Source organism: Herpailurus yagouaroundi, unplaced genomic scaffold (genome assembly GCF_014898765.1).
Source record: "Herpailurus yagouaroundi ecotype Mexico unplaced genomic scaffold, PumYag 217, whole genome shotgun sequence".
In the NCBI taxonomy this organism is placed as follows: domain Eukaryota; kingdom Metazoa; phylum Chordata; class Mammalia; order Carnivora; family Felidae; genus Herpailurus; species Herpailurus yagouaroundi.
Genome location: NW_024412448.1, coordinates 1978131 through 2044266, shown reverse-complemented (window position 1 = coordinate 2044266; position 66136 = coordinate 1978131). Strand labels below are relative to the sequence as shown.

At 53.9% G+C, this 66136-nt stretch overlaps 3 long non-coding RNA genes and 1 other non-coding gene across 4 annotated transcripts; 2 read left to right on the top strand and 2 right to left on the bottom strand.

The window, feature by feature from the left end:
- The first annotated feature begins 11253 nt into the window (after window positions 1-11253).
- On the top strand, window positions 11254-11577 carry LOC121017971 (uncharacterized). Its single transcript, XR_005784965.1, has 2 exons — window positions 11254-11369; window positions 11462-11577. It is a non-coding gene; the product is annotated as an uncharacterized LOC121017971 (long non-coding RNA).
- A 4970-nt stretch (window positions 11578-16547) lies between these two features.
- LOC121017970 (uncharacterized) lies at window positions 16548-19433 on the bottom strand. The gene is made up of 2 exons (XR_005784964.1): window positions 19184-19433; window positions 16548-18353 (listed from the first exon to the last, which is right to left on the bottom strand). It is a non-coding gene; the product is annotated as an uncharacterized LOC121017970 (long non-coding RNA).
- A 4487-nt stretch (window positions 19434-23920) lies between these two features.
- Window positions 23921-24109, bottom strand: LOC121018153 (small Cajal body-specific RNA 16). Its single transcript, XR_005785049.1, has one exon.
- An 18202-nt stretch (window positions 24110-42311) lies between these two features.
- Window positions 42312-43745, top strand: LOC121018150 (uncharacterized). The gene is made up of 2 exons (XR_005785046.1): window positions 42312-42466; window positions 43642-43745. It is a non-coding gene; the product is annotated as an uncharacterized LOC121018150 (long non-coding RNA).
- The last annotated feature ends 22391 nt before the right edge of the window (window positions 43746-66136 follow it).

Genomic DNA, 66136 nt, shown 5'->3' with positions numbered 1-66136 from the left:
AAGGAAGGAAGGAAGGAAGGAAGGAAGGAAGGAAGGAAGGAAGGAAGAAAGAAATCGATCCTGGGGCACCTGAGTGGCTCAGTTGGTTAAGCGTCCAACTTCAGCTCAGGTCATGATCTCACAATTCATGAGTTTGAGCCCCGCATCGGGCTCTGTGCTGACAGCTTAGAGCCTGGAGCCTGCTTCGGATTCTGTGTCTCCCTCTCTCTCCACGCCTCCCCTGTTCGTGCTCTGTCTCTCTCTCTCTTTCTCAGAAATAAATAAACATTAAAAAAAAAAATCCTGATGTGAGAGGTGCCCTCCCTCCGCCCAGGGCAAAGGGGGCATCTCCGACGACAGGGGGACGCCAGGAAGAATCCCAACAAACGGCCCTTCCGAGCGTGCCCCCGCTCACCGCCCTTACTTCTAATTTTTGACCTGTCACATTCCTCCATGACCCTCCACTCGGCCTCAAACCCAGCACAAAAATACTCAGGTTTAACCGTGTCCTCACGTGTTCATTTCCTCGTGACAACTCCCCGTGTCACAAACAACTTCCACTCCGTAACCGCTGGGTGTTTTTCTCCGCTAACGTCGTTGTCGGTTTGATTTTCAGACCTTGCCGGGGACATTCTTCCTCCCTGTGCTTGTCCACTTTTATCTCCAGTGGACGATCTCTCGGCCAGACTGGCCCTCTCCTCAGGGATGAAGATACTACTCATTACGTGCCCTCGGACGTGCTATTTTGCACTCACTCAGCCTAAGTGATGTTCATCACATACACCCCCCCCCGTTCTGCAGGCGGCTAAAAGAAACCCTGTTTCCTGTCCTGCCACAGAGCTGGACGCCTTCACGACAACCTGGTCTCCTCTCCCACCGGGTACGGGCCGTTTGTGAGCCTTTCCTCCAGCGACTGCGGTGGTTTGAGCCTCGGTGTCTCAACTCGTGAGAGACGCAGGTGTTTCTTGCGTGGCTGGGGGCCTGGAAATGACCCGCAACCCCTAAGGAGGGTGGGTGGCCAAGTGATCTGCTGAAGACTCTTCTTCTCCTTCCCCCATCGCTGCGCGCGGAGGCTCATGTTCCTGGCTGTTAATCTAGCTCTTGGGACCCTGCTCGGGAAGCCAGCCAAGCCAGCCGCTGCCTCCCTCCCGTCGAAGAGGGTGGGGAGGCTACTGGAAGGTGCTAGTTACTTCTTTCCTGTTCCGGACCCCCTGGGATCACCTTGCCAGCCAAAGCCTGCGCTCCCTGCGTAAAAAGACAGGAACGCGCTTACAGAGGTGATGCTGATGTTACTAGAGACGCCAGTGGGTCTGTGTCCTACCCGCACGCGTGTGAGAACAGTTACGTGACAGAGGCTCCCGTGCTGCGGAAACGTAACCTTGACTCAGGAAAGATGACCTTCTCCGGCCACAGCTCTCCCTGGGTTAAATGCCATTCCTGGACCGGCAGCTGGAAACACTCTGTCCTTTGTTACCTTTGGACTCAGTGGCGCCCGAGGTTGCGTTACATAAGAGAAAAGCGTCCGTTGCCACTTGGAAAGTGTAGGGCTCAAAGGACAGTCTGACATGGGTGGAGACAAAGGGGCCTCATTCACATTCCTTCCCTTCTTTGTCCTTTCTAGTTAGGGTGACAGGTGTCCCGGTTGGCCCAAGGCAGTCTCCGGGTATGCCTGTGGACTCAGAGTAATTATTCACAATGCCCTCCTGCCGCTCTCAGAAGTGACCTGGTTGGACGACACATTTTAAGATCATCGGTTTGTAGCGGTCGAGAAGAGGGAGACAAGGCCTCTCTGTGGAGACGGACCCCCTTGAGAGCCTGCCCGGATAAGAGGCGTTAGGTTGCAGAAAGCAGCACTTTTTCCAAACCCTTCCAAAGAGCCCTCTGCGATGCCCACCCTTCGTGGCTCTGAGCGGCCACACACCCCCAGCTCGTGAGCCACTGGGGTGACCAAGCTAAGCCAGGTGGACCTGTTGGCCTTCTGGGTGTGATTAGAAAATCACGTTATTCCTGCCATCCAGCTGACCCGGCAGCCACCCAAGATGAAAGGCCAGTCTTGCTGCTGGGCCCCCAAGTCTCAGGCCTTCCGGTCGTAGGTTCAAGGGCACATGGGTGCCAGGCTGGCACAGGAGCTCTTGTTTTTAGGGTCTTCTGACCATGCCGGGTCCCATCACGGCCCATTCTGCCATCAACATAGATCCGCAGCCAGGGAGATGGGAATACGAGGGAGGGCCGGGCAGGGGTCTTCAGGGAACCTCAGAGATCTGACACCCCCCCCCCAAACTTAACCTTTTGCCTCCAGCTCCGCGGTAACGAAGGCACACCTAATCCCTCAGCCCTGAGAATGTTTCTTCCTGCAGGAGACGGCCAAGGCCAACAGGGGGATGGGTTTTCCTGAGCCATCGCTGGGGACAGACCAACTCTGTGGAGCAAATTCTCCTCTAGGGCTTGATCCGTGAAGTTACTCTATAATTCATCAGCTCCGTCTAGAAGCTGTGGAACACATCGATCACCATTAGGCTGTCAAAACATCCATTCAGCCGGCAAGAATAGCTTATTAGAGTTTTTAAAAATACCAGTCGTTTGCAAAGACGTTGGTTGGGTCTCTGCGTCTCTGCGTGCACCCAGAAAGTGCCTCTGCACACAGGTTAGTTCGCTAGCGTTTCCTGCGAAGGAGAGAGAGAGGCTGGAGACCGTGGGGGCTCAGCGGACCCAGAGAGCAACACCTATGGCATCAAAAGGATGCTGAACGTTTAATTTTGTAAACATGGGGTGTTGGCCTGTAAGTCACGGTCCAAAATCTCCCCCAGCCCGAGGCCTGGCCCCCACTCACATCCACAGTCCACGAAGAAGGGTCAATTCTACAGTCGGTGGGCGAGTATCTTGCCTGGTAGCTTTTTGGAGGAATGGGCAGAGGTTGCGGAAAAGTCTGTGGACCTCCATGGTTGTTCGAACACGCTGTTGCTGGCAAAAGTGCCTCTTTGAATTTCAAGTAAAAAATCCTGACCTTGTGTGTTTGTGTTAGTGCTCAGACTTGTAAACACAATACAAAAACAGCAATAAAAATACTGGGTTTCTTTTTTTTTTTTTTTTAATGTTCATTTATTTTGGAGGGGGAGGGGCAGAGAGAGAGGAAGAGAGAGAATCCCAAGCAGGCTCCACGCCGATGGTGTGGAGCCCGACGTGGGGCTGGATCCCACGAACCCTGAGATCATGACCTGAGCCGAAATCAAGAATCAGACACTCAACAGGCTGAGCCTAGCCTCCCAGGCGTCCCCAGAATAGTTGACTTGAATTCAACTTTGCCCCAAGAGCCAAGTCCATCGTGCTGGGGCTCAAGGGCTTGCTGTTCCGGGAAGCACACGCCTCTCTCCCTTTCTGGAACTTTGAGCCTCTCCCACCTAGAAGGGCTTTTGTCCCAGTATCTGCTCTAAGAAATCCCACTCCACCCCTCACGGTTCCGTTCCTCTGTGTAACACCCAGATGCTAAGGTCAGAATTAATTCCTCTTTCCTCTGGACTCAGGGTCGGGGGTTTTGCTCACACAGTCATTAATGCTCTCATAACGGGGCGCCTGGGTGGCTCCGTCGGTTGAGCGTCCGACTTCAGCTCAGGTCACGATCTCGCGGTCCGTGAGTTCGAGGCCCGCGTCGGGCTCTGTGCTGACAGCTCAGAGCCTGGAGCCTGCTTGGGATGCTGTGGCTCCCTCTCTCTCTGCCCCTCCCCCATTCGTGCTCTCCCATTCTAAAAAAGAAATGAAAACATTAAAAAAATAAAAGATTCTGCCTGATTTAGCCATTCCACAGACACACCAACTCCCTCCAGGAGCGAGAACACCCCAAAATGGCCTCTGTTCGCATCTTTACAGCCTTGTGAATTTTTGTAGGGTTTACAAAGACGTAGGAGTCAAAGCTCTTTTATTTCTTTCTTTTAATTTTCTTTACGGCACAATGAACGGACTTCAAAACGGGGCTTGACAGAGAGGCTTTTAAATGTAAGTGTTCCTGCTTTATTCTGCCAAGTACTCCCAGGTACTTGGAAAACATCTCCCACGACCAAACTTAGCTGCCAAAGGCCAAGGGCCTGGAGCATTAAGCAGATGATACGACCACAGAAACGCTCTGCCTGACAGTCCCCAGGAGAAAAACCCACATTTGCATCCAGCGGTCTATCTGTAACCGGAGGACGTCAGACCCAGGAAAGAGCTGGAAGGGGGAAGTTTTCTGGAGTGAATGATTCAAGGCAAAACAAGAAAACAGATCTGAAAGTAGGACCTGAGGGGACCTTTGTTCCAGCAGTTCATGGCGGTGGGCCTCCAGAAAATGCGAGCCCACGGGGACTTAATGGTTTGACGTTTGTGCCTGACTCCTGAATCAGGAGGTGGGGTGGAGGGAAAGGAGAAGCTCCTGGGACCTCTACGCTAATGGCATTTATCACAGATCTCCAGGGGATCCACACGGTATTGTTAGAAAGGTCTCACTTAGGGCACCTGGGTGGCTCAGTCGGTTAAGCATCTGACCTTGGCTCAGGTCACGATCTTATAGTTGGTGAGTCTGAGCCCCACTTTGCTTTGGGTGAGCCCCGCTTCTCTCTCTCTCTCTCTCTCTCTCTCTCTCTCTCTGACCCTTGTGGGATTCTCTCTCTCTCTCTCTGCCCCTCCCTCACCTGTACCCTCTCTCTCAAAAATAAAATTAGGGGCGCCTGGGTGGCTCAGTCGGTTGAACATCTGACTTCGGCTCAGGTCATTATCTCACTGTTCATGAGTTCGAGCCCTGCATCAGGCACTGTGCTGACAGCTCAGAGCCTGGAGCCTGCTTCGGATTCTGTGTCTCCCTCTCTCTCTGCCCCTCCCCTGTTCATGCACTGTCTCTGTCTCTGTCTCTCTCTCTCTCTCTCAAATATCAATAAACATTAAAAGTTTTTAAAAATAATAATCATAAATAAAATAAAATAAAATAAAATAAAATAAAATAAAATAAAATAAAATAATAAATAAAAAGGTCTCACTTAAGCAGGGATAGCACAGACAGTGGCCTCTCCTTCCCACCCTGGGGAGTATTTTAGGTCTATGAGTTAGGATAAGAGGTTGTGTTTACAGCACATCAGGAGCAACTATGGCCTAATGTGGAAACAGTAAGAAGGGATAGCTCGTGTTTAACTGTGTCGCACTCACAGGAAGCACGGAGGCCTCGGAGATCTTCACTTCTGAACTGCTGTTTGTCCCAAAGACAGTGGTCCGCTCGGCCCGGCAGTGTTTCCGGGAAGGACGTGCCGACAGACAGATTCCCCCAGGCTGGTATCCGTTCTTAACTGGTTCTTCGCCTGCTGTGTGGCCGCAGCTACGTTTTCGGGTGCATTTTGGCCCCGTGATGCAGAAGGTGCCCAAGAGTGGGGGGGTGGGGCTGGCCGGGAAGCAACCGTGCGGACGCTCCCGTGGTCAGAGGTAGCACTGCCCCGTCTGGGACACGGGGGGAGGTGAGCGGGCGAACTTGCGGGGACAAGGAACCTCGGAGTATCGTCATGTGTCTGTTTCACCTGTTTGCAAAAAACTCCCGTGTGGAGCATCCTTTTGTTTCAAAAGTTAAACCTGAAAGCCTGATGGGAGTTTTAAGCAGAAGAGCGGTTCTTCTGTCTGAGAAGATGGCTCTCGCCTGTCCAGGAACACGAGAGGCTTCAAGGGCGGTGACGACGCGTGGCGGTCTGCTCGAGGCTTCGGTGCTCTGGGCTCATCTCTTTGAACGTCAGAGGCTCAGGCACGCGATCAGGCGCTCAGCACCACACTGGGATGCTCTCGCCTCGGCGAGCGGCGTGAGATTCAAATTGCCTCACTGCAAAAGCGGTACATGCGTTCCCAGGAAAACTTCTGAAAATACAGACGAGGGAAAAAAGGGGGGGGGGGTGGGGGGGAAGACCAGCCTTCTCAACTTTTTCGGGTATGCCCGCGGTCGGCAGAAGGATGTCGCCCAGTGTCCACATCCGAAGCCTGGAACCTGTGATATGTTAGGTCACACAGGGGATAAGGGGCCACACGATGAAGCCGATGGAATTAAGGGTGCTAATCAGCTGACCTTAAAATATGGAGATCAGGGGCGCCTGGCCGGCTCACTGGGTAGTGCATGTGACTCTTGAACTCGGGGTTGTGAGTTCGGGCCCCATGTCGGGGGCAGAGATCACTTGAAAGTAAAATCTTCAATGGGGCCCCTGGGTGGCTCAGTCGGTCAAGCGTCTGACTTTGGTCTAGGTCGTGATCTCGCCATTCCCGAATTGGAGCCCCAAGTCGGGCTCTGTGCTGACAGCTCAGAGCCCGGGGCCCGTTTTGGATTCTGTGTCTCCCTCTCTCTCTGCCCCTCCCCTGCTCATGCTCTCTCTCTCTCTCTCTCTCAAAAATAAATCAATGCTAGGGGCGCCTGGGTGGCTCAGTCGGTTAAGCGTCCGACTTCAGCTCAGGTCACGATCTTGCGGTCCGTGAGTTCAAGCCCCACGTCGGGCTCTGGGCTGATGGCTCAGAGCCTGGAGCCTGCTTCCCATTCTGTGTCTCCCTCTCTCTCTCTGCCCCTCCCCCGTTCATGCTCTGTCTCTCTCTGTCTCAAAAATAGATAAACGTTAAAAAAAAATTATAAAAAAAAAAATCAATGCTAAACAAATTTTTTTAAATAAAAAGTAATAAACTCTTCAAAAAATAAATAAATACAAACAAAACAGAGAGATCAGCCGGGATTCTCCAGGTAGCCCAACGGAATCACAACGGTCTTTCTGTAGGGTCCTTGATTTCAGCTCAGTGAGACCTGAGCCGCACTTCAGACTCCCAGAACTATAACGAAAACACATTTGTGTTGTTTCAGGCCACTGAGTTTGTGGGAATTTGTTACAGCAGCTGCAGGAAAGAAACACGATGCCCCCCCCTCCCAAGGTCTTCTTTGCATATATATTTTCCACCAAAAAAAGGGACCATACTGTACATGCTATTTTTTAATGATTTTTTTTTTAATGTTTATTTATTTTTAAGAAAGAGAGAGACAGAGCGCGAGCCGGGGAGGGGCAGAAAGAGAGGAAGACACAGAATCCGAAGCAGGCGCCAGGCTCTGAGCCATCAGCACAGAGCCCGACGCGGGGCTCGGACCCACAAACCGCGAGATCATGACCTGAACCGAAGTTGGGACGCTCAGCCAACTGAGCCCCCCAGGCGCCCCTTTAATGACCTTTTATTGAGGCACAGCGTTCAAACAAAATCCCAGATCCTCAGCAAACAGGTGGAGATGAGGGAGAGGCACACCTGTGTGACCACAGCCCCAGGTCAAGAGCTCTTCCTTGACCAGCTCCCTTCCCCCAGAAACCCCTCACCCTACTCCCGGTCACCCACTCCCCAGAGGGAGTGGTCTTCGACACCACGGCCTAGTGCTCCTGTCCGTGACCTTCCCAGACAAAGTCACACAGTCAGTACAGGGCGGGCTGGCCTTTTCATGGAGCCGTAATTCACACACAGCGAAGAGCACAAAATCTAGGCATGTCTTCACATTCGCAGACACGGATTAACTGCCCTGATAAGGTGAGTCTCAGGACCAGGTCCCCAAAGCTCCCTCCCCACTGCTGGCCGGTCCCCCGTCCTCCCCAAATAACTAGTTTTCTGACCTCTGTCACCACAGAATGACTTGTGTCCGATTTGGGACTCTGTGTAAACGGCACCCTACCAGATGCGGAGACCTTCGTCCTCGCCCATCGACATGCCATGAGCACTTCCCACCGCGCGGCCGTGCTCTGCCTCGTTCGCTCGACTGCCCCTTTCTGTCTCGGGCTGCTTCCGGTGTTCGGTTGATGTTGAGAATAAAACATCTGAGACACCCCAGGCTTCTCCGGCTCACAGAGGCCAGGGGTACAGATCCGCGGCCTGGTTCTCACGCTTGGTTCCAGCCACGTCCGGAACTGATGGAAAGGAGACTGTCCGCCCCCCACCCTCAGAAACAGTTGTTTCCTGACAGTCCCAGGGTCCAGGCCGCTGCCTCTCCTCGCGACCTGGCAACCAAGAGGGTATTTCCTCTCTGAGCTCCGTCAACCGGCGTCTGATTACTCCGGCTGGCAAGTCACGGCCGGGAGCTTCGTGTTCCAAGACAGGAACTTTTCTCATGTATTCTTTGGAAGACAAAGAAAGTTCCTCAACGCAAACCAAGTAAACGCGCCCACGCCTCCCTTCTGGGGAATGTGACCGGGGTTGACACCAGGGCCGTTGGCCTGTGGTTGGTCCCAACTATTGTGTTTGCCCCAAAAGTGCGGGATTCGGAAGCACAGGGGAGCCCGGCGTATTCCAAGGAAAATGTTTGCAAGCTGACAAATGATGATAAGATATGACCTCACTTTCAAAAAATGTGCATGGTAGGGTGTTAGCTTTTTTTTTTTTTTAAGTTTATTTATTTTTGAGAGAGAGAGAGAGAGACACAAAGTGCGAGCGGGGGAGGTGCAAAGGGAGCGGGAGAAACAGAATCTGAAACAGGCTCCAGGCTCCGAGCTGTCAGCACAGGGTCCGACGCGGGGCTCGAACTCACGGACTGCGAGGTCGTGACCTGAGCTGAAGTCGGACGCTCAACCGACCGAGCCACCCAGGCGCCCCCAGACGTATAATGTAAACACTGCTGAAAGCAGATAGAAAGCACAGCTTTGAACACCTAGTTTCAGCCATTCCTCCTTCAGAGAGAAGCACTTAAAACGCCTGATGAAACATGCTTTGCTACTGTGTCACGGGACTTTTGTTTTGGGACGGCCACAGTTCTCACGGACCTGAGATGAAGGCACATTTGGGGTGGGAGACGCCGCGCGTGCCCACGATAACTTGTAACATTGGGGTCCCCTCCCTCTGGCCCCGCCTCAGGTCCCGTGGGAAAGAGCGAGAGCCCCCCGGGGCCAGGCCACCCTCTGCGCCTGTCCCCGACACACACCAGGGCCGCAGGCTGCAGGCCTCGGGTTGGGATGACAGGTCAACTCGGCACCTGGGGACGCGGGATGAAGGTGCCGGAAGAGCCGGGCCGGGCCTGGCGGCACCACCATCAGATGCTACCAAACACGTGGTGTGTGCTTACCCGACAGGCTGGCGGGGCTGAAAACAAGGACACAAATCCCAGCCCCAAAGTGTCCCCTTCGCAGACTGTGGAATGGTACCCATCGGCAAAGGCCCTTCGTCACAGGGACTTTTGGGGGCTGCTGACGCTCTAGCACAAGAAAGCTCCAAAAGCACTCGACTGTCCGCTCGTGTGGGACCTTTAGAACTTCTAGAACCTGGGGTGCCTGGGTGGCTCAGTCGGTTGAGCATCTGACTTCGACTCAGGTCATGATCTCACAGTCCGTGAGTTCGAGCCCCGCGTCGGGCTCTGTGCTGCCAGCTCGGAGCCCGGAGCCTGCTTCGGATTCTGTGTCTCCCCCTCTCTCTGCCCCTCCCCTGCTCATGCTCTGTCTCTCTCTGTCTCAAAAATAAATAAAAAAATAAAAAACATTAAAAAAAAAAAAAGAACTTCTAGAACCTCTGTTAAATGAGCCCGTGTGCCGTTGCGGGCAAGAAAGTCAAGAGAAGCGCCTCTCACCGCGCCCCCTTTCGACGTCTTCGTGAACTGCCTCCAACAGAGAACGGAAACCCGTCCGAGACATTTTGTATTTGCGCTACTTTGACTCGTTTATGTTTTGTGAGCTTCAACGCAGACGAACGAGACTCTTGTCACTGCCTGTCGCTGGGTGGGTCAGGCACGGCCCGCGTCCAAACCCCGACACTCGCTGGCTGCGGGGCCCTGGCAGCGGCTGTCCCTCCGGCCCTCACGCCCTCATCTGCAGGGTGGGGGACAATGGTGCCTCAGAAATCTGTCTGGAGGAGCAGTGAACGAGATGAAGGCAGTGAGCCAGGCCCCGGCACCCAGGGCGGTGAGGGGTCCTTGGGTGGAAAAGCAGTTCTCCGCCCCCGCTCTCCCCCTGTGGGTGGACAGCGCGGGCGGCCGAAATGAATGAGACCCTTCATTGCTACCCTGGAATCTCAGGTCACGGGGGCTGCGCGGTGAGCCTCTGGCTTTCTGCAGGACAGAAGCGACTCCTTCCCAGCAAATCACAGCCCCGCGGGGGTAAACGAGGGCTTGTAGGTGGACACGCCAGGCCCTGCTCGTGGGGCCCGGTGGGCTGTGCGGGCAGGACTCAAAGGAAGTCAGCTGCGGGGTGAGGCCAGGTCACGGCGGGAGGTGGGGGGCGGGGGGGGATGCCGGGGCCTGGAGGCCCCAGCCTGCTTCTTGCCTGACTCTGGAAAGGGCCTGAGTGATTTCAACTTCCCCTTACTTGGGAGGAGGGAAGTACAGGATGTCCTGGACTCCCAGCAAAGTCAGATAAGAAGGAAGCCAGTGAACGGGTCCAGAGCGAGAGGGGTTTTTGGAGCTGTTTGATTTTCCGAGCTCCCTTTATCTGCCCGAACGCAGAGCCTCCGGAGAGGATCCAAGGGTCGCAAGTGCCCTTCCCAGGCTGAGGGGCAGAGCATAAGCTAGCACTTCCCCCCCACGAGTAGGATAAGGAATGGGGTTTAAGTCCTTGCCGTGGTGACGTGGGAAACTAAGGCAGAGGAGAAACTAAATTCCCTTACTGCCTACAGCCTGCTGACGAGTCCTGGAAATGAGCAGAATGACCTTCCTCTAGGAGCTCGGCTGCCTCGATGGTGACACTTTGCGGGGGGCAAAAGGGAATCTCGGCTTAACGTGATCCCAACCTCGGGGACCCTGTAAGTCAACTTCCTTTATCTCGACGGCCCCAAGCTATATGCTGGCAATCCCACTCCAAGCTCATGGCCCCCGATACACATCTGAAGGGTCTCAGGACGGAGGTTTTGCTAAAAGGTAATAAATTGAGTTTTCCTAGCAACAGCTAGCCCCTCAAGGTCCCGGAAACCTTGCTTCCAGGATTCCTCAGAGACGTACGCTGTCCCTGCCCCCCTCCCCACCTGAGGGGATACAACCCGTCACCCATCACAACCCCAGCGCAGCTCTTCCCCCTGTCCCCGTGCTTTAACAAAATTGCCTTTTGGCACCCAAGACGTCTCGAGAATTCTTTTTCGGCTGTCGGCTCCGGACCCCACGAACCCCACCATCACCCCAAAACATCATCAGCGGCACTGTCGCAAAACCATCACGCCTGTCACCTATTCAAAAGGCTCATTATCTTTTCTAGAAGTCTTGCTTTCCTGCAAGTGGCCTCCCCTCCTCTCCCCAGGAGCCCTCACTTCTAGCCTCCAGAGACCTTTTTCTGCAAACTCCCGCTACCAGCATGAATACAAATCGGCCTTTCTCTTGCTAAACTGTCTTTGTCCGTTTCACCTGCAGGCCTCCAGAGAACGTGAGAGGGTAGAAGGGTGCACATGTCGTTACTACTACCGGTAAGGAAAGCGTGTGCAGTGACACTTGTTGAGGACGGTGAGGTCGACTCTATTCAGGACCTTTGAGATGGAGATGGGACGGTGGGGACGTGCCGTGGGGGAGAGAGATGGGGTTCGACTCTTGCTAACGCTGCATTTGACGACGAAGTGCACGGATGGGCCGACGAGAAGGTCCAGGCGCCTGACTGAAGTTTGGTCCAAGAGCCCTGGATAACGGACCTCTCCACCAAGGTAGAAGAGAACAGTGCTATAAGCGTTAAACCACATAATAAGCGTTAAACCACAACGTGAGGACCACCCCCAGGCCACCCGCTGAAGGGACCGCAAACACAGAAAGAAAACGTGCTCTCTGCGTTCAGTCCTCACGTAGGTTTGCGATTAACGTGGGGCCGGTGGAGTCTGGCCGTCCCCTCCCAGGACACAGAGGGCATTAGCCTCTTCACATCTCAAAGATTAGGCTCTCTGGGCCCAGGGAAGACATTCCTGAGTTGGGAGCCGCCTGAGACTGATTCAGCCACAAACAGATTAGCAGGGCAGAGAAAGAGAGGCTGGGAATATAGGGAGTAGGGGTGGGGGAGGCTCTTCCCTTGTTCCTTTGCTTTCCTTTTTTTTTTTTTTTTGTAATTAATTTGTTTTTTTGTTCCTTTACTTTTCTAATTAATTTTTTTTTTCAACGTTTATTTATTTTTGGGACAGAGAGAGACAGAGCATGAACGGGGGAGGGGCAGAGAGAGAGGGAGACACAGAATCGGAAACAGGCTCCAGGCTCCGAGCCATCAGCCCAGAGCCCGACGCGGGGCTCGAACTCCTGGACCGTGAGATCGTGACCTGAGCTGGAGTCGGACGCTTAACCGACGGAGCCACCCAGGCGCCCTTCCCAACTGCTTTTAAATCCCCGTGTTCTCAGAGACCAGGGAACAAGGGCCACCAACACCGGCTGGGCGTGGGGCCGCCCCTCTTTTCCGGAGGTCCCCAGACCTCGACAGCGGTGTGCCTGACCTACCAGAAATGCCAGGACTACTTGTTAGGCTTCCACGCCGGGCCCGTGCTTTCCCGTGGGAAGTAGAGCTCCTCAATGTGACAGTTCTGGCGTCAGCGCTGGATTAGACACATCCAATCATTTCCCGGTAGGAAGGAGGACAAGTCACTGATGCTATGCACGTAGTTCCTTAGCTGGGAAAGGACTTTCCAAGGCATCGCGGCACGGCCCGATCGCTGCCAGGAATAGGTTGTGGACCAGGCCCGTCTACATACGCTAAATTTCTAGCAGACTGTGACAGACTCCGCAAACTTATACACAAAGGTCAAATCTTGGGGGTTTGCTCCCAGAACCAGGTGGGAGGCCTTGAACAAGCTGCTGACCTGGAGGGTCTGCTGGGCTCTGCATCTACCTCCTGCCCTTACCGAGAGCCGACCGAGGGGCGTGGGGCGCTCAGGAAAGCATCAGGCTGTGTTTGCTGCCTGAGCCGCAACTTTAAGCATTTCCACCGGAAGGAAACTCCAGTCCGCAGGCACGGGTCCCGTGGGCCCAGCCTCTGCTCCGAGAACGTGTTGACTGAAGGGGAGAACAGACCCCCTCGATATGCCTCTTTGGCATGTTATCTTAAATTGGTTATTTAAAAAAAAAATTTTTTTTCAACGTTTATTTATTTTTGGGACAGAGAGAGACAGAGCATGAACAGGGGAGGGGCAGAGAGAGAGGAAGACACAGAATCGGAAACAGGCTCCAGGCTCTGAGCCATCAGCCCAGAGCCTGACGCGGGGCTCGAACTCACGGACCGCAAGATCGTGACCCGGCTGAAGTCGGACGCTTAACCGACTGCGCCACCCAGGCGCCCCCGTTAAATTGGTTATTTTTAAAAAACTGCAGGCACAAAAGCTCTGAACGTAGGGGAGACGTACCCTTTGGTAAGAGAGAGACGTTTCATTCTAAGAGAAATCTCCACGGATGCGGGGCTCTCCGGAGATCTCTAGAAACTCATCAGTGGAGGCGGTGTGGACTTATATGCACACCACACCCTCGCCTTGTTGGTGGTGCTTTTCCTGGCCCCCTCCCACAACTGATCCCTCACCCCAACATCTCCTAGGTCTTTAGCCGGAGGTGGTATTTAAGGTGATGGCTTTGGCCATTTGGGGGAGCGACTCCGTTTTTTTCTGCCATGTTCACAGGAGGTATGCATTTGATTAAACTTTTGTTTTTCTTTTTTTTTTTTAATTTTTTTTTTAACGTTTATTTATTTTTGAGACAGAGAGAGATGGAGCATGAACAGGGGAGGGGCAGGGAGAGAGGGAGACACAGAATCCGAGGCAGGTTCCGGGCCCCAAGCCGTTAGCACAGAGCCCGACGCGGGGCTCGAACTCACGGACGGCGAGATCATGACCTGAGCCGAAGTTGGACGCTTAACCGACTGGGCCACCCAGGCGCCCCTAAACTTTTGTTTTTCTCCTGGTAATCTACCTCGTGTCAATTCAATTATCAGCCCAGCCAAAGAACAGTAAAGGGCAGAAGGAAACTTCTTCCGCCCCTGCAGCCTCTTCCTCCACACCTGCTCCCCCTCCCCCACCCCACTCCCCCCACGAAGGAAGTGTCCTTTTTGCTGAACTCTTCCGTGGCAGATCCCTGGTCAGAGCATTCTCCCTGGTGGGAGAGAATCACCCCCACAATCATCCTTAACAAGACAGTCTCTGTTTCCTAAGTCGGGATTTGTTTTTTGACACGGGGCAGCACAACAGCAGAGGCCTTGGTGGGGAGACCATGCACTTTGGGGTCGGGAAGCACAGGGTTCAGGTCCCAGGGCCACCCCGCTAGTGGTGACCTGTTGTGCGGCCTTTGCACATGCTGTTCCTGCCACCTGGAATGCCCTTCCCTCTTCATTCCTGGCCCATGGCTTCCTGTGATTCAGCTTTCCGTGCAGACACCAGCAGGGAGGACTTCCCTCTCCTCCAAGCCAAGCGGGAGCCCCAGCTGCACCCAAGAGCAGAGCGGGGACCTTTCCCCAGCCGTGGTGACGCTCGTCCCCCCTGTATCCCCGGGGCCTAGCACGGTCTCTGCGTGTGTCACCCACATTTGTGAATGAGGAAGTGGACACTGGCCTCTGACCCCAGCAGTCACCTGTCCTTGCTGAGCCTCCTCCCCCCACATGAGACAAGAAGTTTGAGGAGGGAACATTTGCAAATTACTTGGAACCTACCAGACCGGTAAGAAATCTTGCTTTCCATTCTCTCTCCATTATAGAATATTTCCTTTTCTCTCCAATTCTGGAAAGCGTTCAAATCAACCTCACAAGGATTAATGAGGGGAAGGTTGGGACAAAGATTCTTTGTCAGGCTCCTGAACCGTCTGGCAGCCCCATCCGCGAACTTCCTTGTCAAATCCAGTTTTAGCAAGAACCCTGCTGAGTCAGTTTCACAGAACCACCCTCCGCTTCCCAGATACCTGACTGGGTTCCCCATCCTCCCCCGGCCCCTGGGTGACCCCTGACCCCCCCGGCCCGCCTCCGGCCAGAATCCTGCTGACAATCCTGCTGGGTCGGATCAGACAGAAGCCCCCTGCCCCGTGATGTATTGTCCTCGTAGCGATTTTCCACCCGCTGCCCTCCTCCTGCTCCCTCACCGTAAATCCCCACCTGTCCCCGCTACATTTGGAATTGAACCCCGTTCCATACTGATGTCTCTTTTCCTTTATTGCAATCGTTCTGGATAAAACCTGTTTTTACCACTTTAATCCAGGCGCTGATTTCTGACAGCTGGGAGGTTTTTTGTTTTTTGTTTTTATATTATATTTCACGTGACCTTGGTTTTATGAGGCAAACGGTAAGGAGATGTTTATCATTGCTTCTTGCTGTAGCTAGCTGTAGAAGAGGCCTCACAGAACCCAGCGTATATAAGGAGGGAGTTCAGGGTCGGGTTCTAGGCCCAGGTGCACAGACTGTAGGAAATAACCACTCCATGCTGCACAGGTAAGGCCTTCCCTAATATAGGAAACTGGCTCGTGTGTGTGTGTGTGTGTGTGTGTGTGTGTGTGTGTGTGTGTAGATACTGCTGGTAACTACAACTGGGTATGTGCCACACAAATGAAACCCACACCCAAGCCTATCATCAATGGGAGATGTACCTAGCAACCAAAACTGCCCTCCGTCACTCCTCAAAGGGCGGCCCCCCAGACCAGCATCCCTCGGGAGCTCATGAGAAATGCAGAGTTCCAGGCCCCACCGCGGCCCTGCTGCGCCAGAATGTGCATTTGACAGATATCTGGTGGGGGACGGTGGTTGTGCACAGGTTGTTTGGTAAGTGCTGACCCGGGCAACACTTTTCGTTTATGTTCTTAGAACCGAAACGCAGCAAGATGCATTCCTGAGCAAGTCAGAGGCGAGGTCTAGGTCAAAAAGAGGGTATCAAGATGGGTCTAGGGGCGCCTGGCGGGCTCAGTCGGAGCACGCAACTCTTAATCTCGGGGTCGTGAGTTTGAGCCTCACTCGGGGGTAGAGATTACTTAAAAATAAAATCTTACCCCCCCCAAATTAGTCTAAACCTGGCTTGGGACGGAGACTTTTTTTGAAAAAAATCTGTTCTTGGGGCGCCTGGGTGGCGCAGTCGGTTAAGCGTCCGACTTCAGCCAGGTCACGATCTCGCGGTCCGTGAGTTCGAGCCCCGCGTCGGGCTCTGGGCTGATGGCTCGGAGCCTGGAGCCTGCTTCCGATTCTGTGTCTCCCTCTCTCTCTGCCCCTCCCCCATTCATGCTCTGTCTCTCTGTCCCAAAAATAAATAAAACGTTGAAAAAAAAATTAAAAAAAAAAGAAAAAGAAAAAAATCTGTTCTTACCACTTTATTATTTTTTTTTTTAATTTTTTTTTCAACGTTTCTTATTTATTTTTGGGACAGAGAGAGACAGAGCATGAACGGGGGAGGGGCAGAGAGAGAGGGAGACACAGAATCGGAAACAGGCTCCAGGCTCCGAGCCATCAGCCCAGAGCCCGACGCGGGGCTCGAACTCACGGACCGCGAGATCGTGACCTGGCTGAAGTCGGACGCTTAACCGACTGTGCCACCCAGGCGCCCCTGTTCTTACCACTTTAATCCAGCTGTGATTTTTGACAGATGATAAAATTCATAGCCTCCTTCTGGGAAAATTGGCCTCCCTGATATAATCTGCAAGGAATTTCCTAGGAAACCTACCCACCCAGATGACCTTTAGCTGGGCCTCTTTTTGTATTTACTCTAACAATAATCCAACCTCCCCTGTAAAATAATCCAAATTTCCCTGCAAAATACAAAATTCCTAACTGAGATCAGCTTGGGGACTGGCCTCCTGGGGCCTCTCCCCTTGCACCCGAGATTGTAACAAAACCGTAACAACGTTCCCACCACAGCTGAATCGTCTGCAAAGTCTTTCACACATCTAAGCAACAGACCGAATGGACAGATCAGGAGATGTGGTTGACCTTGTGCAAAGTTAGGCAGAGAGGCTCCGGGCCCTGCAGGAATGAGAGTTGGCCACCAAGGAAAGTTCGGCCACGGAAACCGCGAGACAACAACTAGGCGGGGAACAGGAAGGAGACGCAGGGGGTCTGGCCAGACGAGTCCAGGAGGCGGGCGACTGTTGTGTCCGCGTGACAACCGTGAACGCTAGCCGAACAGAAATCGCGCAGGAGGACTGTACTGGAGGACGGCGAAGGAGAAGCAGAGGGGGTCCGTGAGTGCTCAGCCTGAATCCGCCAGAAAAGCAGTCAGCGGGCTCAAGACGATGGGTCAAAAGGCGCAGCGCACGGGTGTTACTCAGAAACAGGAGACCCGCACGCTTGGAAGACAGAGCCGCACGAAGCAGGCGCCGAGGCCAGGCCCCTGGGAAGCCGGGCGCTGGGAGCTGCTGTTCAGCGCCAGCCTTTGAATCCTCTGCGCTTTGCAACTTGTGCGTCGTTACTGTGGGGGGAAGAAACTAAAGGCAAACACCCAGCAGGGCTCCCACGTATCTACAATGACGGGAGAAGGAACACCTTTCTTTTACTTTGACTCCTTCCTCCCTCCTATCTCCTCCGTTGACTTTCAAAGGGGTGCAGCGATCGGGAACAAAGAAGGCACGTGGGTGAAGGGGACTCCGCCCAGAGCTCACCCCGCTAGAGGACAACCGAGGAAAGTTCCCAAAGGGGCACGCAGGTCAGAAGTTGGGCTTTAGGAACCGTATCCCACGGGCGGGGGGGATGGGGGGGGCACCGCCACAAAGACGGAACACAACCGGCTCACAGAGCCTCTAGTGGAGGTCAGGGTAAAAACCCAAGTCTGGTTTTCACAAAGAATTTGTCGTCCGAAGAAAGGCCAAGTCTTATTTTAATTCCACCCGGTAATCGGGCGCTGTGCTGACGGCCGCTGCATTCTGGAGCGGTGCTGGGTGACCATCCCACAACCCCACGGCTGCCGGGCCCGGACACACGTGACCTTCCAATGACTCACTCGGCTCCGTATTTAACTAAGTCTGCAATAAAAGAACGAGTTTTCTGCTGTGGCTGCATTACTGATCTGCACAAATACCGGAACGAATAGCTGTTTTAGCCACATTCGTTATGGATGGCCACGTGAAACCGGGACAAGCCTCGGCCTCTTAAAGGTTCGAGGAGAATGCGCTTTCTGTAGCCTTCTTGGCAGTAATTTAAATGAAAACACGTCTACGGTTCGTCGAGAAAGCAAGGAGGGACACGGCTCCTGCGAGGGGGCAACAGGCGAGAAAAAAAAAAAAACAGCGGGTGAGTCCTAGGACGGAGTCCTGTGTGCCCATGGCCCTGCTGCTCTGAGACGAGACGTGTGGCCCGACTCCGGCTTCATCCGCGAGGTGAAAGACACCAGGTCGGCTGTCCCAGGAGCTTACACCCAAATGTCTCTTCCCGGGTCAGTCATCCTGGGGACACCACAGTCACGGCTCAGCAGGGCCGAGTGGGAGCCTCCCACAGCTGCCAAGGGGAGGGACACACTGTGCAGATCTTGGATCCTCTCAGGGGGCAAATCTGCTGACACAGGAACAGGAAATGTTTCGAATGCAAACTACTCTGTTGGGGGGGGGGGGATGGTCTCTAAAAGATGAGAGAAGACATGTAAGCTAGTGACACCCACTTGGGGAGTAAAGGCCAGACTTTCCTACAAGGCCCCGCAAGACCCCACGCCCCCGGCCGCTCCAACCCGGCTCAGAAAAGCCTTGTTCACTCACCATCGTGCCAGGCTGGACCGGCTGCCTTTGCACTGGCTTTTCCCTCTGCCCCACCCCCGCGCTTCCATATTGTCACGTGACTTCTTCTCGTCCCTTAGGATTTGGGCCCTTTCCTGAGGACCCCATCTGAAACTGACCCCCCCCCCCAATCCACCCACCCCTCCAGTCTGGCCCCGTTTTCCTTTCCTGCAGAGCACACACCCTGCGTCTCCACTTCTTTAAGGACTGGGTTCTGGTCCCCCCTGCTCCAGAATGGAAGGGCTCCGGGGGCGGGGAGTTTCCTGTGACTGGCTCCCGTCCCGGCCTCATGTGGCCAGCAGGAGGCGCCCAACCTACCGTTTGTTCAATTCATCAGAAAGCAGTCAACCAGGGTCACAAACCGGAGAACATTTAGTACTCTGCCTAAAACTAGGCTTCGGGATCGCAACTCTTTCCGATTCAGCAGCACTTTCCAAGTGGACGACAACCAGCAATCCAGACCTCACCAGCTCGGCCTAGATCTTGTTCAGCTTTGGTCTGTACCTTTCAACCGCAACTATGAGCAGCGTTCTCTCGAGAGATGCCTCTAAACCCTTCACACACGGTCTGGCACCTCAAATACTGGTTTGTGTATTGCACTGGGGTCCTTACCAAAGAAAATCTGCTCACACGGAGTAAAGCCACCTGTTGTCGGGTGGGGGAATCCGGAGTGAATCCGGATGGAACGTCACATCACCCTCTTCTCCCCAAGCGCCAGTGTCCCGTGCCCGGGTTTGGTTCAGCTCGTCCACGACATGATCAACACCTCCCAGACACCGTGTGCAACTGGGACACCCTGGCACATTCCTAACAAAGAGCCCAGCCCTGCAGATTAACCTTCCGCATAACTTTCTGGTGAAACAAGGGCTCGGCCGCATTAAAAACCTAGAACTGGACCAAGTTGCCAAAGAGAGCAGGGTGGTGTGGGATTGCATCCCCTAGTGGCCAGAGAGGGAGCTTCAAAACCATGACTCGCTGTAACTCTTCTGCGGTTGTTTTCATTCCGTTTCCTGCTACAGGCCTTTGGTGTTCCACGGCTGTTGTTGACATTAAAAATCACTTCTCGAGGAGCACGCGTTTCGGGATCTACTGCTACGCTGAAGAGTCTTTGGCAGCCTGGGCTCCTGCCGCTACTTCAACCCTCTCTCACACAATCCAGAGGAACAAAAGCCAGAGATGCTGAAGCCCAAGGATGTCCTACCGCAGCCTATTTCAAATTATGTGTTCTTTGGGGAAAACACCGTCGCCGCGCCCAGGCAGGCATGAAGGAGCTCCGACCGAAGGAGCGGGAGACCGCTGGCATCAGCCACACAAAACGTCCTCCCGAGTCCCCTCCCGTGGGTTCGGGGCTGCCCTCCCCTCGCCGACAGCGCCCAGCACACCGCGTTCGTGCACTGAGGTGCAGTCGCAAAGGCGGGGGGCAGGTTCAGAGTCAAGCAGCCCCATCAAGGGAGCGCTCCAGCAGACTGAGAAGGCAAGCAGGCATCCTGAGGGCTGCGGGACTGCCAAAGAGGACCGCATGGTCTCAGCCCACACCACCCCGCATCAGAGCATCCCCTCCCCTGTCCCGGGCAGGCTCTTCCGCCCCAGGTCTCAGACCAAGCCACGCGGACCCACCGGGGACGACACTCGAGCACCCGCCCCCGCCATCATCGATGTCAATCGGGAACGGAAGACGGCATGTGCACATCACAGACGACCGCCCAGCCGAAGCACATCCGGTTTAGCCTTTCCCGCCCCAGAAACACCACGTTCCTGCTCAGGGGGGCCCAGAACGATCTGAGGCCCCCGGTGAACCTACCGAAGCAGAGGCTGCGGTAACTCACTGCACCAGTCTGCAGACAAGAGCCCACGGCTGCTCCGCTGGACGCCACCGAGGCCAGACCAGGCCCTGCCCACGGCCACAGTGGCCGTTTGCCCTCAAGAAAAACACCGCAGGAGAGCAAAGCAGGAAGCGGGCGTCGAAGCTGCTTATTATTCCAGAAATGCCAACAACACACGCTGTGTTCCCCAGTACACACGTCTTAACGCCATGTCAGTCTGGGCAACTGATACTTCCGCCAAAGACGAGCGTGTACAGGGCGGGTGACCACACCGAGAGTCACGTGCTCGTGTGAGCACCCCAAACGTGGACACCAAGGGGCTCAGCAAGCCAGGAGCCTGTAGCAAACCCGCCTCAGCTCCCACGCTTGGCAGCAAGGAGGACCCTCCTGTCGCCCTCCCGGGGCCCGCCTACGTAGCAACAGCCTAGAGGCTCACAGCCGGAAGCACCGTGAAAGGCTCTGAAAGTCCGAGAACGTCCATCAGCCAAGGCTGATCTCAAGTGCTCCTGACTGGCTCACAGACTCCTCCCAGGCACCCGCCCGTGGGCGTCCCTGTCACCAGAGTCCCCATTTTACTAAGAAACAGGGAAGGGGCCTGAGGTCGCAGTGCAGGCCAGGGTGCAGCTGGGATGGGAGACCCCGCGCGAACTGTCCAGGCTGTGCGGAACGTGGGAACGCCTGCCCTTCGTAGCGGAGGCGCTTTCTGGGGCCTCTGAATGGACATTTCCCTTGGGGGCCACGCCCCCCACCCCCACATCTGTAGTCTCGGACTGTCGGTCCGTTATAAAGCCCGCTGACAGTTCGCCTTGCAGGTCTGAAGTTACATTCTCGGCCTTGCAGGCACCCGTGGGCCTGACCCTCCCGGCACTTGAGCTGGACAAGAGGAGGGGCGGGGGAGAGGATGCCAAGACACCCACCCAGTATGGGGGCGCCTGGGTAGCTCAGTTAAGCATCCAACTCTTCACTTCCGTTCAGGTCATGATCTCACGGGTTCGTGGGTTCAAGCCCCATGTCTGGCGTTGATGGTGACAGCACAGAGGGATTCTCTCTCTCCCTCTGCCTCTCCCCTTCTCACGGTCTCTCTCAAAATAAACAAACTTAAAAAAAAAAAAAAGGACGTTATACCCCAAGTGTAACGAGAAGAGAGCACGAAAACAGCCCGAGGTTCGCCCTACGTGTACAACCGTCACTAACGCGACAGCTACAGACACAGGCAGGCTGGGTTTTCCTTTTCTCACATCAGTAGGTGGTGAGCAGTCAGAAGACAGGAAGGCCTGGGAGAGACGGGGCTGGAGACATCGGGGAGGGAGCAGGGACGGGCAGTGCCTGGCGGCGATCAGTGCCAAGGTCACAGCCGTCTTTGGAAATTCTACCCAAGTGACGTCTGAACAAGGTGACCACCACCTTGAGCTACACCAGCCTTCCCCCTGCCCCCTCAGATCACGGAGACAACAGTCACTTCCCTCCACGCATCCCCAGCGCTCACACTTCCTAGAGACCCGTGGCTGGCTCCCTAAGTCACTCTCCAGCTGGGAACACTGCTCCCATCGACGTTTCTCAGAAGCAGAAGCGACCCGTCATGCACAAGGTCGCTGGGAACGAAAACCACGAAGTGCGTGAAATGCTCCTTGGGGACTGACCCCTTTTATTTAGGTCCATACAAAACAGGGTCTTAAGCACGAACAGGGCCCGCGTTCCAAAGTGACATGGTTGAGGGAATGAAACCAAAGGAATCTGGAAAGTTCCAGGCCCCAACAATTCTATTTCAGGCACACGGAACCAGGCAGAAAAGGAACTGGCACACGTTCAGCCTGCACACAGATCTTCCCGTCAACTCACCTGCAAAGACAGTGCACGTCAGTTTTTATTCTACCCGGGCAAGTCTGTTAGCACCACAAGACACCCTCCAGAATCGAGCAAGCGGCCCCGGGACACAAGGTGGGAGGCAGTGACCCTGCGTCCACCAGCCCCTCCTCCCTCCAAGCCTGCGGGCTCCCTCCGAGGGCTCATCACCTTCTACCTCAAGGCACCCACAGTGATTTCCCAACCCACCACCCCCTGGGCTGTAATCCGCATACCGCCTGGGGCCTTCCTCAGAAACCTGCCTGCGCAGGAGCCACGGCAAACCTGAACTCTGACCGAGCCTCTACACCCCACGCCCACCCACGCCTTCCTCCCGTCCTGCCCGATTCCGATTCCGGCCATTTAGTTCCCCAGTTTGGCCCCAACGTGTGAGCTGCTCACATCCCCCAAGCATTTTCAGGCTTCCTGCTTTTTGCCACACTTCAGCAACTGGAAACGGCCGTTATGTCCTCACAGGGGTCCCATTCCAAGAAGTCCTATTGGAAATGTCCCTTCCTGTGGCTCCACAGCATATGACATTCACCTCTCCGGATGCTAAGCCCCTCAACACCCAGGACCACTTTTCCTCACATCCCCTCCGAGGCACAGACGTGACGCGGTGACCCCTGCAGGCACTGCTCCCTCTGCATGGGGACAGCCCACCAGGCCGAGGAAGCAGGAGGGGCAGGAGGACCTGTGGCCAAGAGCCCAAAGTCCCAAGTTCCACCAGCAGGCACTGCGGTGTGCAAGCTCCTCAGGAGACAGTGGGAGGGTTCTCAAAAAGCAGGATCCCTCTCAGCCTTGACCCGGGACGGGATGCAGTGCAGGAGACACGAGAAGGTGCGTGTGGCATGATCCCAAAAAAGGTGCTCCCGTGCCCTTCAAAACGCGCTACATGCGTGCCCGACGTGGTGGCCACCAGCTACGTGTGACTGTTTATGCTGAAATTAACATGACAAATCTTGTTCCCCAGGAGCACCAGCCATGCTGTCAAGTGCTCACTGCCACCTGTGGCTTGTGACTGCTCAACTGGACAAAGCAGGTGTAGACCACTTCGTCACCGCGGCGTGTTCTATCGGACAGCACAGTTCTGTACACAGTGTTCTCTTGAAATTAGATGTTAGCACCTCATCCTCTTACTTAAAACCCACGATGCCCCACATTCTTAGGAAAAGATCAAAATGCTCACATGAGCCACAGGCCCTGTGTGGTCTGGCCCTTCCCCGCCTTTTCAGCTTCATTCCACCCCATTCTCTTGCTTTTTGGGTTATAATGGCCTTCTTTCGGCTCCTCCACTAGCCACAATTTGCTAGGCCACCGGGCCTTTGCACGTGCTGCCCCGTGGCCTTCCACGGAACCCCCACATATCCTCCAGAGTCCAGCTCAAGGATCCCATCCTTAGGAAAGCCTCCATCACGCTGTAATTCGCCTGCTAACAAGGCTGGGCTTTGAATTACACCCTCTTTAGTGCAATCATTTAATCTCTTCTCCCCCGACGGGGGCTGTAGCTCCCTGAGAACCAGGGCCTGGGCTGTTTTGTTCATCTCTGTACCCTTAACGTTTAGCACGGTGCCTGGCCAAAATTATCAATATTTATTAAGTCTCCACACTCTGTTTACAGATGTTTGGGAACCACCGTTCTCGGATACTAACTGTAAGGGTTTTTTCCTTCTTTCAGCGTAGGTCCTGTTTGCAGTATCATACATGATCATCAAACTGCTGCTAGAATGTTCACACCTGTTACTGCAAATTCAAACCCCAGGAAAAACTTGCTCCCGGGAATTTACTTTAGGTCAGAGTCGGGCTGTCTGGTTACAAGGCTGCACCCGCAAGCGGGCAGGTTCAGCAACACAGGAGCCTCTCCCCAGACCATCGGCCTCAAGACTCTCCGTCCCCGTGACTGGCATACCTGGATCCCCATAGGGAGGGTGCTCTGGGTGCTGTGACCGACGAGGACAAAGCGGCCAATCGGTGCCTGCTTGCATCAAATCGCCGGGGGACGGGAAAGTTCTCGTTTTCCGAGGAGACCCTGGGGAAAGAGTAACACAACGTGCTCTAGGAGGGTGTCTCATCCGCTATCCACACGCTCCCCAGAAGCCGCCTTGCCCCCCCACCCCGCCCGGGCGGGACCTCCAAAACTCATCGGCCAGCAGCCGCACCTACTACTGCCCGCCCCGCCCCGGCTTCGGAGCCCGCGTTCGGCCCGAGCCCCCTCTGCCTCCCCGTCCGGGGCCTGCGGGGAGCGCTCCCGAGGCCCGTGCCCCGCCGAGAGTCGTCATCACCGGCCCCGCGATCAGCCCGAAGCCAAGTGCGGGGGACAAAAGGGGGGGGGTTCCTCTCCTCCCATCACGAGGAAGCACGCTTCCGCGCTCGCTGCCCACCCGACCTCGCGCCAAAGCCGCGGGACGCACCGACTTCCGGCCGGAAGTGACGACTCACCATAGAGGCGGCAGCCAGAGGGTCTCCCTGGGCTTTGAAACTGGGTCCTCCATGGCCGTCTTAAAGGGGCCGAAGCCGGAGATGCGGGTTCCAGGGGGATGCGCGCCGCGGCAGGTGGTGGGAGAGCCCTAGCGCCAGGGAAGCGGAAGGGACCCGTGTAGTCGAGGCTCATCCAAGCTATAGCATGTATGAGTGCTTCATTCTTGTTTATGGCCAAATGACATTCCACTCTAATAGGCAAGAATTTTTTTTTTTTTTGTTTTTTTTATGTTTCTTTTTGAGCCGCAGGAGAGGGGCAGACAGGGGGACAGAGGATCTGAAGCAGGCTCGGCACCGACAGCAGTGTGCCCAATGCGGGGCTAGAACTTACAAACGGAGAGATCATGACCCGAACCCACTGAGCCACCCAGGCGCCCCAATAGGCAGGACTTTGAAGGTTATGCCCACATCAAGAGGAGCGTGGAGGTGCCAAATGCCCCACGTGGGGCCAATGGTGACTTGCTCGAGCAGACACAAAGGCTCACACTGCCTGTCCTCTGCTTTCTTTCTGGCCTCTCCAGCGGAGATGGGCCGAGCAGCCAGCACAGGGACTGTATGTCCCCTGAATCTCCTGGGCAGAGCTGTGGCCTCACCCCCAACCCCCCACCCCAGGCTGCTCTGTCCTCAGGTCCTCAGTGCTTAGTGGTGGCCTTCTTAACGCAGAGCCACCTCTGACTGCCCAAGGGCTGTGGGCGGCTCGCCCTGAACCGTGCCACACACAGGGGGAAGCTCCAGGCTCCAGGATTCCCCCCCCCCCCGTTCTCTCCCCTCTGGGTTCCCACTGATGAAGTTTTGGGGTGACGGGGGTGTGTGTGTCCATGGGGTTCAGAGCCGACGGCCAAAAAGGAATTCTTGAAGACGTCTTTGGTGCAGAAAGCGCGGGGACAGGACCCATGGGCAGGAAGAGCTGCACTGGGGTCCTGATGGGTCACTCACTGTATACCCTCAGGTTGGGACAGGGTCAGGGGTAGAGTAAGTCTGTAAGGAATTTTGGAAGCAAGGTTTCCAGGACCTTGAGGGGCTAGCTGTTGCTAGAAAAATAGCATTTATTGCCATTTAATAAAACGTCAGTCATGAGACTGAGTCATGTGACAGAAAGCCAACTCAACTTATATTAGAAAGCGGACTTACTCGTGGGTGGAACTGATGTGTCCGGGGGTGGGGGTGGGGGGAGGAGCTGCAGAAGTTCAAGAACCCCGTCACGGGATGCGGTCAGGCCTCTGGACCTCTGGCTGCCCTCCCTCCTCTCCTCTCCAGGTGGTGGAGGGAGGGTGAGGGTGAGGCGGGGCCCAGAGTGGACAGCTCCACAACATGTGAGGCCGGAGGGACAGCGGTATAGTGGGTCTGGGAGGTTGCTGTTCGTGCCCCAGTCCCTGGACCCTGTGCATGTCACCTCACAGTGCAGAAGGGACTTTGCAGGTGTGATGAGGTTAGGAGGCCTGGGGTGGGAGATGGTCCTGGGCGCTCCAGGTGGGCCCAATGTCATCAGAAGGGGCCTCCCCGAGTGGGAAGCTGGAGAGTCCGGAGATGTGACAACAGAAGCTGCTGCCCTTGAGGGTGGGGGGAGGGGGCCATGAACTTGGAATGCAGCACCCACTAGAAGCTGGAAAGAAGCAAGGAAAGGCTTCTCCCCTGGAGCCTCCAGAAAGAACCAGCCCTGCAGACGATGAGGTTTTGGGGGGCGATGGGGGGGGGCCGGGGGGGCTTCGTGGAGTCCGGAGCAGACGGCCAAGAAATAATTCTTGAGACGTCTTGGTGCATAAAGGTGATTTTATTAAAGCATAGGGACAGGACCCGTGGGCAGGAAGAGCTAGCTGCCCCAGGACCATGGGGAGAGACTGGTTATGTGCTTGGGAGTTTGGGGGAGGTCAAGTCCAGGGGAAGTTTCCAATGAGATTTTCATGTGCTAAATTAGACTCACAGGATCCTGGAGGCCTAGCTATTGTCAGGCTAAGGTTGTCTTTCCCTCTAGCAAAGCACCAGCGGTAACAAGTGGGGGGTTCCTGGAGAAACGTTCTTCTCTGCCGGCCTCAAGGATTTGTCAGTGGGCTGCCGGTTCTAAGGAAATTTAATTTCATCTGCCATTTCCTTCCGCCTCTGTTTCCCACATCACAGTCAGCTTGATTTATCACATTTGGCCACCAGGGAGTTTAGAAAGTATAGCCTTTTAACTGGGTACTCCTGCTGCCGGAGGGACAGGGGCTATTGGGGGGTGACTCTGGTCTCTTCCAGGGCCCTGCAGGGTGTTTGGAGGCCCAGCAGTGAAAGGGCCAGGCGACAGCTGGTGCTCGGAAGCGGCTGATGTGCGGCTCTGTGTCTTTGTTTTCAAAAATGTCTCCTCTGAACGCCCAGCGCATTTATACCTGTAACAGGAACTCTCCGGATGGGCAGTGATTAAGTGATTTGCGGACCCGTTACTTTGGCGTAACAACCTCTTCATCATACAAGAGTCACAGTGGAGAGGAGGAACTAATGCCCAGGTTTGGAGGGATGCCCAGTGGTGAGCGGAGTGATGCCGGCTCAGCTTAATGAGGACTCTTTATCCCCTTCAGTCTAGTGGCTCGGAGAGGCCCAGGAGGACCCGGCTAAGCCCTGTCACCTCTCCGAGTGACTCTGGGTGTCCTCGCCCAGAAGCCAGGGGGCTGGGGCAAGCCACGATTCAGCAGACAGGGGCTGTGTTCTGGACCCACCTTAGGAGACTTCCTGTTGGGGGCCAGCGAGTCCTGGGGTTCGAATGCCAGGATATTGTGCGCCTTTGAACCTGACATCCGGCACACCCCCTTTCTGGGGCGGTGAGCGTCCTGCCCTGGCTTTGCAGAACTGGCCCCCTGTCCCCCCGGCCTTCCTTCCCCTCTTTCTCATCAGTGTCGGGGAGCCCTTCCAACGTGCCAGGGGTTTTAAGTGCACTGCCTTATCCCCACGACAGTCACACGAAGCAGGTATTGTGAGGAGAAGAAAAACTGAGACCCGGGGGTTAGGGACACAGAGCTGCCAGGTGACGGAGGCAGAAATTGAACCCAGAGTGGGTGCTCTCAACCCTACACCACGCCCCAAATCTGAAGTCCCCCCCGCCCAAAGTATTCCAAGCAGGGCTGCTGGATTTAACAAAGCAAAACAAACAGGTTGCACAATTAAGTACGAATTTCAGATAAACAACACATAATTTTTTTTAATGGGGAAAAAAAATTTTTTATGTTTATGTTTGAGAGAGAAACAGAGACAGAGGATGAGCGGAGGAGGGGCAGAGACAGAGAGAGGGAGACACAGAATCCGAAGCGGGCTCCAGGCTCCCAGCTGTCAGCACAGAGCCCGACCCGGGGCTTGAACTCATGGAGTGTGAGATCATGACCTGAGCTGAAGTCGGATGCTCAACCAATTGAGCCACCCAGGGGCCTGTTTTTTGTTTGTTTGTTTGTTTTTTTAACGTTTATTCATCTTTGAGAGATAGAGCATGAGCGGGGAAGGGGTAGAGAAAGGGAGACACAGAATCCGAAGCAGGCTCCAGTCTCCGAGCTATCAGCATAGAGCCCAACGCGGGGCTTGAACCCACGAACCGTGAGATCGTGACCTGAGCCGAAGTCAGAGGCCTAACTCTGACTGAGCCACCCAGGCACCCCCAGAATTTATTAATGAGGGATTTTGCTTTTTATTTTTTTAACCTAGTCTTTGAAATCTGGTGTGTATTTAAAATTTTTTTTTCAACGTTTTTTATTTATTTTTGGGACAGAGAGAGACAGAGCATGAACGGGGGAGGGGCAGAGAGAGAGGGAGACACAGAATCGGAAACAGGCTCCAGGCTCCGAGCCATCAGCCCAGAGCCTGACGCGGGGCTCGAACTCACGGACCGCGAGATCGTGACCTGGCTGAAGTCGGACGCTTAACCGACTATGCCACCCAGGCGCCCCTGGTGTGTATTTTAAACTCACAGCTCGTTGGGGTTTGCACAAGCCCTGTTTCAAGTGCCCAGGAGTCACGTGGGGCTTGTGGTGGCCTGGAAAGTGCTAGCACCTGGAGGCTGGCCAAGCCCGGTGCCCGGATGCTTCGGGATAGACGAGGAGGGAGGGAAGGTAACCCCACCCCCATGGCTGCCTGGGTGCGTGGCTTTGTGATAATTGCTTTTCTGTACATAGTGTGATTTCACCTTCAGGGAAAGCTTAGGAACTAGGGATTCTTGTTATTATTTTGGAGGCTCCGACTTGCCTGAGGTCACGCAAAATTCCCGGGTCGCCAACTCCCAACAGCTGACCGCCCCATGATCTGCCAGAATCAATCTGTGATGACCAGCCAGGCTGGTCAGCTGGCTCAGGGTTTTGGCTGCCCCGTCCTCCCAGACCACCTCCCCAGGCCGCCCTCCAGGGTAGCGCGGGGGGGGGGGGGGGGGGGCGGGGGCCCCCAACCCGCCAGCTCCCCCTCGACCAAAAAAGAGTTCTGGAGGCTGAGAGCAGATGTGCTCCGTTCTGCCTTCTGTGGAAGGAGCCGGGGGGGGGGGGGGGGAGCTGGGGCCCCCACCATGCGTCTGGATTTATGCCCTTGCCCTGCTGCCCGCCCATCTTGTGGTCACGCGCTTTCCTGCAGCAGCTGGTGCGTTCGTTTTAAACCCATTTATTTAGCCGGGTGCTCAAAGGACTTCTGGTTACTGTCACTCTGCGGGACTACCAGAACCGATTTCCTAGATCTCTTCTCGTTTGCTGCTCTCAAGCTGTGGGCTCCTTCTGAGTCCTGGAAGGAAAATATTTTCGGAAGATGCCATCTTCGGGAACGACCCTCTCCCCGCCAGGCTGGGAGTTGGAGGGGGCTTGTCCTGGGCTGCCCCAGCTTGGTGCCTTCTGCGCAAAAGTAGGCACATTTCAGGACCTGAGAGGCACAATGGGAGGCAGGTGGGGCAGGGGAGAGGAAGAGGAGGGAGGGTGGGGGGAGGAGGGTGGGGAGGGGAGGGGAGGGGAGGAGAGCTCCTGCTTGGATGTCTTCAGAGCAGTGCTTCTCTGGGGCGCCTGGGTGGCTCAGTCCGTTGAGCGTCCGACTTTGGCTCAGGTCATGATCTCACGGTTCTTGGGTTCGAGCCCCGCATCTGTGCTGACAGCTTGGATTCAGATTCTGTGTCTCCCTCTCTCTCTCTCCACCCCTCCCCACCCCCCCCCCTCCCTGCCTGTCTGTCTTCCTCTCAAAAAAAAAAAAAAACATAAAAAAAAAAAAAGACAGAGCAGTGCTTCTCGACTTGGGTGGCACCTCAGAATCATCTAGGAGCTTTAAAGACCCTGAGGCCAGGCATCACCCCCACCCTCCCTGAAATACTGATTTTTATGGGTCTGGGGTGTGGCCTGGGAATCAGGATGTTTCAAGGCTCCCGGCCCATTCTACTGAGCTGGATTGAGGTGCTCTAAGACAGTCCTGCAGGTGTGAGAGGACTGAGTTAGTCCCCTGTCCAGAGAGATTGTCCACCTGAAAATGGAGAAAAGGATATGAGCGCTTTCGACGGGGCGCGGCCGCAGCGCCCGCCCCAGAGCTCGCCTGGTTTTGGAGGCGTCTATTGACTGGGCAATTTTACACCTCTTGGCGGGGCGGGGAAGGGGGAAAGAGAAGTTAAGTCATTAAAACTGAAATAACTTCTGTCCATAACATCACAAATGGCTTTTGTCTCGCGGGGACACGAGAGGGTGGCATCGATCAGCAAACCCCATTCCGGCATTCCTGATTGCCCGGATTCATGGCTGATTCGCACATTCTCTTTTCAACCGGTCATCTTGTCAGTTTCCTCATTAATTAGCAGGTTGGAAAAATTATTTATACATATTCACTTTTTTAAATTAAAAAAAAATTTTTTAACGTTCATTCATTTTTTGAGAGGCAGAGAGAGACAGCGTGAGTGGGGCAGGGGCAGAGAGAGGGAGACGCAGAATCCGAAGCAGGCTCCAGGCCCCGAGCTGTCAGCACAGAGCCCGACGTGGGGCTCGAACTCACAGACCGCGAGATCACGACCTGAGCTGAAATCAAGAGCCGGATGCTTAACTGACCGAGCCACCCAGGCCCCCTAGTCTTTCTTATTTTTAATACGCACACTCAGGGGGTTCACTGACCTCTAAACAGCAGGTTAGCTGTATCTCACGTGTTTTAGTATCGCACAGGACCAGGACAGGTGGGACGACTCTCCTGCCCTCCGGCGGAGTCTCGGGGCCGTGCTCCTCCTCCCGCTGCGGCCACTGCGGTCACGACTGCTCGTCCTGGGCCCAGACCCAGCGTCCAAGTCGGGAACGTGGAGGCCGTAGACGTCTTCCGTCATAGCCTTGGAAATCACAGCATCGCTTCCAACAGCCTGTGTCGACCCAAGCCAGATCCTGTCGTGTGGCCAACTCAGCCACCTCGCGTCCACCACGAAAATACTGCGCGTCTATTCGACTTCCATCAAGTGCAGAAACAGACCCGACGCATCTGCAGAATAAGTATCCGAATGGTGGTTGCGTCTGGGGGTGGGGATAGACTGAAAACAGCACAGGGGAATTGTCTGGGTTCCTGGCAAGATTCTAGGTGTTGTGTGAGGGTGTTGGTCACATAGGCGTATGTGCGTTTGTCAAAACCCATCAAAGTGTGCACTTAACAACTGTGCATCTTACTGTATAGAATTGTATCTCGGTAAGTAACCAACAACCACAAATACCACGCGCCTATCTGGGTCTTAGTACCCCTCCCCGCAATACACACACACACACACACACACACACAGACACACACACACACACACACACACACAGACACACACACCCAAAGACCAGAGCCAGCGACTAAGGCTTGTTTATTTAGGAAATAATCCTGTTCAAGGAGAGAGGAGCTGGGGGACGAGACAGGGGAGGAGGGAACACCAATATCAACCAGAATGTGTCATTAATTTACCGCCACCAGTGACCGGTGCTTGACTTCACCGGGACCTTCTCGGGAGCCTTATGAAACGCATCTCAGAACCGTCTGCCTGAGAGGGCAGAGGGGAAGGACTTTTCCATTGACTCCTGTCCCTCATGGGTCCCAGTTGACTTCCCAGGCATTAACTCACTGGTGCTTCTGGGCTATTCAGAGGTTCATAGGCAGCTCCAAGGTGGCCCCCAGGGACGCTTGCTCCTGGGATTCTCAGCCCTGTGTAGTCCCATTGTGTTCTAGCACTTGGGGACAGAGCATCACCTGTTGGCCATCCATCTAGCACATCCACTCTATCCTAGAGGATGGTTCGGCTACACGGCAGGACGTTACCCCGGTCAGGTGCCTTTGACGAGCCTTTAGTGAGCCATTCTACTGTTCTCTTAGTCCAGATGTTTCCAGATGATGGACTATTTATATGGTAAGGTCAATGGATCTCACGGTCAAGTGCACATTATCACATCTCCTCTGCCTCTGGGACTTAGGAGTGGAACTGATTGGGACGGGAGGGAACTTTCTGGGATGATAGCGATGCCGGGTATAGTGATAGAGGTTTGCCACACCCAGTATAGGAATCTGTCAAAACTCAGCAGGTTTACGCTGAAGATCTGGACATTTCTTTGTGCTTTACTTTGCCCCAAAAGAAAAAAAAATGCAAATAAATGTATAGCTCTAGTGAATGAAAGCCATGCTCAATTATTTCGGGGCGTACCGTGACAGCAATATCCTTTTATTTTTATTTTTTTATTTTTTTAAAGTAATCTCTGCACCCAATGTGGGGCTCGAACCCACAACCCTGAGATCGAGAGTCACATGCACCACCAAAAGAGGGAAAGGGGGTTCTTGACGCCTCGAGGGCGTGGGGGGACTTGAAATAATCTGGACGTAAGCATTCTTCCGGACAATAGTGATCCACGGAGCAGGACAGACTGGGGATTGATTTGGCCGCTTCTCATCTTGAGGGTGTGACGAGCAGGTGAGTCAGGGCTGCGGGGAGCTCGTGACCGAGAGGACAGACTTCGATTCTCGCCAAACGATGTCGCAGCGACACGAATCGTCTCAATCGCGTCCACTTGGAGGTGAAGTGTCAGGCAAGTCGCCGAAACTTTGCTTCAGTGCGTTTCCTCGCGTGCAGTGTGGGCATCGTTACGCCTCCCCCCACAGGAAAGGTTAACCGGAACCCTGTCTGCAAAACATGTTGTGCCTGGCACACGTAAGTGCTCAATAAGGGGCAGTTTTTATTCCGCTACCTACGTAGGTAAAGCACTTGCCCCAGAGTAGTTGATTTCATCCGGGCCACGATTCAGGAGGACACTAGCTGTCGGGATTGGAGCCCAGGAGACAGCCCGTCAAGTACAATATTTCTGACATGTGGTTATTCGTGGATCCTGCACGTCCACTGCTTCTCAGCCCCTTTGATTTTCCGCGGAGCTTGACAAGAAAATCTCCTACATCTCCCCGCGTCCCACAACGTGTCAGTGTCGCTCTATTATCTGCTACATTTCTTTTCTCCCCGCCGTCTTTCTTTCAAAGCGGCAGCTACCAGAGTGAGGAGCTTGTACGTGTTTTATAAATCCTCTCTCCCTCCTGTCGGTTGCTTGGCAAGCGTCCGATCCCATTATGACACGGAGAATCAACTGTGGGCCGCGGAGGGGGTGCTCGCCGAGCCGCTGGAAAGCCTGGGCGCCCAGTCGTCACCCTCTCCCGCGCGGCTGCCGGCCCCGATGTTCAGCACATCAGACCCTCGATGGCTCCCGACTTCCGCCACCGGGCTTCATATCTGACAACCAGCAGGCTCTACAGAGGGCCTGCTCCTTCCTGCTTCGGTGAAAAACTGGCAGGTGGGGGGGGGGAGGGGGGTGGATGGTAAAGTCCGCTTCTCTCGTCCGTGAGGGCTTCCAGACACACAAGACTTATTTATATTCTGACTCTGAAAGAGGCTTGTTCTGAGGATGCCTGCTGGGTAATTGAAGGATGGTCTTTGAATTTTCCTGTTTCTCCTGTCAGCGTGCTATTCAGTTACCCACAATGGCATTCCTGCAGAATAGAGTGCTCTTGCCAGCTCTGGCCTGATTCTGTCTACACTCGCTGCTTCCTCGGCCACTCGAGAGGCGGGGGGTGCCGGATGGTGCCCAGCGGCGCCCAGGGATGGGTGGAGAACGATGGGAAAAACCTTTGTTCGTTCTTTTCCCCCCAGGTTTTCCCATTCTGTTTGCTCTATGGCATCTGTGACGGTTTGCCCGGGATGCAAACCCGTGAGGCAGGGGAATGTGCACAGACTCTTGGGTCAGACGGCCCCCAGTTCAAATCCCGGGGCCCCGCCTGTGGTCAATGAGACCTTTGCTCCCAGCTCTCCACTCCCCACCTGTGTCAGAACGAGACACTGTTGCCCTTTGGGGTGTGAGTCTCGAGTCCCTCCTGCCAGATCGGGCAGGGCCTGTGGCTGTTGTGGGGGGAAGGGACCGTGTGGCCCAGGGCACTTCTGCCGTATGTCCTCTATCCACCATGAGAAGGACCGTGTCCCCGTGACTGCTGGCCCCCGACGAATACAGATGGAGCCCGCCTGATCCCACCCTGCAGCCCGGGAGCCGTCCTAGCCGGTCCAGACGCCTGGGGTGGGGGAGAAAAAGAAATATCGGCAGGATTTGGCTAACTTCTTCTTCACAAGACCGGCTACTAATTATTTTAGACTGTGAAGGCCAGATGGTCTCTGTCGCAACTCCTTAACTCCAGCCGTGTAGGGCTAGGCAGCCACAGACGGTTCATAAACAAATGAGTGCGGCCGGGTCCAATAACATTGTATTTATGGACATTGACATTTGAATCATACATAAATCTCTCCTGTCACAGAATAGTCCTCTTTCGGATTGATTTTCTTTCTGACCATTTAAAAATGGAAAAAGCAGGGGCACCTGGGTGGCTCAGTCGGCTAAGCGGGTCCAACTCCGGCTCAGGGCGTGATCTCGTGGTTCGTGGGTTCGAGTCCCGGACCGGGCTCTGTGCTGACAGCTCGGAGCTTGGAGCCTGCTTCAGATTCCGTGTCTCCTTCTCTCTCTCTTCCTCCCCCATGCATGCTCTGTGTCTCTCTGTCTCTCAAAAATAAATAAATGTTAAAAAAAAAAAAAAGGAATAACCACCCTTCGCCTGTGAGCCTTAGGTTAACAGATGTTGGGCTAGACTTGGCTCCCTGGTTATTGTTGGCCCCCTCCCCCCGCCCTGGTAAGTCACTGACATTGGTAACATTTCTTTGTTATACAGTAAGACAGATGAATCCACTGTTCTGATCATGCAATCTTGGACAAAACACCGTCTCTAAATCTCAACTTTTTGGAGGCAAAACTAGAATATTCCTCTCAGGGTAAATGAAATAGTGCATACAAATTGCTTGGATTATGAGTGTTTATTCTGTTGTGGTTTTATTTTATGTTCCGGTGAGGGCGGGGGGAGGGTGCCAAGCGAGGCAGTGTTTCCCTCCCCACAGTGGGGCTCCACGGGATAACTCTCAGCCGTTGACAGGGTCTGTGGGGAGAGGCCCTGGGGGGCCAGCCCCTAGCTGGGTGCCTCCGGGGCTCCAGTTTTCCCTGTCCTGCTCTCAGGAGTGGAGAAGGCGTCCCTGGGAGAGCCAGGCTTGGGCCTCTGGGTATGGTGCACATGCAGACATAGGAACTGACAAACCCTTGCCACCTGGAACATTCTGGGGTGCAGGTACCGGGAAGAGAGGACAGGGGGTCTCCTACCCATTTCTTCCTAGTTCTTAGGAGTCATTGGAGAGCGCCTCACTGATTCCTAGGGTTCTGTGCGCATGACCATGACACCGAGGATAGGCAGCAGTCGTGAAATGCCCGGAGACACTCCACAGAGGGCTAAGGGCCCAGACCATTGGCACGGCCTGGGCGGACATGGGCGTCTTTTCAGAGGGCGTCCTCAGCCATGGAGATGCCCAGAGTCTGAACATCATCCCAAGAAACTCGGAGGGGGAGGGACCTGCCATCTCCATGGAGACCACCTGGAGGGCAGCAACTCCCCTGGACCAATGGAAGGAGACCAAGTCAGAGACGGATGGGGCGGGAGCCCTGCCCACACCTGTCTCAGGCTGCGGCAGGGACAGAGACCCGAGGGCTCAGAGCTGGACTGAGAGGAAACCAGAGGGAATTGATTCTTTCTTTATTTTTTTTTTATTTTGGAAAGAGAGAGAGAGAGAGAGAGAGAGACAGCGTGAGCAGGGGAGGGGCAGAGAGAGAGAGGGAGACACAGAATCTGAAGCAGGCTCCAGGCTCTGAGCCATCAGCACAGAGCCCGACGCGGGGCTCGAACTCACGGACCGCGAGATCGTGACCTGAGCCGAAGTCAGACGGTTGACCATTTAACCGGCTGAGCTACCCAGGCGCCCCAGGGAATGAATTCTAATCACAGAGAGTGACCAGAAGGCGGTGGGACCTGCCTCAGATGTCAGCAGGAGATGACAGAGTGTGGCTGATGGCATTGATTAGACAACACATAAAAGCATCTTATGTTCTTATGTTTATACCCTCGAGCCTGAGGCCGCTCCGGAAGCCAGGTAAACATTCGATTACAATCCTCATGGTTTCCCTGCACCCCATCTCCCCGCTCCCCGCCAGTGGGGAAATGTTTCAGCCTCTTGCTGGAGGAGGGAAGGAAAGGGAGAGGGAGAGAGACAGACACTGTCTGTTAGGCTATGACCTACATGGGTTATAAAAACATGGAAACACAGCTAAAAGGACAGTTTATGCTACTGAGCTCAAATGAACCAAACGCATGCTTTCTTTCTGGGTCCCTTCCCTGCTCTTCCCCTTAAAAATTCCCATGCATGGGGCACCTGGGTGGCTCAGTGGGTTAAGCGTCCAACTTTGGCTCAGGTCATGATCTCCCAGTTTGTGAGTTCGAGCCCCGCATTGGGTTCTGTGCTGACAGCTCGGAGCCTGGAGCCTGCTTCCGATTCTGTGTCTCCTTCTCTTTCTCTGCCCCTCCCCTGCTTCCTCTCTCTCTCTCTTTCTCTCAATAAATACATAAACTTAAAAAAAAATTCCCATGCATATCCAAGACCCAGTTTTAGCTACCTCTTCTCCCCGAGTGGTTTCAGACCGAGGCGTGGAGGCACAACTCCTAGCTAAGAACATGAGGCTTCCCCAACCTGCTTGATGGGCAAATTCAGTCCCCAGATTAAAAAACATGTTCTCGTATTCCTAAATTCGTTGACTTGGTCTTATGCCCACCACACTTGGAAAGCTTTCCCAGTTTCCAGAACCTCAAAACATCCGTGCAGATTTTCTTCTAGCACTTTGGTGGTTTCCTTTTTTTCCACATCGATATCTAGAATCCAGCTGGAATTAAGTTGGGTATAAGGATAGAGGCAAGAGGCAAGATGTCGAGACAAATCTGTGCTCCCTGGAGTCACGTAACGCGGCAGCTCTCGCGTCACACCTGACAGGTACCGTTCGCACGGCTGGGACGCCCCTGGGAGCCCGTGCAAGGGCCAAGCAGGTGCGGGCCAAGCAGGTGCAGGCCAAGCACAGAGACGGCGGAATCGGGCAGGACGGCGGCGTTCTCCAAGGCGAGTAGCAGACAAGAGAAAAGCAGGAGTTAAGCCCTGAACCTGGAGACACTGCCAAACCTAGGAAGCAGAACCAGGAAGGAGAGCCCTCAAGGGGACAGCCCGGTTGGAGAGCAGTGGGGAGAATTGAGAAGGTTAGTGTAACGGCAGAGTCTGCCCAAGTGCCGGGCAGCCTGGCTGGAGCTGTTTCTGCTGCAGCTGGGATGGGCATTTCCGGGACAGCAAGGGGTGGGCTTTGGGGGTCTGACATCCTGCCTCGGGCTTAGTCTAGCTGAGAAACCTTGACCCGGCTAACTACCTTTCTGCAAAAGCCTTCATTTCCTGCTTTGTAAACGAGAAACAATGCTCGTCCCTGGGGTTGCTGAGGATTAGCTGAACATTCAGTAAGCTCCCTGGACGGTGCCCTGTGCGGGGAGAGCCTAATATGTTAGTTCATTTCTCTTCCCTCCCTTTTCCTTTGCATTTCACCAGAGGGAAGCTAGGGCTGGGAAGCCAAGGATACATTGTTTCTTCGGGTAAAAAGGTTGCAAGGCATTCTGGGTGGGTTGTTCTTGGGGCCAGTGACGGTTCGGCAGGATTGTTGGGTGTGGGTGTTAGAAAGCAGGGTTTCTCTATCGCACCCACCCTGGAGGGGAACCGAGCCCCAGCAGCACCTGCACGGCCCTTCCCCGGGGTACCTGTAGCCTGTGGGTGTCTGTCTGCCTCGAGGGAAGGATCATGGGGTCCGAAGCTCTGCCCCCAGGACCGTGGGGACTTAGGAAGCCAATCTGGCACCAGCTGCTTGGAGCAAAACAATTCCCACGTGGACCCATCTCCTGGGTGTAAAATAGACGCACGGGGCAAAGCCCATTTGTAAAGGTTTGTGAGTGAGCCCGGGGTTGCGGGAGCACCTCTCCAGCTCTCCAGAGGGGGGCGCTCGCAGGAAAGGATGAATCACCGAGCGGAGACCCAAATAGCCCGTTGGTGTCTGTCTGAGAGTCAGGTCTTGGAATCACCTTGGAATGCGACACGGACATAAGGTGCCCTCTCCTTCCATGTTTTCTGGTTGCGTTAGAGAGAAACAGAGAGGGAGGGAGGAAGAGAGAGATGACCGATGAAGGGGGAGGGGGGAGGGCGCGCACGTGCCCTAAGGAAGGACGCTCAAGATGATAAAATGAAGCCCAATCTTTGTCCCTCTAGGGGTGCTCGTCGCTGAAGCCACTACGGATGTCAGCGGATGTCAGCGCTCACGTGAAAGACAGTGCTCCGTAATCCTGCAGCCACAGCCTGAGGACGGTCACATGTCACCCATGTGTAGGGACCGGGTTCCTGCCGCTCGCGGTCCTTCAGTCATGGTAGGAGGGGAGCAGAGTGTTTAGACCCACGCCCTGGCGCCTGCCATATCTCTCTCCTACCTGCTGGAGATGCCCCTGCGGGACAGACGTGTGTTCATCAGACGGGATGTCCCTCTGCGCACAGGGGCTCTCTCCGCATAAGTGCCCAGCGCCCGGGGTGTTAAGGAGGTGCATGGGGGTCCTTTCCAGGGTAGGCTATGGCAAGCCCTCCGGGGGGCTGTCAGCCTTTGTTGCGCTGGTATTCTGGCTCTAACCGAGGGTCCCTAGAGCAGAGATGCTTGACAGTCGTGGGACACGGTTGGAGGGAGGTATGACCTAGCTGGAGTCAGAGGGAACCAGACGTCGTCCCCAGAGATGGCTCGTGCTGCCATGACTCGGCAGCGACCGGGCGCGCTTCTGATCCACCGGCGATGCCTTGCTAATGGGTCACCCAGCGTCATCAGCGTAAATCTTTTTTGTCTGCTGTCTGTCCTCACCATACAGCTTGGGTTCCGTGAATGCGGGGAAGGTTTTTGTTAAATTATTATGTCCTCAGTAATTAGAGCAGGGCACAGAGTGGTACCGAGGATATTTCGGGAATGGCCGAAGAAAGGAATGAGCAAGGAGGAGAGTGGACACTCCCGAAGGCAAGGTGCCGGGGTTTGAGAGCCACATCTCCTCGGACCGCGGCCCTGTTTGGGTCCTTTGCCTCCCTCTGCCCGAATGGCCTGGGTGGTCTCTGAGGTCCCCAGGGCTCAGACCGTCCTGCGGCTGCCTGCCTCCTCATCACTCGTCCAGTTGTTCTGGAACTCTCCTTTATTTTGTTTTTCGGTGGCAGAGATGACAAAGGACAGGGAAAATTTAGCCTCCAGGCCCTTGGTTTGCTTAACAGGTTTAAGGGAAAAGTCACTTCTCCGGCCCACTGGGAGGCTGGCTTGCAATTGCGTTATGGGTAAATGAACATGCAAAAGCCGCCCTTGGCCTTGAGAAAGCCCGTGGTGCCTGAGAGGGAGTGGGGTAAACGCAGGGGGGAGCATAGATAAAGGGCACTTGGGGCCTTCCAACATCCCCCCCTACCCCCCACCCCCGCTTTCAGAGGTGGGAGGCGTGGGGACAGGGTGGCCGTCCCTTTGCCCGACCACGTCGGTCCCCAGCACCAGGTCTGCGCGGTGGCCGAGACTTCGTGTCCAGGAGCCACCTGCTGGGCCGGGAGGGGGTTTATTTATCAGTGTGAAACACTCCACCCTCCCGAGTGTTTTATGGGATTCCCAAACCATGGCAAGCAGACGAATGTTCTTCCCCCAAGCTTCCCTCGGGAGAGAGAGAGGAAAAACACGAGGATGGGAGAGATGAAAAGGTTTTTTCTCCCCCCTCCCCCCCCCCCCCCCCCCCTGCAAAACCGGGACTGCACTTCAGATGAAAATAATGCGTCTTGAAGGTGGTGATAAGGTAGAGGCGAAAATTGCCCCCCGCGCTGTTTAAGACGGTGCTTCCGGCTTATCTCTGCGGTGCCCGTCAGGTGGAGACGGCATTTGCTGCCGACTGAGAGAGCCCAGAGTGTGGAACAAAAGCTGTCTTTTGAAACTCGGTCTCTGAGAACATCGGCCTATTTTTTTTTTAAGTGTTTAATTTCAAGGCTTCAACGCATTCTTTTTTTTTTTTTCTTCTTTACAATTTTTTTTTTTCTCTACAATAGGCGATTGTGGGGCGCAAACAAAATGTGGCCGCCGATTAGGGCTGTGTCTCGCTTGCTCGTCCAACTGTTCTGTCTTTTGTTGTGCCGTGAATGCGTTTTCCTAAGCCACTTGGCTTCTCGGATGCTGTGTATTTAATTTGCCTCGAACATTCCTGCAGATCAGGCCCTTTTAGACCAGCGTTTCGTTAGGGCCTTGTATGATTGCACAGGGAGTGGGGCCACGGGTCCAGGAGACTGGGTAGGGGTGAGGGCGGTCTGCTGGCCCGCTCGGCTGGCTCCACGCCTGCCCCTCCAGGCCGTCTGACGGGGGCCGGGCGTCTCAAACATCTTTCCCCGGTCAGTACATCCCTGGCCGCCAGGCTTTTATCTCCTCCTTTATCCCAGGCTCTTGGGCAAAATATTTCTTTAACATACTAAAAAGCGGACCACTTGACCCACAAAAGCCTGACTTTCTAGAACATTCCTTTACACTCAGAACAATTGTTTGGACCCCTGTCCTTCAGAGGCCTGCCGGGATGAATCGGGCAGTGAGGGCATCTTCTGAGTTCTGCCGACTTTGAGGGGTTTCTGCTCCGCTGAGGGGCGTCCGCTTGGTGGTGTTGACCCTAAAACATGCTTCATACAGCCGCCCCCTGCAGCAGGTGCCTGACACCCGTGAGGGCCTTGGGGGACGGTGAGACAAGGTGGGGCCTGGGGACTGATCTGGGGCCACTCCCGGGGGTAGGGACATCTCTGTAGCCTTTTAAAGACGGGGAGTAATGGAGCTGAGTGTGGGAGGTGAGCGAGCCAGATGTAACTGACATTTTGAGGTCAGAGCGGGCAAACCCGGCATGGGGGGCCCACGGGACATCAGACACAAGTGGACTTTGCTCTTGACCCCGAGGGAAGATGGGAGCCCGATGATGCACGATCCGCCTGAGGGTTGCCGTGGACAATAGTGTCCCCTCCTCAAAAGACATACTCAAGCCCTAACCTCCTGTGAACGTGACCTTATTTGGAAATAGGGTTATTGCAGATGTAATCGAGCCAAGTTGAAGGTATACTTGATTAGTGTGGGTTGGGGCTCTAATCCAGTATGACTGGTGTCCTTACAAGAAGAGAAGACACACACACACACACACACGCACACGCACACACACACGTGCCCACAGGGACGATGCCGTGCGGATTGCCCACAACTCCCAGAAGCCAGGAGCGAGGAGGCCTGGACCAGTCTGCGTTAGGGCCGGCAGAAGGAACCAAGCCCACGGACTCCTCGGTTTTGGACGCGTGGCCTCCAGAACTAGGAGAGAGTACTTCCTGATGCTTTAAGTGACCCCCTTGTGGCCATCTGTGAGGGGAGAGCGACAGGAAACTCACACGAGGGCCTGCTGTGGGCCGGGGCTTCATATCCGTCTCCGTCGGATTCTGACAACAGCCCAGAGGTGGACGGTGACTCCTTTTCCAAGATGTTCCGAGTGAGCGGCAGGGTCAGGATGGGAACCCTGGCCACCTGATTCCTCAGAGGGCCAGCCCGGGGCAGAGATAGCTCTGCGCCTCTCGTCTCCTGCCCGGACACAAACCCACTCCTGCGTCTCTGCCTCTGGAAGGCTTCTGCCCTCGCCCCCCACCCGCCCCTGCGCACGGGGCCAACTTCTGCTTTCTGCATCCCTCTTGGACTTTGGCCACCCTGCCCTCCACACCCCCTGGCCTCTGGTGGGCAGAGACGTGGAGCCTGGATGCCAGGGGGAAGCTGAGCTCTCCATCTGAAGTCGGAAACCCTCCCGCAGACAGGGGGCGAGCGCCCACGGGTGGGGTCCTCCGCAGGACGAACAGCTGCATCCGTTCCCCCTCAAGCAGGTCCCCCAGGGCCACACCAAGCCTGTTGCTGTCAGAGGGCTGGGCCTGGGTTTGCCCCGTGGAGACGTGGGGACGAAACAGGCTAAACTACAGCATTTCAAAGGCGCCTGGAATTCTGGTTTCCGATTTGGAACACTCCTCCTTGCGGTAAGTCCGGGGGCCACTAGATGGCAGTAAAGACCGAGGCTGGACCAGTGTCGCGGCCAGGGGCTGGACGAGGCAGGGGGTGGGAGGGGGGGAGACACAGAAAACCCATTGCGGGAGAAGAGAGGGCACTCGAGCCACCGCTGTCCGTGAGGGACCCAGGAAAGGGGACGGAAGGATCAACGTGCAGTGAGGCTGGGCTGGGAGCCTGACGACTGGACGCACAGGAGCCTCTTGGAAGGAAGTCGGTCGGAGAGTCCACCTGGTTCCTTCATTTTGAAACAGGTGACTTTCCAGAGCCCCAGGCATTTTTCTCAGGGATCACAGGGCCCAAGGCTGCTTGCCAGATGGTGCACATCTGTGTCTCAGGCCAAGGAGACCCAGGGAGATGGCGGCAGTGGCCGGGGGGGGGGGGGGGGGCGGGGGGCCACAGCAAGGCAGAGCTAGGGGTACTGAGGCACGCGGGCCTGGAGGACAAGCCTACCAGCTAGTGACCCCACACAGGTGACTTACCCCTTCCTCACCTGTAAATTGGGGTAATGACAGGTAATGGGGTAACCATGGCGGGGTTACATGAGACAGTGCAAGGAAAAGACGCACAGGACCTGGTACCCAATTCAGCCCCGAGCCTGTGCTGTTAGCAGAATCACCAACTCCATCATGCTTGTTCTTCTGTTGTTTTTTTTTTTTAAGTTGTTGTTTATTTATTTTTAGTAATCTCTTCACCCAGCGTGGGGCTCGAACTCACGACCCCAGAGATGAACCCCTGACTGAGCCACCCAGGTGCCCCCATGTTATTCGTAATAGCATAGGGTTATCTTAGAAGAGGAATCAGGTGTAGGGATACCTTGTTGGGCATCTGACTCTTGATTTCGGCTCAGGTCATGGTCCCAGGGTCATGGGATCAAGCCCCTGGGTCGGGCTCCACGCTGAGCATGGAAGCTGATTAAGATTCTCTCGCTTGGGGAGGGGTGTCTGGGCGGCTCAGGTGGTTAAACATCCAACTTCGGCTCAGGGCACGATCTCACGGTCTGTGAGTTCGAGCCCCGCGTCGGGCTCTGTGCTGACGGCTCGGAGCCTGGAGCCTGCTTCGGAGTCTGTGTCTCCCTCTCTCTCTGCTCCTCCCCCGCTCATGCCCTGTCTCTCTCTGTCTCAACTATAAATATGACATTTTTCAAAAATTAAGATTCTCTCTCTTGGGGAAAATGGGTGATGCATTGAAGAGGAGGGAGCTTGTTGGGATGAGCCCTGGGTGTTGTATGTAAGTGATGAATCATGGGAATCTACTCCCGAAGCCAACGGCACACTGTATACACTGTAGGTTAGCTAACTGGACAATGAATTATAGTAAACAAACAAATAATAATAAAAAGAGAAGAAAAATGGTTCTACAAATATCTCCAGCTTCATTTCCTTGAGCACGACCTACCTATTCTGACCCTCTAACATTCCCCGATCAGGGCTCAATATGCTGAATCCTGAAGACACAAGATGCCAGGACCCAGGGCTAATGGGACACAGAAGACAAAGGCTGCCCGAATAAATACCATCACCATTCAAAAAAGAAAAAAAAAAGATTTTCTCTCTCTCTCCCTTTGCCCCCCCCCACTCTCTCTTGAAATGAAAGTAATAAAATAATAAAAATAAAGAAGATGAGTCAGATGTAAGAAAAAAAGCAAAGCAAACCAAATCTGACTGTTTCGCTGCCCACTCTGAACGCAGGATGCCCAGCTTTGGATTGTAGTGCGGTCCACCCGGCCTCTTCCAAGATGCTTTCCAAGTTGTCCCTTCCCATGGAGGGCTCAGCTTTGCCCGTAGATGTACGCAGGGCCCAACGTGCGGGGGCATCAGGCGGGGGGGCTCCACCTGCCTTTATCTGTGATGATGGAAAGTGATACAGGAGTTGTGTCCTGAAGGGGCCCCAAGGTCAAAGCCAAGAGAACAATCCCCAAGCCGGACATCGGCCTCACGGCTGGGCTGAGAGTGAGAGCCACCGTGTGGGAAAAGATGAGGCCAGGCAGAAGGTCTAGGAGGACTTGGAACCCGGAGGGCCACCCAGCTTTGGGGACAGACCCCAAAGAGAAAACACGGGCCGTGTGGCGGCCTTGACGGTCATTCTGCAGTTCGTTTGGATGGCTGATTAACAAGGCCGAGCAGCGGCGTGCGGGCCTAAGGGAGAGTATTGCTTGGTTCTGGACATGGGGGAGGCTCGGGGGTTAGGTCAGAGGCCCGTGTGTCCCTTCCAGGAGCAGCTCCACGCAGAGCGATCGCTTTCAATAAATACTGACAAAGTGCCGGCAAGTAAGAGCGTGAGGCCTCCTGGTCACCTTGAACGGGGTGCCCTTCGTTCACCACACACTCGTTAGATAGGATCCTTCTGGGTTAGTTAGCTCGTCAGATCCTTGGGATCCTCGAGAGAAGTACCACTTACGTTTGCCAGAATGCTTGGCCACGTTCGGTTCCCCTGGGCCAAAATCAGGACCATCCTACAAGATGCTTCACGGGGTCTTTGGACCTGGCGTTGACAGTGATGACAAGGCAGCAGGGGAGGTTAGTTCTTTTCTTTTCTTTTCGTTTAATGTTTATTTCTTTTGAGAAAGAGAGAGAGAGCAGGGGAGGGGCAGAGAGAAAGAGAGAGGGAGACACAGAATCTGAAGCAGATTCCGGGCTCTGAGCTGTCAGCACAGAGCCCAACACGGGGCTTGAACTCAGGAGCTGTGAGATCATGACCTGAGCCGAAGTTGGACACTTAACCCACGGAGCCACCCAGACGCCCCAAGACGTTTTATTCTTAGAAGATAAATATTATAGGGGCCCCTGGGTGGCTCCGTCGGTTAAGTGTCTGACTCTTGATTTTGGGTCAGGTCATTGATCTGACAATTTGTAAGATCGAGCCCCGCGTCAGGCTTTGTGCTGACAGCGTGGAGCTTGCTTGGGATTCTCTCTCCCTCCCTCTCTGCCCCTCCCCAACTTGCGCTGCCTCCCTCAAAGCAAATAAGTAAACATTTAAAATAAATAAATACTGGGGTGCCTGGATGGCTCAGTTGGTTAAGCCCCCGACTCTTGGTTCCGACTCAGGTCATGATCTCACGGTTTGGGAGTTCGAGCCCCACATCGGGATTTGTGCTGACAGTGCGGGACCTGCTTGGGATTCTCTCTCTCCCTCTCTTTCCCCCCCCCCCCCCCCCCCCCACTCTCGGTCTCTGTCTCTCTCTCAAAAATAAATAAATAACATTTAAAAGTAAATAAATAAATACCATAAAAGCTAGCATCTGTCAGGAGTATACGATGAGCTAAGCACTTTGTGTATGTTACCTAATTTAATTCACAATGACTAAAACAATAACTCTGATGAAGAAACTGAGGTTCAGAGAGGCTCAGAGACCTACGAGGCAGTGTCACGAGTCAGAAAGCCCTGGAGCTGGAGTTCAAAGCAAGCCTGGGCTCTGTTGAACCCGCTCTATACAAGAAAGACGCTCACCATGTGTGCAAAAATGTGTCAGGATGAGAGGGGAGGCGTTCAAACTGTCTTGAGGAAGGGGTTGGTGGCAAGGCTCCAGGTTGCAAACATGGTTTCCGGCACAGTCCCACCTCCCCCAGGTATCTCTGGTAGAACCCTACAAGAGATCGCCTGAGGGAGCAAGATGGCTCCCCAGAGAAGACAGTTTGGGCAATGTGGATTAAGTGCACTGCAGTAGGGGTCTTTATGGCAGGATTTCCCTGGGCTTCCGTTGAAGCCCAAGTGGGTCTCTGAGAAAGGAAGGTACGGGGGGATGACGGTCGCAAAAGCTGTTTGACCACAGCCCCTTCCTGGGAACGGCTGGAGGGGTTTGGGTTCCAAAGGATACACTTTGGGAAACCCTGCTCCCTTGGACTCCGGGAGACTGAAGCTGTGATTAGCAGAACAATGACTCCCCAAGGACATGCTCTAGATCCTGGAGCCGCTCTCGCTCTCGATCCTGGAGCCGGTGGAAATGTTAGTGTCATGGTGTTCAGAGACTGACCTTGACCAAAGAGGGATTCGGTCTTTGTCCTCAGCTCCTGGGAAGTTACCTCTGAGCCCTTGGAAGGTCCTGTCTGGTAAGAGTGTCTTTGTGTCTCTGGGGATCTTGGGCCAGCCAGCCAGTCTATGATAACAATGAGTTCTAGGGTGGGAGCCTTGGGCCCCAGGGTCCCAGCTCGACCTCTGGGGGGGCTGCGGATATGAGGTCAGCATGGCCAACAATCAGCTGTAGTTACAGGACTTAGACCCGCCGAAAACTCTGGATACCAGGGCTCGGGTGAGTGGCCCTGGCTGGCAGTGCCCCATGTGTGCTGTCACCCATCTTTGCTGGGAGAATGAAGGGCCATCCGCACGGCCCTGCCTGGAAGCTTGCGCCTGGCTTCTCCCAGACCCTGTCCCGCGAGCCTCTTCCCACTGCTGATTTTCATCGGTGCCCTCTCATTGTGATCAACCCTAACCATGAGCATTTTTTGTTTCTGAGTTCTATGAGCCTTCCTAGTGACTTATCAAACCAGAAGGTGGTCTTGTTGACTCCCAAACGCTGTACGTGGCCGCCGGGACTCTGCGGGTATAGTTAAAGTTAGACATCTTAAAACAGGGAGGTTAGTTTGCGTTATTGGTGAGGGGTGGGGCATCTCATAGCACGAGCCCCTCAGAGCAGAGGAACTTTTTTCCAGCTGAGGTCAGAAGAGGAAGCAGAGAGATTTCACGGATGACAGGAAGCCAGCCTGCCATTGTTGGAGGGACACAAGAGAAAGAATGTCAGCATCCTCCAGGAGCAAAGATCGGCCCCCGCTGACAGCCAGCAAGGAAGGGGGAACCTCAGTCCTCCAACCTCACAGAACTGAACTTGGCAATTACCCGAGCGACCTTGGAAATGATTCTTCCCAGAACTTCCTGATCAGAGCCCAGGCTGGCTGATACCTTGATTTTGCCCTTGTAGAACCTGGAGCAGAGAAACCAGTTGGAGCCTGGACATCTCACCTGTGACCTGACAGATCTCTGTCGTTTTAAGCTACTGACTGGGTGGCAATTTCTCACGGCAGCGGTAGGAAATTAATACACTCGTCGGACATGGAACTTTCCCTTTCCTGTTTTCTGAACCAGACCGCGTGGTCTCTGGCCCTCCTGCAGCAATGTCCCATCCGGAGAGAGGCTGTCACGCTCTGCCCTGGCTCCAGGGGTGAAGTCTGAGAACCAGAGCTCAGAGGTCCTTTTGAAGTTCTCTGTATAAAATAGGGTCTTCAGAGGCTGGGGGAGAGGTGGGGAGGCAGGAAAGAAGTGCTTGGCCCAACAAAAGCTATTTTGGACCCCAACACAAAGATTCCAAATCTAGAAGCCTTCTCCAGCACACAGACTGCATAGAGAATTAGAGTTGCTTAAATATAATTATCTGGCTTTATGCAGAGTTAAAGAAGCCAGACACAAAAGAGCTCATTCTGTGTGATTCCATTTCTGTGAGGTTCTGGAATAGGCACAACTAATCTTTGGTGACAGAAATCAGAACAGTGGTTGCCTTGGGGTGGGGGTGTTGGGGGTGGGGGTGTTGGGGATGTTGGAGGTGGGGTATTCGGGGTGGGGGTGTCGGGAGTGGGGTGTTGAGGGTGGGGGTGTGGGGATATTGGGGGTGGGGGTGTTGGGAGGGGGGTATTGGGGATAGGGGTGGTAGGGTGGGGGTTTGGGGAGTGGGAGTACTGGGGTGGGGGTGTTGGGGATGTTGGGGGTGGAGGTGTTGGGGACAGAGGTGTTGGGGTGGGGGTGTTGGGCATGTTGGGGGTGGGGTGTTGGGAGGGGATATTGGGGGTGGGGTTGTTGGGGGTGGGGTATTGGGTGTGGGTTGTTGGGAACAGGGGTGTTGGGGTGGGGGTGTTGGGATGTTGGGGCTGGGGTGTTGGGAGGGGGTATGGGGGGTACGGTTATTGGGGTGGGGGTGTTGGGAGGAGGGGTGGAGATTGATTGGCAAAGAGCATGAGGGAACTTTCTAGATGAGAGAAATGTTCTGTATTTTGGTAATAGTGTGGGATACACTGGGATATGTATTTGTCAAAACTTATCCAGTTGTATACTTAAGATGTATACTTTTCAATGCATGTAAATTCTACTTGGATTAGAAATTAGAAAAAAATTAGAATAATGGCTTAGAAAAAAATAGCTGAGTCTTGTGAACAAGCCTCTGTCATTCAGAGAGAGGTGCCTCAGCTTTTACACATGAAGAAAACACATTTCTCTCCAACGTGCAAATAACACACACTTCAATGGGCAGGACTGGCTCTGGGGTCCAAGGGCGAGTGACAGATGGTCTGTTTCTGCTGCTCTGTCCCCCGTGGGTCGTGACTGGATGGGAAGTTCATCGGTGTGTCATGGGCTGAGAAAGGATGGGAAATTTTGGTACATGGTGTAGGGCTGCCCAAAGCAGGGCTGGAGCCCAGGACCCCCCTGAGGAGCCTGTCAGGTGGGTTAGGGGCACCCCTCCACCCCCCCCCCCCAGCTGCTATTTGTGTGCAGGAGAGGCTGTGAGGAGGGTGTTAAGTCCTCAGAAGGTTCCCCTGGTGTTGAGAAAACACTTCCTTTCAAGCACTGGTGTTATAGTCTTGGGTGACCCCTGCGGAGACCGAAAGTTGAGTTAGACCTGGTTATGCCCGCTGGCCTGGGGGAGCCGTGTCCTCGGGAGGGGGCATGTGGGGGCACAGAGTTCTGGTGGCCCCGCCTGCAGCTCCTTTGAGCACCGATCCTAACCGGGTGAAGGCGGCAGGGACCTGGGCTCCGGCCAGGGCCGAGGAGGGTCTTGACCAGCTTGGTGTGTGGATGCTGGGAAGGTCTCGGTCAAGGCTGCAGGGTGTATGACTAGGGGAGCGCTGGACCCCAGGGGCAGACCTGGGGAGGACTCTTCCCACCATCAGCCCTAAAGGATGGGTGAGCAGGGGAGGGTTAGAGAGAGAGGGAGACACAGAATCCGAAGCGGGCTCCAGGCTCCGAGCTGTCAGCACAGAGCCCGACGCGGGGCTCGAACTCCCGGACCGTGAGATCATGACCCGAGCCGAAGTCGGACGCTTAACCCACTGAGCCTCCCAGGCGTCCCATTCCACTTTCTTTTTTTTAACTTTTAGATCTAGGGGTGCATTGGTAAATTTTAATGACTGACTCTTTGGACCAAAAGTAAAAAAAAAAAAAGCCATGATTTACAGTATTTACCACTTTCTGTGGCGTCAACACTCCCGCTGTGGTTGATTTCGATCCATCAGCGTGAACACAGAGCTACTCGATACCGTTCATCTGGTATTTCCACCGTGTGAACACTTACGTGGACGTAAGCGGCCTCAGGAGCACAGAGAACAGGAAAACGTAGTAATCAGGAAGCGATGCGTTTGGGTTTTCATTATCTTTTTCTAGAATCCCTGTCGCTGTACGTTTGCATCATTTATTCTTTTTAGTAACGGCCGTGTTTGACAACTGCTGTGCCGAAGTCCCGAAAACCTCACGATCTCGCGAGCAAGTAGGAGTTGGCCCCAGGACCGCGCCGCTGCTTAGACCAAATCCGAGAGAAAGGAAAGCCAGAGCCGGGAGTGGGGACAGTAGCCAAGCCATTGAGCAGTCTTCTGAAGATTGGGGGGGTTTAGCCATGCTCTCCGCTGAGATAGCAGAGCCCCTGGGAGGGACAGGAACAGAATAAGCCCTCGACGGGCCTCTGGGCATCCGGCCAAGAAACGGACACTTACCTTTCCCTCCAGTCCCTCCCAGGCATTCTTGGTGCAGCATTTAATACCTTGTATCTTTGTGCCCTGACTTAACAGTGCCTGGGTTTCCGTGCCCTCTACGTGGATCTCAGTGTCTGAATGTTGCAGGTTTTAAGCTCCTGGATGTCCCGTTCTATTGGGCAGTGATTCTCAACCTCAGCTGAACAGTGGGACCACCTGGGAGGCTTTTAAAACTTCTGAGGTCTGGATTAGGCGCCCCCCGCCCCCAGATTCAGAATCATCGGCTCTTGGGTGCATCCAACAATGAATGGGTGGTCTAAAAACTCTTTGGGTGGTTCTCATGTGCAGCGGATGACCCAGGCGATGGGGAAATAGGTGAAGACACCTTGTCCCAGCCTTTGGGAGCTTAGAGTGAAAGTCCAGTGGGGCAAGTCCAGTGGGTCCAGGCCACCAAGGGAACGGTACTCGTCCTGGTGTCTATTCCCCAGCACGTACTGCACCTGCAGTAGGTTTGCAAAAAATTGTCCACGAGTTCCTTCCGTCCTTGCACGAGTGTCCCTTTGCAAGGTGACTTTGCCAACCCTTCCATTCTGAGGTGAGTCTACTGGCCAGCCCCTTGAGTTGGTCTAACCTTGCGAGTGGCTTTGACCCACAGAATGTTCCGGAAGCGGCGTGTGATGGCGTTGAAGCAAACCGCATGGTTTGTCGTCCACAAGACTGCCCTCAGTTCAGACACCAGCCACGAGTTCAGGGGTTGGCGATGAATTTGGGGGTCCCCACAAGCCCCCTTAGGTTGGACATCTCACTCAGAATGACTCACAGCTCAAGAAGGGGTTATATTTAGCATTACGGTTTTATTACAGCAAAAGAATACAAATCAGGACCAGCCAGAGGACAGGTGAATGGCAGGTAGGGGTCCAAACGTGAAGCTTCTGGTCATTCGTCCTGTGGGGTCCTGGACCACGTAACCTCCTCCTGGCTACGCTGTGTGTCGGCCCACAAGAGCACTGCCAACGAGGGAGGCTCACTGAGGCTCGCCGTCCAGAATCTCCCTGGAGCTTGACCTCACCCCGCCACACGCTGACCTTCAGTTACCAGCTCCTCGGGGGGTTGCGAGAGATGTGACATGTCCCGAAGTCCATCATGAGTCACGCTGGCAGACTTCCCAGTAGCCGAGGGCGGAGGCCAGACCTATCGCCGGACGACGTTATTCTGAGTCTAGACCTCAAGAGGCTTTGCGGTTCCACTTGTGCCCTCTTGGAAGGTTCCTGTCACCTTGTGAGAAAGCCCAGGCTGGCCTCCTTAAGGGCGAGAGAGCACTTGGAGGGAGAGGCCACCTCGCAGCCAGACTGGATGAGCGAGGCCATCAGACTGTCCAGGCTCTGCCGGGCTGTCAGATGACCACAGCCACGAAAGTGGCCCTGGGCTAGGTTGCCAAAGAAGATACGGAATTTTTGGTTAAATTTGAATTGTATGTAAACAATGAATAGTTTTTTAGCATAAATTATTGCCCGAGACAGACTAAAAAAATTATTTGTTGTTTCTTTGAAATGAAAATTTAATGGGGCATCATGCATTTAAAAAAGAATTTTTTTTTAACATTTATTTATTTTTGAGACACAGAGAGACAGAGCATGAACAGGGCAGGGGCAGAGAGAGAGAGAGAGAGAGAATCTGAAACAGGCTCCAGGCTCTGAGCTGTCATCACAGAGCCCGATGCGGGGCGCGAACCCACGGATAGTGAGATCACAACCTGAGCCGAAGTCGGACTCCTAACCGACTGAGCCACCCAGGAGCCCCGAATCATGCATTTTTAATGCTAAATCTGACAATCCCATCAGAGGAGAGACTGAAGACCCCGCCAGGGGAACCAAGCCCGAACTGTTGACCCGGAGTCACAAGCAAACAAAATAGTTGTCATTTAAGATACTAAGTTTTGGGGTGGTTCGTTCCACAATAGGTAACGACACTCCATCCCAAATGGTGAGTCTCAAGCAGGGATTCTCAAACTTCACCACGCGTTAGAATGTTCCAGAAAACCCATTAAAATGCCATCTGGAAACAAAAAATTAGCAGCATTTCAGTTTAACCTAGGTAAAATGTTTTGTTTTGTTTTTCGTTTTTTTTTTTTTTTTTTTTTTTTTAAGAAAATCATATGCCTCTCATTTTACACAACCTTAGGACCTGGTATTTAGGAAATCCCATAGGCAATTTAGAAGTTCATCTTGGGTCGAACAGCGGTTAAACCATGGTTTATAAAATCTATAATATTAACTATATTATAGCTAATAAAATATAGTCTAAAAAAAAGGCAGTCTGCTGAGGCCCACCCCCAGAGATTCTGATTCAGTGGTTCTGGGATGGGGCCCAATAATCTGCATTTCTAACAAGTTCTCCAGCGGTACTGATTGTGCGGGTCTGGGTACCACACTCGAACAACCACTGGTCAGTTTGAGCCAGAGCCTCCTATTTCCGTGGCCAGTGATTGGCTCATGAGCGAACATGTGACTCCATCCTGATCAAGGGGCGCTGAGGGAGTCTGCTGAGGCACTTCTGGGAAAGGTTTTCAGGAATCTTTTCTTCCTTCGGATGCTGTCCTCTGGACTTGATGTCTGGAGCTACCTTGGCCATCTAGTAGCCCTGGGGAGACCAGCCTGGTGCCACAGCCAGTGCCCTGGGGGAGGCAGAGCTGGGAGAGAAAGAGGCTGAATCCGACATCGTTGTTGTTGTTTTTTAATGTTTATTTATTTTTGAGACAGAGAGAGAGACAGAGTGCGAGTGGGGGAGGGGCAGAGAGAGAGGGAGACCCAGAATCCAAAGCAGGCTCCAGGCTCCGAGCTGTCGGCACAGAGCCCGACACGGGGCTCGAACCCACGAACCGTGAGATCAGACCTGAGCTTAGGTCGGATGTTTAACCAACTGAGCCACCCAGGCGCCTGCCTCTTGTGACATCGTTGATCAGCTGACCGTAGCCTGCTCCCTGCCCTTCCCCCACCACTCTTGCTGTGGAGATAGCAAGGCCCCTCATTAATAAAGCCAAATTGATTCTGGGCCTCTGTTACTGCAACCAAAAGCACCTAAGCTGACCTACGTATAAGCAATTGCCAAACGGCGTGACAGGTGCTAGAACGGAGATAGGCCCGGTACCCGGCGCAGCTCGCTTAGGTGCTTCCGGAAGATTTTCACGGACAGAGCTGCTGATGATGTGGGGAGGTGGATGCTGGCCTGTGAGGTGGGAAAGAACACTAACCATCCTCCTTGTGCCCCGGTTTCAAGGTTACAACGACAGGGACCACTTGACAGCCAGTGTTAGGAGTGCTGTGTGCACCTGCAGCGGGAAGCAATCAGATCAACCAAAGGTTTAAGTCTGTCTTATAATAGCTGCCCTGGGCTAGCAAGAGATTTGAGGGGACGGGGGATGGCCAAGGGGGCTCTCCAAGCCCTTCTAGGAGGTGGGGCTGCTTCCTAACTAATTTCACGTGGGGAGACTGCTTTGCAGTCTTCGAGGAGAATTAAAGGGGATTTGGGCTCCTGGGTTTGGCTTAAGGAGACAAATAAACCCTCGGTTATTCGATTAGCATCTCACTGGGGCAGCGGCCGATCCAACTTTCCTTTGGGTGTTCGTGAGCAGGACGGTAGAATCTCAAAAGCGTTTGGCCACTGCCCAAACCCTGCCTCGAGGCTGCTAGGCTTTTTGTTTCTTTTGGACATGGTCTAAAAATAAGAAGTAAGGTTCAAAGTCCTCAGCAAAGGGCATTCAGATGCCCCATCTCGACTGAAGCCCTTTCTCTGACAAATACAGGTCCTGGAACAAAGCAAGGGAAGGAAGGGGCGTAGGATGACGGGGCCGGGCGCCTGGATCGCACAAGGTCGGAGCCTCTGCTGCGGGGTTCTGGGAATTGGGTGGTGAAACAGGAAGTAATTTGACCCGAAAGGGGTAATTTGCGTGGGAGCCAGGCGTGAAGTCATTAGCCATCATTTTTGGAGTTAGTGTGACTTTGCTTTTTTTTGCTTAACCATTGAGATAAACCTCACATAACTTCAAATAGCCAATTTAAAAGCGAACAATTCCGTGGCACTTAGCACGTTCACAATGTTGCGCAACCACCACCTCTAACGAGTTCCGAAACATTGTAGGCCCCCGAAAGGACGCTCCAGACCCATGAAGCCATCGCTCTCTCGTCCTCCCTCACCCTAGAAGCCTCCGACCTTCTGTCCTTATGTGTTTACCTACCCTGGATATTTCGTACAAGGGGGATCATATGATATGTGACCTTCGGTGTCTGGCCTGCTTTCGCTTAGAATGAGGTTTTCAGGGGCGCCTGGGTGGCGCAGTCGGTTGAGCGTCCGACTTCAGCCGGGTCACGATCTCGCGGTCTGTGAGTTCGAGCCCCGCGTCGGGCTCCGGGCTGACGGCTCGGAGCCTGGAGCCTGTTTCCGATTCTGTGTCTCCCTCTCTCTCTGCCCCTCCCCCGTTCATGCTCTGTCTCTCTCTGTCCCAAAAAATAAATAAACGTTGAAAAAAAAAAAAAAGAATGAGGTTTTCAAGGTGCATCTGTATGTTATGTATCAGTACCTCCCTCCTTTTTACAGCTGGATAGTATTCCATTGTATGGATATAGCACATTTTGGAGGGTTTTTTTGTCTGTTGGGATACAGTACATTTTGATTATCCACTCACCTGTTGATGGACATTTGCATTGTTTCTACCTTTTGGATATGACGAATAATACTGCTTGAACATTCGTTTCTACGTATTTGTTTCGATACATGTTTTCAGCTCTTGGGACATGTTTTATATTATTTATTTTAGGACATATTTCCAGGAACTTCTTACAGGGTAGGTCTAAGCATACGGGCACACACACGTGCTCACACGTGCCTGAGTGTGCATGTCAACGCTCACACACACACACACACACACACACACACTCTGAGATATACGAATGCTCCAGCTCTTACACCCCCAAGTTGTTACACAAGCATTTTAGGGACTGGAATAAATGAACCCTGCGCACTGGCGTCCCACAGGCTCCCACACTGAGCAAAAAACAATTTCCTCCCTGAGAATGTCAGATAAATGATAGCACATTCAGAATACGGAATACAGTGTAGCCATTAAGACGATTTTCCAAGACCGATGTCTCTAGGTCACGAGATTATGCTCAGCAGAACAGGCAGAAAGCCGGCGTCTAATATGCGATGCGATCATTATGTGATGAAAAATCCCTGCGCACAGATGACGAACTACAGGCAAATGGATGGCAACACCACAGGCTTTACTTCCCTTCGTTGTTATTTTGTATTTTGCACATTTTCTATACTGAAAATATTCGGTGGACTAAATGAGTTAATGCATCTAAAAGACTTAGAACAAGGCTTGCTACACAGTGACTACAGTAGATGTCTTTGCTCCCGTTATAACAATTTCTGCTTAGAAACACCATTTTTAATTTTTTTTTTTTTTAGTGTTTTATTTATTCTTGAGAGAGAGAGAGAGAGACAGAGCACAAGCAGGGAGGGACAGAGAGAGGAGGAGACATAGAATCCAAAGCAGGCTCCAGGCTCCCAGCTGTCAGCACAGAGCCCGACGCGGGGCTTGAACTTATGAACCGTGAGACCGTGACCTGAGCCAAAGTCAGATGCCCAACCGACTGAGCCACCCACGTGCCCCAGAAACACCATTTTTAAAGGAAAAAAAAAATACTTTTTGTCTTCCTACCCTTCCTCGGGATGGGAGCTGCACCTCTGAGGGGGCAGGGAGGGTCTGGTGGGGCCTGGGGGTGGGGGTGGCCCCACATATGTGGGAAGAAAGGCAGAACTTCTTGTCCCTGGCAATTGTCCGAGGATGGGGTGAGACACTCCCCTCACCCCATGTCACCAAGATCCCCTATCCGTTCTAGAAACTATGCAAAGAGGGCTCCAGAGTGCTCTCTGAACAACAAGGAGATTGTTGCTATGAAAGGTATAAAATTGCATCAGGCTGGAGTCCAAGGTGACACGGGGGGGGGGGGGGCGTTAGTCCCAGAGGAGGTATCCTTTCCAGGTACCCATGGGGCTCTGCCCCCGAAAAGCACCCGGCTGCAGGTTTCTTTCTCTAATACCCAGGGTTCTGGGAGGAGGAGGGGGGCCAGCAGGGGACAGGAGGGGTGTGCTTGTATCTCTTGCCTCCCCCCACCCCTTCAGGTGTCGCGAGGGCACCTCGACACCCCCCCCCCCCTCCCGGGGGCGGGAGCCGCTGTGCCTGCACGGCTTGGCCACAAGGGGGAGCTCCGGAGCTTGGATGCGCCTCCTGTGAAAGAAAAGGAAAATCATCTTGTCAAGGCGAAGGGTGAGGCTTTAGCTGCAGCAGACCATTCCTAACAGGGGGAGGTGCAAGCAGGGCCGAGGAGGGGCTGAAGAGCAGGTTTCGAATAATTTCCCTGCCTGGCCTCAGGATAGGGCTGAAAGAGCAGCCGCCTGTGAAGGAGGCAGGAGGCAGGAGGCAGGAGGCAGGGGGCAGGGGTATCAGGGGCCCAGAGGGCCAAGGGGTTCAGAGCTGGCCCCTCCCAGCCCGTCTGCTGGGCAGCCGGGGAGGGGGGCAGGCAGGGGCAGCAGCTCCTGGGGGTGAACAGCGGGGCTGGGGCCCCGAACGCCTCCTCGAAGTCGAGGCCTGGCTGCCGGGCTCACAGCAGAGGAATACCAGAGCGTGCGTGCGAATGTGCGAGAGAGAGTGTGACCGTGTGCACGTGACTGTGCATGGTGCGTTGGCCACCTGCAGAATGCCCAGAGCTTGTCAACCCGCATGCACACGCGCGTGCATACACGGGCACACGGACACACAGAGACATGCGTTCACACGCACCCACAGTACGTTCACAGACATGTGCACGCAGGTACACACAGGTACCCGTGCCAGTCGGAGGTAATGTGACAAGACGCTCCAGAAGGAAGAAAACCACGTAGAGGCTGCGGGCTCCTGGCTGCTTGTCGTCAGCCCCGCGGAGTTGAGTCGTGACGGAAGCAGAAAGCCACTGATTTGCCCGCTGACCGATGTGCCACGGAAGGGCCCCTGAAGTCAACCGTCCCGGTGGCTGTGCTTTTCTGGCGGTGGAGAAGCTGGAGAGCCGGGTGCCTGGGGGGACAGGGGCAGATCTGGGCTCGGCCGGGCTGAATGTGCTAGAGATTCTGGTCCAGCTGCGTGAGACCCAGCCCCCTCCTTGCCTGCAGGTGACAGAGGGCAGGGGGTGACAGTCCCTCCTGCTGGCCTGCAGAGCTGAAACCTCAGCCTGGCTCTGCTCGGTGACCTTTGGAAACTTGAAAACCGAGCTGGGGGTCATCGCATTGGCCCTGGGTGCGGTGGGGCCACCCCCTGGGCCTGGGAGGCCGCGGCCCTCGCCAGCTTCTTGGCTCCTGGGTGGGAGAAGGCTTCCTCCAGCTTCTGGCCGGGGCGCTTCCCCACCTGGCTCCCCCTGCACTCTCCTCACATCCAGCCCTCCACCCCTGCATACGGCCTGCACCTGCACTGCCCCTTTCTCAGGCCCCCACCCAAAGGCCTGCCCCCCCTCTCTGGTTCAAAGGCCTGCCGCCTCCTTGCACGCTTTTAAAAACATTTAATTAAGATGTGTTTAATGTTTATTTTTGAGAGAGAGAGAGACAGAGACAGAGCGCAAGCAAGGGAGGGGGAGAGAGAGAGGGAGACACAGAATCTGAATCAGGCTCCAGGCTCTGAGCTGTTAGCACAGAGCCCGATGCGGGGCTCGAACCCACGGACCGTGAGATCATGACCTGAGCTGAAGTCAGATGCTTAACCGTCTGAGCCACCCAGGTGCCCCAATATGCCTTTTTTAAATGAGCCTTTTTCCCTCATGGAATTTGCCCCTCCGTCTCTCTTTCTACCCACCTTATCCTGGGAGGAAGCTTTTTGGTAAGGAGAGCTTCCTTTGCAGGATTCTGGCCAGGGTCCGGCTAGGAGAGGATGAGCCTCTAGCCCGCGGAGGTTTGCAGGAATGAGGTGTCCTGCAGGGTCTGACTTCAGGACGGAGTGAGGACCCTGGGGTGGAAAAGGGGAGGGGACCAGGGAGAGAAGAGCCCCCAGGAATATTTGCACTGTGCCTCTCTCTGGACGCCGTAAGGACCCAGTGCACCCACACTGAGACTTTCCTTAGAATGTCTTCAAACCACATGGTCCCCGATGCTACAGGGACAGCCTGCAGGTGACAGACAGGCAATGGAGATGCTGCTTGACCCGGCCTGGGGCTCTGAGGGCCCAATCCCAGGCCACAGTGGATTCCCTAGGTTCCCTCTGTCCTGGGGTGAGGGGAGACGGTGCCCGTGGCGGCAGCCTGCCAGTGACAGGGACCACAGGGAGCCAAATGGGAGAAATAGTGGACGGGGCCATGGGGGGGGGGGGTGGAGTCAGGATGGCCCAGGCTCCAGGTGGCCCACTAGAGGGCGAGAATTCAGCAGGAGGCCCCCTAGCCACTAGAGGGGCCGCCTGCACCTGCCCCAAAGACGGCATAAGGCCTGCTCACCGGGGTTCCCCTCCGCACTCAAGACGAAGCCTGAACTTCCCGGAGCCGTGCTTGGTCCCAAGACCATCCTCCCTTGTGAGGCAGTTGCCTGAGCAGGCCCGGTGTTCCGGTCCGCAGCCCAAGGTCACAAAACCAGAGCGGACCCAGGGTTTGAATGCAGGCCTCTCTGACTCCAGAGCATTGCGATCATGACCGCGTCGAGGTGGTGGGGGCTGGGGGCTGGGGGCTGGGGGCTGCTGGCTTACCCTCTCCAGACTGTTCCGGATGCTCCCTCCGCCTTGCGCCTCTGGTCCTCACACAGCCGGCAGGCCGCGTGTTATTTGGACCACTGTTTTATGGACAGGGAAACGGAGTTATCATTGAGGACTGGACAGGGAGTATTTCAGGGGACAGAAGAACAATGAGAAACGGTGAAGGTAGCCACTTGGGAGATGTTTACCAGGCAGCAGTGTGCCCAGAGCTGGGCCTTCCGACTACAAAGATGGAAAACCGTGGTCCCTGAGCCCGAGGCCTCCTGGCACAGAGGCGACACGCTGTAGCAGGTGCTCTAGGAGGGTGGCGAGGACAGGAGCCGCCAGCGGGGAGGACGCACACGTCACACCAAGGCATGTGGACAATTGCCACGAGCCCTGGGACCCATCAAAGGAGGGGAGGGACAATCAGACCAGCAGACGGACAGCTTCTCCCACGCCCCTCCCACCCCAGCGCTTTGGGGACAGCATGCTTCATCTGTGGCGGGAAGAACGACATTGATATTTGAGACAACACTCAATGGAACCCAAGCGTACCCATTTCTGTCCATCCCTGGGGGAGGTTCTGGAACAAGGGCCTCGCATCAAAGCCCAGTATTATCTGCTGCCTTGACGTCTAGTGATGTCTCCTGCGCAGAAGTCCCCTAGACAGACGACTGTTCTTACCAGGCTGATGGAGCATGATTCCTGCTTGTCCCTGAGCCGTGGGCTTTAGCTTTTCTAGCAGTCCATGGAATCGTTCAAACAAGCCAATTGCTTCCTACCAGAGAACCAGAGGTCACACCATCCTTTTGCTACTCCTTTAAAAAATTTTTTTAATTTAATTTGGGGGAGGGCAGAGAGAGAGAGAGAGAGAGAGAGTCCCAAGCAGGCTCCATGCTGTCAGTGCAGAGCCCAATGCAGGGTTCAGACCCATGAGCTGTGAGATCATGACCTGAGCCAAAGTCAGATGCTTAACCGACTGAGCCCCCCAGGCACCCTGATACTCCTCTTGAGACTGAGTCTGTCTCCCAAAGCCCACAGCCACGTTCACTCTGTTCCCGAGTGCAACTCCCTGCATGGTGTGTGGTGTCCTTCCCCCAGGCCGTGAGTACCTGTGACTAATAAACTCTGGAGAATCTCATCTGTCCAAGGCTGGGTGCTGTGTGTTTAGTCCTCCCTCACTGACAGGGTCAGGGGGAGGTAATTAAACGTGCGTGCTTGGTTCTGCAAGGAAGATGCATCGATGGGACTTTGTGGTGAAGACGGCAGGCGGGGCCTCTGAATGAGGCCGAGTTGCACTGGGAGAGGAGAGAGAATGTCCCTGAGCAAAGGGGCAGAGAGTCCTGGGGAAGCAGGGCTGTGGGCGAAGGGTCCCGATGGGAGAGCCCCTGAGAACCGCTGGGGGTGGGGCCTGAAGAAGGAAGGCAGCGGGGGAGAAATTTTCTTTGACTGGGTTCTCCGAGGAATTCAAGAACAGAGGGTATTCACTCACGATAATGATCAGAGCTTCTTTAGCATGTGGCTTGTGTCAGGTGTTGTTTTTGCTGCCTCTAATTTTCAACTTTGCCCTCAGAGCGAAGTGCTTTTCCCATTTCATGGATGAGGAAAACAGAGGCTGGAGAGGCCAGTCCCTCGCCCACAGAGACCCACAAGACCCGTGGGTGGTGGAGTCTGGCTCCAAATCCATGTCATTTCGGCCACAGAGGCTTCACACCTCACCATTGACCTTCATGCCTCCAGGTGATGGGTAGACTGCCGTGTGGCCGAGGCTGGCCAGGGTCCCAGCTGACCCACCTCCAGGATGTCCTTGTGGCTCTGTGTTCTTAGTTTTCATAGACTGAGGAGTGGCCCTGGGGGGAAGCCGCTGGGGTGCGGTTTGGGATGGGCATCGTGCTTGGGTCACAGGGCCCCTGGACTGCCTACCTGGCTCTTTTTTGGGGACAGCAGGTAGTATCCAAAGTGACATTTTAAACCAGGGGGACTGGCAGGGCAGAGAGGCAGCCTGCAACGTACAGGGCACGTGGGGAGGAGGAGGAGGCTGGAACTTAGCTTCTGTCACTGCCTTTTGGATAAGCTTGGCCTTGACACGGTTGATATCAGAGCGCGACTGAGGGAGTTTTCTATTTGCATCGTTTTCAATTTATCTTTTACTGTTTTTTTCTGATGCTTTGAAGAGGTTTTAAGTGCCCATCAATAATACTTTCCAAATGTTCACAGATGTTAGGTAATTGATTGGGTCTGGCATCAGAGCGTGAATGAGGAAGGAAGGAGAGTGCCTGAGAGGCATCCTTAACATAGTCAAACATGCTCTAGCCCTTCTCTGTCCCACTAATGGGTTAGTGGTGTTAATCAGGGCCAGGGTTGGGGTCCCCGGCAGGGAGGACCAAGCACCTACTTGTCTGCTCTTGGTTTCCTTTTAAAGAATGTTCTCCTTCCCATTTTATTCTATTTCTGAGAGGGAGCGATAACAGGGAAGGGGCAGAGAGAGAGGAGGACAGATGATCCAAAGCAGGCTCTGTGCTGACAGCAGCGAGCCCGATGTGGGACTCGAACTCACAAACTGTGAAATGATGACCTGCGGCGAAGTCAGACGCTCAACCGACTAAACCACCCAGGCGCCCCTCCCACTTTATTTTTAAGTGAAATCCAGTGTTAATGATGAGATGCCTATAGTTGAAAACATCAAACAACAACAAAAAAAATTACAGCCCCACCCATACACTGCCCAACCCTCGGTTCTGGGACAGCCAATTATAACTTTTCATCTTTTTCTTCTGTGTTTCGTCCCCATGATTCTAAATGCTATGCTCACGTTGTTATTTTCTTGATTTATTAAATGTAGATATTATCTATTTATTTCCTGTTCTGATAGGTGAGGGTTTAGCTCTCTTATATTCCAACTCCCACCCTATATTATTTCCCCAAATTCTCTCGATATGGTTATATAACTTTTGTTGTTGTTGTTAAATAGTCAGTGTTTACATTATTATACATACGTAAATATTGCCATTTTCTTTCTTCTACAGCTTTTTGTTTTTCCCGGTGTTAATCATTGCCTCGGTTTTTCATTTGTATAGTTTTCAATTTAGCTTTTGATGTTTTCCCACATGCTTTGAAAAGTTTTCAGATGCCTACAAATAGTATCTTCCAAATGTTCATAGGCATTAGATAATATATCTGTTCCATTCTTTTTTTGGAGACCTTTCTTTTTGCTCTGATCTGCAACCATCCTTTCCTTTAAAAAATGTTTATTTTTGAGAGAGAGAGAGAGAGAGAGAGAGAGAGTGCAGGGGAGGGGCAGAGAGAGGGGGAGACAGAGGATCCAAAGCAGGTTCTGTGCTACAGCAGAGAGCCTGATATGGGGCTCAAACTCACCAACCATGAGATCATGGCCTGAGCCTAAGTGAGATGCTTAACCGGTTGAGCCACCCAGGTGCCCTGGAGCCATCCTTTCCATCATTTTTTTCCTTCTCCACCATTCTGAGACTTCCTCTCACTATTTTCCTGTGGTTGAGTCTCCTGTTACTTGGATCCTATGTTTTTGTCTAACTTGATTTATTTCCTCATTTTGCTGTAGCACATCCTCCAGAGCTTTCATAGAAGGGGTAAGCGGGAGTAAGTGTCCTGGTGACTCTGAAATCCTCCTATACAGAGGGTCCTACTCTGCTTCATCCTCCCACTATGATCCATGATCCAAAGAGACAAAGTGGTCTAGAACGAAATCTCAGGCCAGAGCTAGATGAGTTCCAGATGTCAAGAAAAGGACAGGCTGTGGGTCCTCAGTCTACAGAGGAGACTGCCTCTTACATCTGCCCAGGGTTCGTTCACCCTAGCTGGACTGGCCTTGCAGATAAACCCCTGCCCTCCCAATCAGCCTGCTCAAGTGCTAACCTGATCTCATGATTTCTACCTTCTGCAAGATCATACGGAATGAGCTCCCGCCTTGGATACCAGCTTGGGAGTTCAGCCTTGGGTGAGCCTCACACACTCAGTGGCCACAGATTTCCCCCCATGCCCTGATGTTCTTTTTCTGCAGAAAATAATACCCCCTTCTACCCCTACACAGCCTACTTCCCTTCCCAGGCTTGTCTCTACTTTATGTCCTAAGGCAGTTCAGGTGGAAAGTCTCTGAGCCCAGAGTCAGAGGCCTGGATTTGAACCCTAAACCCAGCAATCATGAAGTGGTTACTCAGCTCCATTCTACAGCTGGGTAAACAGAAGTTCAGAGGTTCATACGTTCCCGTGGTCAAATGAGAACATATACAAACGGATTTCTATGGTATTTGAACACTACACAGAGTTTGGGATTATTGTTACTTTTGAAAGAAATCAAATCATTCCTGGGGGTCCAGTCTATCAGCTAATTTGCCAAGTTATTGAGATGTTCAAAGTCTATTTTACCTGTGGGCAGATGCTATGCAGAACGGAGTGACTTTCTTGAAGCTAGAGGGACCCAGAGTTTCCAGGAGCTCATTTAAAGCATGAAGAAAAAGTGTTCAGAGCAGCAGAAGCAGCAGCACAGCCTTGGCTGAGCATTAGGCTTACCTGGGGAGCTTTAAAAAATGCTGTGCCCAGGTTGTGCCCTGGGGCCCTTAAATCAGAGTCTCTGAAGCAGGGTCCTGGCATCAGTATTGTTTAAAGCTTCCAGAGAGTTCCAGATGCAGTCAGAGTTAAGAAACCCTTGCATCAAGGGTTCCCTTAAGGGAGTGATTCTCAACTCTGGCTGGACATTCAAACCCCCCTCATAGGGGGATCGTGGAAACACTGATGCCAGAACGTCACCCCAGAGAGCATTTGACTTGGGACAAAAGCAGCCCAGGTGATTCAGATGTGCAGGCAGGTAGAGGAATTTTGCTGCAAGGCCATTATCGCCTTTCTCGAAGAAATCCCCAAGGAATTAGAGGGCAGAGGCTGAGTGTGGGTGTCTTGTGATCCATGGAGCTTTAGGGTGTAAAATGTGCTTTGCCCGGAGGAGCCACAGGGAGCTGATGTTGCCTCTCTCTACTTCTTGTTCTGTCTCCACAGCTGCCACGGGCGCTTCTTTCCAAAACATTTCCTCCACCGTAGTCCCTGCCAGTGCACCAGACCTTGCAAGCCCAGGGGTGACAGAGTACCGCCTTCCAGCTCAGCTGGAAAATGCTCTGTTGGCAAAGTGGGAGGGGCCAGGGCTGGAGGGTGCACTTGCCAAATGTGTGCCTGCAAAAGAGTCTTGAGTTGGTTCCTTGGTTCCTCTGCCCACCGTAGTGGAGAGGTCAGCCTGGTATCTGAGGACACTCAGAGATTGTATGCAGAACACCTCAGCCCTGTGAGCACGCCATGATGGGGAGGGTGGTTATTGAGAGTGGAAGGCACTTTTCCCCCCCACTGGATAGAGATTAGGGGATCTGGCTTTGTCTTCCTGGAGAGAGGAACTTTCTCATTGTCTGAGCCATGGCTTGCTTATTGCCTCCAGGTGTACGGAGCATCCTCCCAAAGGGGAGGTAAATCCATTTGTCTCCTGGTCCACATAGGACTTGCTGCAAAACAGCAGGGTTTGGGTTCCACTTCCTGGGCACCGAGGCGACAATATCCTGGGATGGTCATTGTGAACTGTTGGGTTCGCCCTCGCTGAATTAAAGCTAAGTGCCAGGCACTGTTGGGCTGGCAGAACTCCTGGATGAAGAGTCCAGTCCATGTCTTTAGGACCCCCAGCCCCACCCCTTGTGCCATGCTGGCTGGAACCTGGACCCGGCTCAGCATCGAAGCAGGTGGGTTCTGTGCTGGCATTTTCACTCACTCACTCACTCACTGTTGACTTCAGACCTTGGACAGCGCTTTTCTCACCTGTCAACATGGGGTAATAACTGGTTTACTTAACAGGATTTTGTGAGGCTCAAACATGAGAGTGTGAGCGAATTGGCTTTGAAAAGCATTTCCAAGGCATATAAACACAAGGGATTATAGGGCGAGGTCCCTCTGGATCAGTGGTGCTGTGAAGCTGTGTGCACAGCTCACGATCCCCCATGGAATTGGAGGTTGTAGAATTCATTGCCTTTGGAGGCTCACTTTGTTGTGTGTGCACAGAGGAGAAGAACGGAGGTGGCGGGGAGGGGCTGGCCTTTGCCTTTTATGGCAGTCTGGGAACTTGAAACACTCAAATCCATCATTCTTAAAAAGCTTTTTATAGTCCTTCAGAAGCTTGTGTCTCTGCAGATCCACACATCACAGGTACACAGCTAGAGAGGGCTCGTTAAATCATGAGCTAATGCAGGGGCTAATTAAATGCTTCTGACACTTGTTACCATCTGCCGAGCTGGAGTGAAGTCTGAAAGTTCTGTGTGTTTTATGAAAGCCTCAAGCCACCACCACCCCGTGGGGGCTGAGCTCTCGTGGTTGAGACCTAGAACTAGGGAAACAATATCAGAAGACAAATTCAATCCATAAGTGATTTCCATCTTAAGGCACAAGCTGTGGGGATTATTACAAAATTGCTTCAGTTAATTAAAAAAGAGAAAAGCTTTGAAGTAATTTACTAGTGTTTATGCGTTTTGTCCCAGAGTGGTCTCTGCGGATATACCAAATTCCGGGACTGTGTGGCTTTCTCTTATCACTGACTGCAACAGAAGAATCTGTGAGATTAATTATGAACATTGGTTTTCTTGATCCTTAAGTAACTTGGAAGAATCCTGGTTAGTCGGGCTTTGAAAATTGATCGACTGGTTTTTTTCCAAAGTAGCCCCTCCCTCCTCCAGTAAACATGTGAAATGTTCATTTCTTCTTCTTCTTCTTTCTTCTTCTTCTTCTTCTTCTTCTTCTTCTTCTTCTGATGTTTATTTATTTCTGAGAGACAGAGTGTGAGTGGAGGAGGGGCAGAGAGAGAGGGAGACACAGAATCCGAAGCAGACTCTGAGCCATCAGCACAGAGCCCAATGCGGGGCTTGAATCCACAAACGATGAGATCAAGACCTGAGCGGAATTCAGACGCTTAACCATCTGAACCACCCAGGCGCCCCGTGAAATGCTCATTTCTACGGTTGAAGAGAGGTGGATGGATTGTCGTCACGTCCCCCCATCCCCTGTGCTCCCTTTCTCCCCAAAGTCTTTTCTGTTTATTGGTTTTTAGTTTTAGATTCAGTTCCAGGAGAAAGGAATAGGAAGCCTTTTATTCAAAAAATAATGGGGTGTCTATTTTTTCCTTAATGATTTGTAAGGGTTCTTGATATATTCCAAACATGACTCCTTTGTCAAATACATGTATTGCACATCTCTCCCTCCACTCTGTGGGTCGGCAGTCCCTGAGAAGCAATCAGTACCTGCCAACTTCACGAGAGAGAGAGAGAGAGAGAGAGAGAGAGAGTGCCTGCATTATAGGGTACTGATGATAAAGGCTACTTATAAAGTAGTCTTACCAACACATCAAACCTGAGTGTGACCGTGCTGCCTGATCTAACTGCTAATCCACAGGAAACATGGCAGACAGAGGAAACTGGGAAACCACACCACAGGTGTAAGATTCAGCTCCTGGGAATCTC